The sequence below is a fragment of the Geotrypetes seraphini genome, chromosome 3 (genome assembly GCF_902459505.1).
Source record: "Geotrypetes seraphini chromosome 3, aGeoSer1.1, whole genome shotgun sequence".
Taxonomy (NCBI): Eukaryota; Metazoa; Chordata; class Amphibia; order Gymnophiona; family Dermophiidae; genus Geotrypetes; species Geotrypetes seraphini.
The window spans coordinates 106,094,215-106,166,303 of NC_047086.1; the positions used below are offsets into that span (position 1 = coordinate 106,094,215).

Sequence of the window (72,089 nt, forward strand, 5' to 3'; positions counted from 1 at the left end):
CAACAGCAACATTTCCCTAGGGTCCCCCTTTCCTATGTAGCAGAAGCATTTCTTTTCCCCCTCCCCTTCCATTCTCTTCCTTGTGGAGCAGCAGCATGTCTGGCCGGCTCATTCCGTTCAAAGCCGCGGGTGGCAGCTCCTTGCGAGATCCGCACCTGCATCTGAAGCCTCTCTGATGTTGTGACATCAGAGAGGCTATAGACCCATTGCCAATATACCATTCTTTCTTAAACTAATGGAAGATCTGGTTAACATCGACCTCACAAATTATTTAGAGAATTCAACATTCTACATGATTCTCAATCTGGCTTCCGAACAAATTACAGCACTGAACAGTTTTGGCCTCTATGATTGATCATCTTTTCCATTTGTTTTCCCGGGGAAAAATGCACTGGTACTACAGTTTGACTTGAGCAGTGCCTTCGACCTTGTTGATCATGACCTCCTGCTTAGGTGCCTTGATTCCATCGGCATTTCAGGACATGTACTAAATTGGTTCACAGGTTTCCTAGAAAACCATACTTACCAGGTCTACAGCGAAGGAACCTACTCTCAAGCTTGGTCCAATCCCTGTGGAGTGCCACAGGGCTCCCCACTCTCCCCCTCACTCTTCAATATCTACATGGCATCACTGGGAAATATGTTATCCGATTTAAAACTGAAATCGTACATATACGTGGATGATATAACAATTATTATTCCCATAACCTCATTGACCCAAGAGACAGAACAATTCATCTCATCTGTCCTTACCAAGGTAGAACATTGGACTATGCACTCCAAACTAAAACTGAATCCTGAAAAAACCAAGATTTTCTTGGCAAGTCCCAATAACAAGATCGTGAACACCTCCTTGAGACTAAATGGAACAGACTACCCAATTAATCCCACAACCAAAATCCTTGGCGTCACCCTGGACCGAAGCCTGACGTTTGAAGATCACACTAATGCTCAAGTCAAAAAATGCTTTCTCACTCTATGAAAACTTTGTATCATTAAACAATACTTTGATTTATTTTCCTTTCGCAAGCTGGTTCAATCCCTAATCTTAAGTACATTAGACTACTGCAATATTATATACTTGGAATCTCTCGAGAAAACCATCAAACAATTGAGAGTCATCCAAAATGCTGCAGTCTGTCTCATTTATGGCCTCAAGAAATCAGACTATGTAAGCCCATATTACAAAAAAACTACACTGGCTGCCTGTGGAAGCAAGGGTCATTTTTAAGTTTGGTTGCCTTTGCTTCAAAACCTTGACAGGTTCATCACCATCACCAACCTATCTGTCTCACCAATTCAAATTCCCAGGCACAACTAATACACGCAGTACCTATTTATTTGCTTTTCCATCCTTAAAGGGCTGCACCTACAAGAGATACCTTGACAGAACACTATCATTCAAAGCAAGCAAATGGAACAAATGTTTAACCAACTTCATCTCAAACACACTTTTGTACCAAACGTTTAGGAAGTCAATAAAAACCTATCTCTTTGACAAATTTCTCTGATCCCACTTCAACCTGATGTACTTCCAAAACACTTCCAGATAAACCTGACTAAACCAAACTTGCCAATGTAATTTCAAAAGTTCTCTGTAATGTCGCTGTCTGTATACAGTCTCTTCCCTTGAAAACCGCTTAGAACTGTTTATGGTATGGCAGTATACAAAAATAAAGTTATTATTATTATTAAACATAAATAACAAACATTGGACTAATTGGCACATTCAGATCTGAAGATTTTCAGAGTATATCCATTGGTTCAGATGAAATATAAGCAGACATTGTACAACAGGTGTGCTATTTGCTCTGCAATTTCACATGAAAAACAAATGACCAGTGAGAAATAGCAGAAAGCAACTGTCAGTTTATCTATTTATAAACATCAGAGTCCATGTAAAATATTTACAAGAAAAGCCTAATGATTAACACACTGTTGTTGAAAGATGAAAAGTTGAACTGAACTAAGCCAAAACAGATTATGTATTTTGAGGATTTAAATTACTTCATTATAATATTGTAATCACATCATATATCTTATTGTATTAATAACTGGGAGAAGGATGGGAGAAAATGATTGTTTTATGTATTACTTGTGTAGTTAATAGTGTGTTTTATGCAGTATTTTAAGTTCAATTAATTGTATTGCACCATCGAAGTTGGAAAATCAATAAAGATTTAAAAAAAAAAAAAAAATGGGTCCTGGTTTTCCACACAATTGGACCATACAGTGGTACCTTGGTTTACGAGCATAATTAGTTCCAGAAGCATGCTTGTAAACCAAAATACTCGTATATCAAAGCGAGTTTCCCCATAGGAAATAATGGAAACTCGCTTTGATATGTTCCCACCCCCCGAGGCCAGCGGCGCTACTCTATCCCTCCCACGAGAACCGGCATTGCTCCCCCCGAAGGGCCCCCCCCCCCACGATCCGGCACCCTCCCACCTGCGATCCAGCACCCTCCCCCCCGTGATCCGGCACCCCCCCCTGCCGCGATCCGGCACCATCCCGCCGCGACCTGAAGTCCCCCAGACCCACCCAAACCCGCTTCTTACTTTCATCTGGCCTCGGCACCGGCATGTCCTGTGCGTTGGTGCCGGTGCCCGAAGATCGGCCTCCTTTTCTGTGCTGGGCCTTGAGCATCTGCGTTCTCTCCTTATAGAAAATAACAAAACATGCTAAGAGAAATCACCTAGCAGAGTGCAACATTTACAATCACTTATGCTTTCTTACTACAAAATAGAAAGTATTGACCTAGAGACAGTGGTTCTTCTAGAGCAGGGTTGGCGATTCCGGTCCTTGAGAGCCATAGGCAGGTCAGGTTTTCAGGATATCCACAATGAATATGTATGAGATGGATTTGCATGTACTGCCTCCTGGAGTTGAAATCTATAACATAACATAACATCGTACTTATAAAACGCATAACTGTAAGTTCAATGCAGTGAACAAAAGATTAAAAATAGCATAACCTAAGGATGATTTAAATTAGTTCACTAAATATTTTGGAAAAAAGATGAGTTTCAATTGAGTTCTAAAGTGCTTGTAAGAGCAAGCACTATGCAACAGTGGCCTAAATTCCCTGTCATAGAAAGCAGCCTGAAATGCTAGTGTATGTTCCAAGGATTTCTTGCTCTTACAACCTTGAGCAGATGACAAATTTGCTGTGGCTCTACACTACTGACCTGCACTCTCTCCTCATACCCACAGAAAGGTGGTCTATCAAGTCCTATCCCCTTTTCCTTTATGGTAGGGTCCAGTGAGTTTTGGAGCGCTCCCATACATCATAATGGGGCAATGGAGGGATAAGTGTCTTGCCTAGAGTCACAAGGAGCTGCAGTGGGAATCAAACTCAGGTCCCCAGGTTCTCAGGCTACTGCACTAACCACCTGGCTACTCCACTCCACACCACACCAAAAGCCCTTACGTGGGTGTTTTTATGTGACGTTCAATGCAGTGCCCCTTAAGTTGGCCTGATGCTCTGCTGGGATGTCTGTATGGCCAGAAAACTAAAAATGATGGTCCTTCCTACATCCCAATGGATTGTTTTGTAAGTTTTTCTATTGGTCATTTCCCCACCAAAAAACCCCAAGATAAACGTTTTGAAAATGGATTTTGTGCATCTTCCTAAAATGTCTAAACTCAGATTTGGACGATATATCGAAAACGGCCCTCTAAATGCATCCCAGCTTGAACTTGGAGTCGTACATAATTTGTTGGGATTTGAGGCAATACCAGCTTTAAGAAGCTGTATCTTGGAAGTGAAGTATTGGGCGAGTGTATCTGTGCAAGGGTGAAAAGACTTAGATGAGTTAGTTAAATTGGAGAAATTGTGAAACAATTTCTTAGTGGAATGAGAGACCTGGGAGATCTTGGAAAAAAAAAGGCTCCCTGCTTTTTTAAGCTGCTGGCTATAGAAGTGGTGTTGTTGCTTGCACATTTGAAGATGGATCCAGCTTTTCTAATGGGAATTGGATCTGGAGCCCTTCTGGTGGGATTAGGTTCTGGATATTGGTGGATTCAACCCTTCTAGTAAGAATTAGTTCTGGATTCTGGTGGATCCAGACCTTCTGGTGGGAATTAGTGCTGGATCTGGGTAGATCCAGTACATTTTGTGGAAATACTGTACTGTAAATGTTAGATCCTGCCCTTCTGCTGGAATGTTGTTGGCTTGTTGCAGATGAAAAATAAGGAGAAAATGGGAATACAGGCCACAGGTGAGTGAGCCATCACCAGGGAAGAGGGGTATGGATGGATTATTGCTGCCCGATTCGCGATTTGAATCGATTCGAATCGGTTTGTTATTGCAGAAAATCGGACTTACCGATTCGTTGGCCCCCTCGCTACCACCGCAGACCCGTTTGGGATTTCCTTCTGCCACCAGAGTCCTTGCTTCGATGTAACTTCCGGTTTTGCAAAGTTACATCGAAGCAAGGACTCCGGTGGCAGAAGGAAACACCGAACGGGTCTCTGCATACAGATCGGGGCAGCAAGGCTCTCTGCTTCCCGGCAGCAAGGCTCTCTCCTTTCCTCCCTGGCCAGGCAAAAGCGGTGGTAGAGAACGCAACTCACTACCCTGCCGCTACTCCTGGCATCTTCTCTCCATTCGGCCGCCCAAGCGGAAACAGGAAGTTTTGACTGAGGGCGGGCCGCAGTGGAGAGAAGACCGAGGAGTGCTGGCAGGAGTGGATCGCTACTGCCACGGCAGGCCTCTTACCAGATGCGTCCCTCCTGCCGGACTCTCTCTGGGAAAGGTGTGGGGATGTGGTGGTGGTGGGGGCTTAGGAGTTCCATAAAAAAAATTAAAAAGGCAGATGGAGAGAGAGGGGAGATGGGGAGTTGGTGGACTGGAGGAGAAATGGGGAGAAGTTAGATGGGAGAAATGAACTTGGTGGAGGGGGGAGATGGACTTGGGGGAGATCATGGAGAGGGGAGATGAGGGGAAGGATAGAAGAAATAAAGATCTAAAAACAGGAGAGGGAGAGAGATGGTGGACAATGGGATTTAGGGAGGGAAGGAACAGAAAGGAAGAGAAGTTGGACACAAGGGACGGTGTGGAGGGGAGGGATAGATATACTGGATAGGAGGGTAGTTGGGAAGAGAAAGGGAGACATGGTGGACCCTGGGCTGGTGGGGAAGGAGAGAGAGATGAAGGATGAAAGGGTAATTCAGAAAAGGTGGATGGAGACGAAAAAAAGGAAAGATACCAGACCTCCGGGGGAGGAAAGGGAAACGGAAGGGGAGGACAGAGGCAGAAGATGGATGGTTAGCACTGAGAAAGAAGAAAGGAGACCCTGGCAAGCAAGTTATCAGACAACTGGAGCCGGGGAACGATAAGATCTGAATAATGATCAGACAACAAAAGGTAGAAAAAATAATTTTGTTTTATATTTTGTGGTGTTAGACCATGAACATGAGATAGGATTTAAGAGAGAGAGGAAAAGTCTTTTTTGTTTATTTATTTTGTTTACACCATAGCGCAAGTGTGAGTAGAAGAGGGCAAAGTGGGTGAAGAGGTTATAAAAGGGGTGAAGAGGCTATAAAATAAACCCAAAAATACTGTAAAATACCACTTATATAGAACAATACACATTAGTATTGTTAATCCCTAACACTGTAGGGCTTACTAAGCGGCCTCAGAGATGGAGCCTACGCACAGCCATACAATCACAAGCTGGGATGATCCGCGTATATGTAATACTCCTGCTCCAATCATTGGCCAATAAATACTAATTTTAACTTTTTTTGTGCTATTTTTTAAAGCTAATATAAACCCTTCACCAATCACTACTGAAGATATAGTGCGTTTTCAAAAAATCTTCAGCGAATACTGTGCATATTGTCCAAATTTGAAAAACTAGACCACACAACTTATCTTTTTTTGTTGAATAGTCTTCGCTGTGGGAGTCTTTTTTTAAAAACCTCAGTTAGTTCATGTCCGTCTGCCGACGCGGCCAGCGTTTCGCGGGAAATACATACATCCGCTGCGTCAGGGCCACCGGGACATTAACAATCACATGCACACTTCCTGACAGCAATCCCGGCTCTATTCGGCATCCCACAGCGAAGACTATTCAACAAAAAAAGATAAGTTGTATGGTCTAGTTTTTCAAATTTGGACAATATGCACAGTATTCGCTGAAGACTTTTTGAAAACGCACTATATCTTCAGTAGTGATTGGTGAAGGGTTTATATTAGCTTTAAAAAATAGCACAAAAAAAGTTAAAATTAGTATTTATTGGCCAATGATTGGAGCAGGAGTATTACATCTACGCGGATCATCCCAGCTTGTGATTGTATGGCTGTGCGTAGGCTCCATCTCTGAGGCCGCTTAGTAAGCCCTACAGTGTTAGGGATTAACAATACTGATGTGTATTGTTCTATATAAGTGGTATTTTACAGTATTTTTGTGATTGTGACATATACCGCTGGGTTGTATGATTTTAGGTATAAAATAAACCCACCAGGATATTTGAAAAAAAACATCCACGGGCAGGAAAATTGAATCGAATCGAAAAATTGATTCAATAGGCTGAATCGAATCAAAATTTTTTTTCCTGAATCGGGCAGCATTAGTATGGATACCCAATCAAACTGCTGCAGGTTTCAGTGTATGTGAATCCCTCTAGCCCCTTGCTTTTTGTTCTTGTCTTTGAATCCTGTGCATCTGCATCTGTGATAGTGTGACCACTCAGCTGAAATGTTTTTGATTTAAGAGAGCACGACTTCACTCCATTCACATTTTTAGAATCAGTCATTGGTGTCCCCCATCTCTCCATGGAATAAGTCTCTCTCATTTCTTACCTCTTAAGCTTTGCCTGCATTCTAGCTTTTCTTTACTAACCCCCACCCTCCCATGCACAGCATTTTTCTTCTCCTCCCTCTCAGAACTCCTGCACCTTTCACCTCTGCCAGTTCATGATTTCCAGCATCTCTCTCCTTTCCTCTTCAACATCTTGCTTCCCCCATGATCTTCAGTATGTTTCTCCTTTATTCTCCCCTTGATGTTCAGCGTGTCTCCTTTCTATCCTCCTGCTCCCTCTTGATCTCCACCTGTTATCCCTTCTACCCATTCAGTATCTCTCTCATTCCTCTGCTGCTCCACGTTATCTAGCGTGCTGCTGCTATTTTCCCAAATTATTCCCTTTGTCTATTTGCTCCACCCACCCGTACAGCAGCTTCCCCTCCTCGTCGTCACCGGCCAGTATGTTACCCCAGTCGCACAAAGCTCACTTGTAAATAAGACGCACTGGAGCTGCTGTCGTTTTGCACCGAGTCCCCGCATTGACGCGCTGTTTACCATTGGGCATCAGAGGGGGCGGGGCCCGGCAGTGAAGGACAGAGCACGTCGGCGCGGGGGTTCGCCGCATGCTGAAAGCAACAGCTGCAGTCAAAACAGAACAGCACGCCCCCTTTCCGGAATCGGACCTATCCCTCTACAGCGTCTCTCCCCTGAGAAAACAGGATATCACGTCAGGGGGCGGGACACTGCAAAGTGAAGGTTCCGCCATAGTAACCGGCGATGTAGGTGGATCGTTGCAGTTAAGCTTTGGGAAGGGATCTTGCTCAAGGTACAAAGGGGCTGATGCCGGGACTAAGGGGTAACGGGGTGAAAAACTGATGTGCTGTGCACAAGCAGGGAGGCCCTGGGCCTCCGAGCCAGATTGGAGGTACGATAGTGGCATGCGGCAGCAACCACAGGGGCAGCAAAGCTAGAACTTGATTAGACTGCCACCACTGGTAGTGTTTGGATTTTACCGCCTCCCTGCGGGTGGTGAACATGTGTTATGTACTTTTCTTCCTGTTAAATAGACATCATAAAGTAATATGATATACATCTGTTTCCCCCCCCCCCCCTATTGTATTTTTCTGCACGTATGCTTGTTGAAAAGAATTGAAAAGGTGGAGTCCTTCATTGTTCTTTTTGTTGTTGTTTTTTTTGTAGGAAATATGGATTTTGCACATTTTCTGCCAAAATTTAAGAACATGAATTTACAGATTTCCTATGTTGAGTGCCATCTAAAAGAAGTACTGGTTAAATTTCAGGGTAGATATAATGCTGAAAGTGAGTTTGACTACCATATATTACAAACAGAGATTCAGTGTGTTCCTAAAATTAACGATAACATTGATGTTGGTGAGTTCTGTTTGGTGGAAGATAAAACATTTGGGAAGTGGCACAGAGGACGAATATTGGATAAAAAAGATGATTTATACAAAGTGTTTTTTATTGATAATGGCAAAGTTTTAGATGTTAGTGCCATACAAGTTGCATCTGCCTGTGGTGATTTGTTTCAACTGCCACCAAGGATAGTATATGGCATTTTTTCAAACATACTTCCACTTGATCAAACCTGGTCTCTTAAGGCTTTAAATTATTTTTCATCTCTTCCTGGCTTGCAAGTTGAGGGTAATGTGGCAGATGTTCTACCCTATCAAACCATCCTCCTTGAAGTGCCAAAAATTATTAACCATCTTATTGAACTGAAATTAGGAAAGTATGTTGATGGAGATTCATTCCGCCTTATTGTGGAAATGTCAAAGGAATCACCTGAAAATCTTAATAGTCAAATGCCAGACTTGCTTAAACAGAAAATCAGTAGGACAGATACTTCATTAAAGACAAATAAGATTCTTTCCAGATTTCAGTTGGCTATTGATGACCTGCAGCCACATTTATCTGTTGGAGCTACAGAGAGAGTAAAAATAACAGCAGCATTTAGCCCAGAAAGATTTTATTGTCAAAAATTAGCATGGATACAGGAACTACAAAACTTAACATCAACTATGTCTTTGCAGTATGAAACTATCAGTAAAGAAAATGGTCTACGTTGTGAAAGCTTTGGAACTGTTTGCGCAGCACGGCGAAAAGATGGGCAGTGGCACAGGGGAGTTATAGAGCAGCTCTTATTTGGAGATCAAGTTAAAATTTGGTTCATGGATTTTGGCAACAGTGAAACAGTGTCTTCTAATTATGTTTATAAACTTGAGCCACAATTCCTTTTAGTACCGATGATGTCATTCCCATGTACTTTGTCATGTTTAGATAATCAGAATGAAGAAATTATGAACTCTCAGTTGAAAAAACTTAAACAGGCTTTGTTAGGAAAGAGTGTTTTTGCCCAAATTGATCTTTTCAGCACCGAAGAATATGTATTCCATGTTACATTGCACAATGAAGATGTAAAAATTGATAGCGAACACTGCCTATCTGATCAGCAACTTCCTATGTTTTCTCCAAATGGTCTGGCAAAAATATTTAAAGACACAGAACATAAAATGAGTGAAAATCATATTTCTCAACCAAATGCTTCTGGTACTAAAGAACTGGAAGAAGATTATCCAGCAAAAGGCTGTCTTAAAATTCCATGCCGAACCGTAGAGATGAAAATAGACTCTGTTCATGTTGCTTATGTTGAATATGTATTAAATCCCTCTAACTTCTGGATTCGAACTGATACATATGAATGTGAATTCCTGGCCATGTCAAGAAATATTTCAGAGGCTTATAGTACTTATGGTATTAATGACAACATTCTTGAAAATCCAAAACCTGGTTTACTTTGTTGCGCTCGATATACTAAGGACAGTCACTATTATCGAGCTGTTGTTGTTGAAGTACTCGATTCTAAAATCACAGTGTATTTTTTGGATTTTGGAAATACTGACACAGTACCATTCTATGATGTAAAAATTTTGCTTCCACTGTTCTGTGAACTACCAGCGCTGGCTATGTGTTGTACACTTGCTCGTGCATTTCCTGTGGAAGATATATGGGTAAAGAGTGCAACTGATTTCTTTAAAATGACTGTGTTTGGAAAGGAGATCTTGGTCCATGTTCTTGCAAAGCAGAATGAGAAGTATGTTGTTGATGTGCACCTGACAGAAACTTCAGAGAAATCTAATGTTGTTGTACTTATGGTACAGGCTGGATTTGCTGAGTATTGGGAGTTAAAGCCAGGTCGCCGTCCCCCAGATTGGAATCTGCAAAATTTCCAAATAGATCCTCGAATTTCAGATTTGAAAAGTAAAGACAAAAGTACTAAGGGAAAAAAAATTGTATGTATTGGCAAAATGGTATCGAGTATGGGCAATGCCCGCCAAAATAATTCTTCAGAAAAGCCAATAGCTCTTTCTGAAGACCATACTACTTCTCATCTAAATTGGGAACATACTATTTCAAAAAGGTTAGGTTTAGCAGCTGTGACAAATTCCATATGTTCATTTAAGCAACATGTTTTTAAACCAGGAACTGTCCTTGATGTTACTTGTTCACATATAATATCCCCAGGAGATTTTTGGTGCCAGCTGGATAGCAAATTAGCAGAATTGAAAACTCTGATGAAGGAAATTCAGATCTACTACAGCATTTCTAATGAGCCTTACCAACCTGGACAGACTGCTTGTGTTGCTAGGTATTTGAAGGATGGAAAATGGTATAGAGCATCTATTTTGAAACAAGTGTCAGTAAAAGAAGTAGAAGTGATGTTTGTTGACTATGGTTACAAAATGACTGTTCTAGTTGCAGATCTCCAAGCCATTAATGACAAATTTCTTCTCGTTGAGGGTCAGGCATTTAGATGTAGTCTGTACAATTTAATAGAGCCTTTCCATTCTGAGCCCCTCACCTGGACAAAAGAAGCTTGCAGAGAATTTAAAAGCTTTGTTAATAATGCTTCCAGTGGATCACTGAAATGCACTATTTATGCTTTAGCGTTGGAAAATCATAAAAGTCTATGGAATATAGTCAACTTGGCGACCCCATTTGTAAGAGTAGACCAGTTTCTTATTGATCATGGTCATGCAAAGCCTGGATTATCCACACAGCTTGCATCATCAATGTGCCTTCATAGCTTCTATTATTCTTCATTTAATCTGAAAATTGGAAGTGAAGAGGAGGTACATATCACTCATATATATAGTCCTGGAAGTTTTTTTTGTCAACTTAATAAAAACACTAAAATTTTGGACAAATTGATGATAAAGATTGGTAAAATTGGTAATAGAATGAAAGGGCAAAAATGGGAAGACAGTAGACTGGGTGTGTGCATAGCAAAATATTTTGAAGATGAGAATTTTTACCGAGCTTTAGCATATCCTATTAAATCATCATCTTATGTGATGGTAGACTTTGTGGATTTTGGAAACAAACAAATGGTAGAACAATATGAATTGCTTCCTATCCCAGAAGATGCCACAGAAGTGTTCTTTACACCTATGCAAGCTATTAAATGCTATCTTTCAGATTTAAATGAGAAGGATTTCCCAGTGGCTGTGACCAAGTGGTTTGAAGAGAATTGTATAGGAAAGCCACTGAAGGCAGTGTTAGTATCCAGGAACACAGATGGGCAGCTGGCAGTAGAACTGTATGATGGGCGTCTTCAGATTAACACACAAATAAAAGATCTGTTGCAAGTGCATACAGTAGATGATGGAAAAGGGCAAAATAAGGATAACAAATTGGTACCTAAATTAACAAATGACCAAAATATTCAGCCAGTGGTTGATTGCAAAACTACGGAGAGTTTCTTCTTAAAAGCTGAATGTAAAAATCAGAGCAATAATGAGTTAAATAAGATAAATGACCAAATCATTTTTAAGAACAAAAAACAGCTTTTGCCACATACTCAGGACATGCTATTTCAGCCTGCATCAGACAGCAAAAATGAACATGATAGTTTCGAAAATATTGGTTTAAACAAAGAAATGGGTTCACATTGTGAAGTTTCAGATTGGAGTACTGCTTTGAATTCATCAGAGCATGAACATTTTATGGAAAGTACAGCAAAGCATTGTACAAAAGAGCTTCATAAAAATTATGAACAAGAAAATGACATTACTATGCCAAAATATGCTGATCTTCCTCAGCCAAATATTCAACAGAATTCAAAGCGTAAAGCATTTATTTCTCATGTTAATAGCCCTTTTTGTTTCTATGTCCAACTTGCAGAAGATGAGGACTTAATCATTCAGTTGGCAGATGAACTTAATAAAATAACTGTATCTGCTGTGCAAAACTACAGTGAGCTTTCAACCGGAGATATCGTCCTAGCAGAATACGCACATGATCTTGCTTTGTATAGAGCAGTTATTAAAGATGTCAAATCAGTAAACTCTTTTGATGTAGAATTTATTGATTATGGTAATTCAGCAGTTGTAAATAATTCTCAAATATATGAACTTCAAAGGAAATTCTTAACTATACCAAGGTTTGCAGTCCCTTGTCTTCTTAATGGAGTAAATAATATAAAGCTCGATGGGACATGGAGCAAGGAGATTACCTCCTATTTTGTGGAAAAAGTGACTGGGAAATCGGTTCTGTGTGAGTTTTTACAATTGCATAATAAACAGTGGAATGTTAACCTAATTACTAATGAAAAGATTTTAGGTGATGAGCTAGTGCAATATCAACAGTCCTTAGAATTGAAGAAAACTGGTTTTGTATCAAAACAATCTAGTCTGACTGACCATACTAATCTAGAGCAACAAGAGAGCATGGTGCACAAAACTTCCAAAGAGGAAGAGCTCCTGAAAAAATCTGAGTCCAATAAGATCAACATTGCACAGTGCACAGGCATAAGCAATGAAGTCCCATATCTAAGATTAAAACGTGGACAGTTAGAAAAAGTCCAGGTACTTAGTGTTTCAGTCTCTGGAGACTTTCATGTTACTTTTCCAAGAAGCACAAGACGCTCAACCCATTTACCATTATTAATTACCAAGGCGGCAAAAAGAAAAGATAATATTCTAGCAGCAGAGCATGTTCAAGAAGGCCTACAGTGCTTGACAAAATCAGAAAAGAAATTGGAATGGTATCGATCAGAAGTTAAAAAAGTATATAAAGATGAAAAGAACATTTTAGTCTTCTTTATGGATCTTGGTATTACTGAAAAAGTAAAAAAATCTAATATCAGAATGCTGAGTGATGATATAAAAGATATTCCAAGGCAGATCATTACATGTAAGTGGATTTTCATTGAAAATATTGGAAAGGTGTCATTTGGCAACATAATGAACACATTCACTAGTCAAGAAATAAAAATCCTGTTTCAGAGTTACTTGGAGTCCATTTGTATTTGGAAAGTTGAAGTTTTAATAGATGGAAAACTACTTATGCAGTATTTAAATGAAACAACATTTGAGGCACAGAAAACTTTACATAGGAAAGATACATTGCCCTTCCAGGTGGTTCCTTGGGCTGAACTGGAAAGCTGTAAGCAGTACTATGTATTTGCAACTACTGTTATTAATCCATCACATTTTTACTTACAGTTGAGAGATTTTTTAGATGCTATGGAAACTTTATGTATGTTGCTGTGTGACCTTCCTGAGCCTGAAAATATGCCTTCTTTACCACCTGAATTTATTCTAATTGGTTCTCATTGCTTGGTTAAACATGTTGTAGAAGATCAGTGGTATAGAGCAGAAATTTCTGAAGTTTCTAATAATTCAGTGTTCCTTACACTTCTGGATCTTGGTTGTACACTCTGTATACCATGTTATAATATCAACATGCTGAAAATTATTCCAGAAGATATTGCACGTGTTCCAAGATTAGTATATTGTTGCTCCTTGACTGGAGTGGTTCCTGAAAAAGAAAAGTATTGGACAGAGGAAGCTATTCATTTCTTTCAGGATAATCTTAATAAAGACCACATGGTTTTCCAGTTTAAGGAATACAGTCCAGAACTGTGCCTGGAAGTAGAATTAATGAATGAGAAAACAAATCTAGCAGATCAAATGATTGCTGCTGGGTATGCTGTTCATCCCAAAAGAAGCACAGTGTGCCTTGATGCAGGAAATGGTACAAAAATTGATACAAATGACAAAGAATTCAAGGAAATTAAGAAAAGACCTATTCTGAGGCTTCCCAAACGTGACTGTGTTGATAGTAAAATATTATCTGTCAAGAAAGGAAACCCACCAATATTTCCCTTTTCAAAAAAGCTCATTTTTGGCAAACAATTAAGAATCAATGGCATACAGCTGAAAAAAGAAACAAGTTCACATTATGCCACAGGAAATACAAAAGATGCTCTAATATTTGAGGAGGGAAGGGAGACATTTTCAGTACAGCCTGATAACCTGAAATATAAAGATGAACGTTGGTCATATGGAACTACAGAACTGAGAATCCCCAAATTCAACAATCAATAACGAAGCATTACTGAAAAATGGATATTCACACTGTAAGTAATATATTATATAAATCATTTAAAAATTATTTTCCTAGTTTGTGAAATATTTACTGTTCTGTATAGAGGTTGTGATAACCTTTTCTTTAAAAAAAAAAAAAAAAAAAATTTTTGTACTCATTACATTGAAAATTCATGCAAAGCAAATGATACATTTCAAATAGCTGCTGAAATGCAGAAAATATTCTTTGTAAACATTAAATCCCCCCCCCCCATTACAAAAACCATAGCATGGGTTTTAGCACCGGCCATAACGATAACTGCCAATGCTCATAGAATTCCTATGAGCATCGGAGCTGGTACTGTCGCGGCCGGCGCTAAAAAACACACTACAATTTTGTAAAAGGGGGGTAAACTTGTTTAATGCCAAGCACCCTTTCTGGATGTTCAAAAACATGATTTGCTCTACTTTTTTGGATGACATCAAATAACATGAGCTACTAATTAGCTTTGCTATTCTGCTTTCTTTCGTAGATGTATACATAACACATAGTCTGTCTTAGGCTGCCTGTAGAAAGAGAGAAGGGAAGGATATTGTGACTATTTAATAATTTAGAGAGGGTATTAATGTGGCAGTTATATTGCATTAATTCTGCAGACTTTTATTTTTAACACTATGAGGGGCATAAAAGTCTTAAGTCCGTTTTGGGCCTAGGGCACTATTCGCCCAAAGTTGGCAGCGTCCAAAGTCCATTCTCGAAAAATATATCCAATTTTTTTTTCCAAAAATCGTCTACTTCAACATCCAGCCAGCTAGTATATCTACTTTATACTACATTCTCGTCCAAAAAATTGTCCAAGCCCCAAATGCCTAGAACGGGGGTCGGCAACCTGCGGCTCCAGAGCCGCATGCGGCTCTTTTCCACCTTTGCTGCAGCTCCGGTAGTGTGTCACGCAGGCATGCACCTTACAAGTCCAGCGTCGCGGCGGGAAATAGCCATGCTGAGCAGTGAGCTCAGCACATACACAGATGAAAGCCTTGCTTGCTGATTGGTCCGGCGGCGCCGTGCCGCCGGACCAATCAGCAAGCAAGGCTTTCATCTGTGTAGTGCTGAGCTCACTGCTCAGCATGGCTATTTCCCGCCGCGACGCTGGACTTGTAAGGTGCCTGAAAAAGAAATCATCCTGGCCGGGGTCGGTGTCATGCTCCGGAGATCTACAGCCTTCCTATCTCCCTCTCCCTTCTACCTGCTTCCGGCCACATCCCCTGCTCCGTGGCTCTCTTCGGCAACTCAGCAGCAGCGATCGACACAAGCTTCTGACGTCGGGGCCTACCCTCTGCGAGTCCCGCTTGTTTCAACTTCCTTTTTCCACAAAGGCGGGACTCGTAGAGGGAAGGCCTCGATGTCGGTAGCTTGTCTTGATCACCGCTGCTGACAAGTTGCTGAAGAGAGCCGCGGAGCAGGGGGTTGTTGCCAGGTGCAGGTAGAAGGGAGAGGGCCAGATGCAGGACTCGTGGGTGAGGGAGCAGAAGAGAGAGAGAAAGAGAGAGGGGAGGGAAACAAAAGGAAATATTTCATACTGGGCTGGGCCGGAGTGGAGGGAGGGTGGAAAGATTCTAGCTACAGGGTGCAGTAACAAAGGAAAAGGGGGGAAAGCTGAAAATGGAGATAGTGACACAAAGAAGAGAAAGGGTAAGCAGGACCTACTGAATAAGGATAGAGATACAGAGGGGACATGAAGAGGAGGTGAAATAGAGACATAGAAGTAATGCTGAAAAAGTGGGGGGGGGGGAGATAAAGACATTGAAAGGGCAAATGGTGAACATGGCGTAAAGATAAGGACAGAGACAAATGAAGATTCTGAAAAAGTGGTGAGATAGGGATATAGGTGAGATGGACACAAAGAAGGGTGTTGCTGGAAAATAGGTGGAATGGTAATTCTGACAGACACAGAAGGGAAATGCTGGATCAAGGAGAGATGGGGCTCAGGCTGGATGGAATGAGGAGAAATGCCTTGTTGGCCCGGAACTTCCTCTCCTACGTCAGAATTGACGTCAGGGAGCGGAATGCTGGTCAGCGCAACACTTCTGCAGGGAAAGCTTGTGACGGCGGTGGCTTGGGGGCTGTTCCCCGATTGCGGTGGCAGCAAACCGAGTGGCTTGGGGGAGGGCACGGAGACAGAAAGAAGGGGGAACAGGGAGACAGAAAGAAAAAGTTGGGGGAGAGAATGAGGTCTGGAGGAGAGGAAACATACAGGAGGCTGAAAGAAAGGAAGAAAGATTGGATGCACAGTCAGAAGAAGAAAGTGCAACCAGAGACTCATGAAATCACCAAATAGCAAAGGTAGGAAAAATGATTTTATTTTCAATTTAGTGATCCTGTATATAGCATTAAGATAAGAAACAATATATGCAGTGTTAGATTTGTTTTATAATGGTTTTGCGGCTCCAAGTTTTTTTTTCTTTTCGAAAACGGGTCCAAGTGGCTCTTTATGTCTTAAAGGTTGCAGACCCCTGGCCTAGAACATGACCTTTTGGACTTGGGAGGGGCCAGCAAAGTGATGGACTGGCCACTCAGACATGGCAGCAGAGTAGTGATACCTTTCACAATAAGGGTGTCACATAAACATCTCACCGTTCCTTGTCATCAACAGCAGATAAATTCAGAGACTAGTGGGATTACATCCATCAACAGCAGGTGGAGCTAGAGAGCACTGAGTTGTCCTCATGTATATCTTGGATGCACAGCCTCCTGACCAACCAGTATACTTTATCTCCAGCAGGCGGATGGATGGGTTCCTCATAGCTCCTGGATTCTGCGGTGGCGTTTCCTGGCTTGGCTATTGGAAAGAGGGGGTGTTCTGGCTGATGGTGCCAGCTTTGTAGGCACACCTGAGCTCTTCCAGTGTCCCTACCTCACCCTCTTCAGGATAACACCTGGGCCCTCCCAGGTTCCTTACCTGAACCAACATGGTGCCTTCTGTAATATTCTCCTTTCCCACAAAGAAAGCAAGAGGAAGATTGAAGGTATAGGGGTGTTGGTTTTCACCAGCCAGTTACGCCATAGGAAGCTGGATATTCTTCACTCATGGAGGTATGTGGTCTGGCTACTTCAGTTGGCCATCCCTACTCAGTTGTGGGTAAGTGTTTTTTCTTTCCCTGTTCTTCTGGTTGGGGGCGCCAGGTGCTTCGCGGTTCGTGGCTGCAAGGCTTGACATGGGCTCAATGGAACTAATTTCCCTGGGCCCACCGAGCCTAATTTCCCTGGGCCCACCAGAGGTATCCTTTCCTCTCCAGGGGGGGGAACACCGTTGGCGGCAGCAAGGATTCCTGATGCTTTCCCATGCAGATGTGCTGTGGCAGTTTTCCTTGTGGCCATTTTTCAGTTGCTGATAGCGGCCAGGTGCTATGCAGATTTTTGGATGTTTGGAGCTACAGCTGGCTTATAATTTTGCCCGGAGTCCGTAGTTACGTTGTCTCCATCAGAGTTTATGGCCTACACTCCTTCTGTTAATGCTACTTTCCTGTGGAGGGGAAGTTGCCTGAGTAGTCGGTCACCAGTGGTTTATGGGCTGTACTGGCAGTTAAGACTTGTCTAGAGCTTCGATTTTTATGTTTGTCGGGTTTTCCGAGTAAAGTGCGGCAAGACCACTGTGGCTTCTGTTTCCTGGATCAGTTGAGAAATATTCCTGTGGCTTAGGCCTCAGTTGAGAAATATTCCTGTGGCTTAGACCTTAGTGGAGACCTATTCCTGTGGCTCAGGCCTCAGTTAGGAGACCTATTCCTGTGGCTCAGGCCTCAGTTAGGAGACCTGTTCCTGTGGCTCAGGCCTCAGTTAGGAGACCTGTTCCTGTGGCTCAGGCCTCAGTTGGGACACCTGATAAGCTGCAGGATGTTGGCTGTACGGTGCCAACTTTGGGGAGCAACACCTGGGCTCTCCCAGGTCCCTTCCCCAACTCTCCCCATCTGTAGAACCTGGATACCTAAATCCTTTAAGATCACTCATTCTGTGGGTATGGAGCTCCAGGGCCGCCATTCTCTTCGGAGAGGCATCGGTAGGAGGAGTTTTGTATGGATATCCCATGTAGGGAAGGGCTACGGGGCCTCCGTTGCTCTTCTTGAGTTTCAGCAGGGCGGGTAGTCGCGGTTCTCAGCTCAGGGGAGCTGAAGACTGTCAGCATATTGTGCGATGCTGCTCCTTGCGTGGGTTTGGGTTGGCTGTTGCGGTATGGGTGAGTGTGATGCATGGCGCCTGTGCTTTGCTGGAGTCCACTTGTTGCAGCTAGGTTGGACATCAGCAGGCAGTAGGAGGCCCTGAGGGTGGTCGGGCAAGGCCCTTCCCTCCAGATGCAGCTCGGGGGGGGGGGGGGGTGCCACTGCAGCTGCCGTCACCACTGCCATCATCAGTCTTTCTCCTCTTGGAGGAGGGATGCTGCCTCTGGCAGTGTTGCCTTTGCCGCCTCGAACCGGCCTGCCCCAGTCGCTGCCATACGGGCGGTGGGTTGGCCTTGGCTGGGGCACCATGTCGCTTACGGCCTGAGTGTTCCTTGTTTAGTCCTAGCTGGCAGACAGCTGTGGCTAGGTTAGTTGCGTGCTATTTTGCAGCTCTTTCTCTCTTGCTCAGAGTTTGTTCTTTCCACCCCTTCTTGGTTCATCCATGTGGAGGTGAGGATTAGAGGTTGGTCCAGCTACTTCACTGACCTGCCACTGTAGCTCCTTGGGACTCTGGGAAAGCCACTTGACACTTTGTTGTCTGGGTACAAAATAATGTCTGGCTACAAGGGGATGCCTTGCCTCTCCTCTGACATTCTTCTTGACTTTGATCAGCAGTTTGCCTCCTGTGGGAGCCATATAGTCTTTGTTCTTTGAGAGGTGCTGCTTGGCTCTCATACTATTTGTGGAGGGGCACTGTAGCTGTGAATTCTGCAGCATGGTGCTCTCAGGTGAGGATTGCTGCTACTCACTTGTGCTATGAGGGTTAGCTTGTTTTTTTTTCCCTCCCTACATTTGGACTGCTTTTGTACATCCCACTAGTCTCTGGATTAATCTGCTGTTGATGACAAGGAAGGTAAAATTATGTCCTTACCTGATAATTTTCTTTCCTTTAGTCACAGCAGATGAATCCAGAACCCTACCGTTTTGCGGGGTTTGTCGCTCTCAGGCGCGGTTTGGGCATTCTCGATTTTAAAGCATCAGTGGTTCGGTTAACTCATATGAGGGAGAGAAGTTTCATATATTTCATGCCTTTTATGTGCTTTATTTCAACTGCTCTGAGAAGACCTATACTGGTTGGCCAGGAGGCTGTGCATCTAAGATATATCTGAAGACAACTTAGTGCTTTCTATCTGCACCTGCTGGTTGATGGATGTAATCCCACTAGTCTCTGGATTCATCTGCTGTGACTAAAGGAAAGAAAATTATCACCTTAGTTGCCATTGGTTGCCGATGGAAGCCCATGTGAAGTTTAAATTTGGTTGTTTTTGTTTTAAGGTTCTGTTTGGTCTTACTCTCAGATATCTAGTTGACCTTTTTGTCTTTGCGACTAATAAACACAGGAGAAGTTTGTATTTGAATTTTGTCTTTCTGCCTGTTAAAGGTTGTAAACTTAAAAAATACCATCAACACCTTTTGTCATATCAGGCGGCATTATGGGGCAAGGCTCTGGAATATTTGATTATGTCCTCCAATTCCTATGTGGAATTTAAGAGACATCTAAAGATGCCTCGAACTTTCATGGCTTTGGCGGTATATAATAATAAAATTATTATTATATTTGTTCTCTAAATATTTGGGTAATTAGTTTGCATGCACAAAGATATCATAATTTCAGTAATTTGTTTTTAATTTCTTTTTTAATCATCTGGTCATTTAATTCTCATTCTACTCAATTGTATACCTCATTTGTAATCTTTTGTTAACATAACATAACAATGTACTTATTAACTACGTAACCGTGAGTTCAACGCGGTGTACAAAAGATTATTAACAATAAACATAATCTAGGAATTAGAACAGGTGAGTTAACCCAGGTATTTAGAGAAAAGATAAGTCTTCAACTGTATTCTAAAATGAGTATTAGAATGAGCACATCTAAGTGGTGCCCATTTGGCCGTTTCTAAATTTGATTTTTTGTTGAAAATGGGGTATAAAGATAGGTGTTCTGGCAGCCTAGATGTCCTGGTGACCTAGACATTCAAGTAGATGATTTAAAAAAAAAAAAAAAATTGTGGGGGGGGGAGGAAAGTCTAGAGTTCAGCTCTTGAAAATGGACATTTCTGTGTTTCCAACTTTGGATGTTTTGTGGGAAACACCCAAATTAGACTTAGGCGTCTTTTTTTGAAAATGCCCCTCCATGCATATCAACCAGACAACTTTTAATTAAAACTTTAAGGAGGACAATCATAGATTATTTTGAATAATATTTATTTAAACATAATATTGTATATTATAATTTTGGAAACTGCTTGTTTTTAAAATTCAGTCCCTCTTACCCCCTCTTTTACAAAACCGTAATAGCGGTTTTTAGCACAGGCTGGCATGCTGAATGCTCGGCACTAGTGCTGCCCGATTCAGGAAAAAAATTTTGATTTGATTCGATTCAGCCTACTGAATTGGTTTTTCGATTCGATTTTCCTGCCCAATTGGATGTTTTTTTCAAACATCCTGGTGGGTTTATTTTATAGCCTCTTCACACCCTTTGCCTTCTCCTAACCACACTGGCGCTGTGGTGTAAACAAAATAAACAAAAAACACTTTTTCTCTCTCTCTTAAATCCTAGCCTAGAATGAGCCCACAAAATTCTTTGTTGTAAGAAGATGCCTGGAATGCTAAAGTGTGATTGAGAAGTTTCTTATTTTTACAACCTTGTACGGGGGGAAAACTAAACAAGGCGTGGGTTTTCCTACTATGTTTTTGTGAGGCTATAGAAAATCTATTAACCAGGTAGAGTGGCTGTACCATGTAAAGCCTTATAGCAAAGACAGCCCAGCTTGAACAATATCTGAGCCTCCACTGGCAGCCAGTGCAATTCATAATAAAATGACATGACATGGTCATACGTCTTCAGACCACAGATCAATTTCACAGATCAATTTGACTGCTGTATTCTGTATCAACAATAATCTTGCCAGCTCTTTCTTAGTAATTGTCAGGTAGACAATATTGCATAGAACTTTACGGTCCTGCGGTATATAAGCTGATTGTTATGTTACCACAATTCCCTTGCATGTCATGGTGAGCCCTCCACTCCCTCCAAACCTACTAAACCCACCTGTATACAACACCAATAGCCCTTATGGCTGCAGGTGCCACCTCTATGGCAGTAGAGTAGGGTTTGGGGGATTATGGTGGCCTCACATTTTCCACCATGAATGCAGTGGTTAGAGTGGCTTATGGGCCTGGGTCTTCCTCTCTATGGTTCACTAGCCCACCCCCCCAGACTACTTAAGCCACCTCTGTTCAAATCTACTAGACTTTCCTATGCCAGGTGCTGATGTTCTGGAGGTAAACATAGAAACATAGAGTATGACGGCAGAAGAGGACTGGCGGCCCAACAAGTCTGCCCACTCAAGACCCCTCTCTCCCTGGATTACCCATCTTTTATGCATAACCCTGTAGCACCCCCACCTGTTTGTCCCATCGATTTTTGAAGTTGAGTACGCTACTAGCCTCGACCACCTGGCATGGAAGTTTATTCCATTTATCAATCACCTGCTCGGTGAAGAAGTACTTCCTGGTGTCACCATGAAATCTTCCCCCCTTAAGTTTTAGCGGATGCCCCCTTGTTGCAGTGGGACCCGTAAGAAAAAATATATCTTCCCCCACTTCAATGTGACCTGTGATGTATTTGATTGTCTCTATCATGTGCCCCCTTTCTCTTCGCTCCTCGAGAGAATATAAGCGTAATCTGGTCAGACGTTCTTCATATGGGATGTCCTTAAGTCCTGAGACCATCCTAGTGGCCATTCTCTGGATCGATTCCATTCTCTTCACATCCTTTTGATAATGTGGCCTCCAAAACTGGACACAGTACTCCAGGTGAGGTCTCACCATGGATCTGTACAACGGTAGTATGACTTCAGGCTTACGGCTGATAAAGCTCCTTCTGATGCAACCCAGCATTTGTCTTCCCTTTGCTGAAGCTTTCTCTACCTGGTTGGCAGCTTTCATATCTTCCCGGATGAGAATTCCTAAGTCCCTTTCTGCAGTGGTTCTTGCCAAGATTTCACCGTTCAAGGTGTATGTTCTGCATGGGTTTCCGCTCCCAAGGTGCATTACTTTACATTTTTTGGCATTAAAGTTTAGCTGCCAAGTGCTTGACCATTGTTCCAACATAAGCAGGTCCTGTTCCATAGTGCTAGGCCTGGTCTCATTATCAGGTTCTGTTGCTCTGCCCACAATGTTGCATAGTTTAGCATCATCAGCAAATAATGTAATTTTGCCTCGAAGTCCCTGAGTTAGATCCCGAACAAAGATATTGAATAGCATCGGGCCTAAGACCGAACCCTGTGGGACACCATTGGCCACTTTTGACATTTTAGAGTGAATACCGTTCACCATTACTCTTTGGAGTCTGCTGCTGAGCTAGTCCTGTACCCATGCTGTCAATGTTTTTCCTAGTCCTAACGCGTTCATCTTGTTCAGTAACCTACAGTGTGGAACACTATAAAAAACCTTGCTAAAGTCTAAATACACGATATCCAGGGACTTACCCTCATCCAGTTTTTTTGTTACCCAGTCAAAGAAGCTTATCAAGTTGGATTGACAAGACCTTCCCTTTGTAAAGCCATGCTGGTGGGGATCCCTTAATCTTTCATCATCCAGAAATGTGTCCAATCTGTTCTTGATCAACTTCTCCATGAGTTTACTCACTATTGATTTTGAGATTCACCGGTCTATAGTTTTCAGCCTCTGACCTGCATCCCTTTTTGTGGAGCGAGATAACATTGGCAGTTTTCCAGTCCAGGGGAACTTTTCCATCGCTTAGGGAAAGATTGAAGAGCAGAGCTAAAGGCTCTGCCAGGACCTCACTCAGTTCTCGAAGTACTCTAGGGTGTAGATCGTCCGGACCCATAGCTTTGTTTACTTTTAATTTTGATAATTCTAGGTAGACCTCGCTCGCAGTAAATTTCGTGTCCTGGAAAGGGTCCTCCAAATTCCCTTTTACCTGTAACTGAGGACCAGATCCTGGTGCTTCGCAGGTGAAGACTGAACAGAAGTAGTTGTTGAGTAGTTCTGCTTTGTCTGCGTCCGAGTCTGTAAAGTTGCCATCAGTTTTCTTTAGGTGCCCAATACCGCTTGTGTTCTTTTTCCTGTCGCTAACATATTTAAAACCGTCTCTCTCCCTGTCTCCTTGCTTTCTTTCTGTCTGTCTCTCTCTCTCCCTACCCCCCAAGCCACTGCCGCTGATTTCTCCCTGCTTTCCCAATGCATACGCAGCAACAGGCCAGGCACATGCAACGACTGCACAAGCGCCAGGCCCACAAGCCTCTCCCCCCCCCTCCCCCAACGTAAATTCTGGCCCGGATCTTCCTCTCTGACATCAGAATTGATGTCAGGGGTGAAGGCTTGTGAGCCCGGCGCTTGTGCAGTTGCTGCACGCTCCTGGCCTGTTGCGTCGGGGAAGCAGGGAGAAAGCAAAGGCAACGCGAGTCAATCTCGCGATCGACTCACGTTGCCTTTGCAATCTACTGGTAGATCGCAATCAACTTTTTGGGCACCCTTGCCTTATGCATGTTAAATGGCAATTTGAGTACAGTGATATTACCATAGCGCACATTAAGTTCCTGTGGGAAACAATATGGAGATATAAAGCATTCAAAATGCTTCATTATTATGTAAATCAAATAACACAGCTTGTAGTGGTTGTGTGTTATTCCAGGGAAAATTAATGCCAGCTCAAAAGTTGGTCTTATTTTTCCTGCCTGCGAGCATTGGATCACTAACATGTGGCCTAATACTGCCGGATCTTAAAGGGGCTAGAGCTGAAGTGTGCCTTCCCTTGAAGATAACCTCCTCCTCCAGGTGTGCCTAGTGATCTAGGGCCTTCTGGGACAAGAATGATTCCAAGTTGCTTCTGCCCCTTCCAGTGCCCTTATATGACAGCCTAATCCTTAGTGATAGTACTGTGAAACCATCATTCCAGTGTAGTAGGAATGGTATGCTGAACCATAGGGTTGTTCATTCCTGCTCACAAGCATTCTGCAGAAGATGTTTTATTCAGCTTTTCAGCTCCTCTTTCTTCCTGGTCTTTGCTGCCCTCTTCAGTTCTTCTTTCTGAAGACGAGCATCAAGGTGTCGTTATGATTTGCTCCTTTTCTTTCTTTCTTTTTTTGTTTTTTTGCAATGTTATTTGCAGTCTTTTTTGATTGTTTGCTGGTTTTATGCAGCTCCGGAACTAGCTGTGTCTGCTTGGAGAGGAGCAGACTCTGTTCAGCTGGCAGATGCATCCTTTGGGGACCTGTTCAGCCAACCTCCTGAATATTTGTGGAGCTTAGAGTTCCAGGTTCTCAGCATTTGCTTGCTTCCTTGACTCAGTCAGGAGCTTGAGTGCATCAATCGTGTCTTTCAGGGTGCTCACGATGCCAGCTGCGATTTTACCCCCTTCTCTTTTTGGTGGTCACTGCATCCTTGGGTTGGAGGTTCAGTGCGACTGAGGTCCGACTAGCAGCCCGAAGATCTCGGCATGACAGCTAACCAATGGCTTGAGGCAAAAATCCATCCAGATACTCTCTCAAGGAACTGAGGCAGGCTACTGCACATGGTCTTTGAGTACAGGCTATGAGAGCCTATAGGGAAAATCTAGGAGGATTGTGAAAAGCTGTCTACAGAAAGAGCCTTGTTTCCCCTTCCCTTTAAAATCCTATTTTTAGTGAATTTTGGTCAGCCGTAAAAGCAGAGACTATTCTGGATTATGATGGTCCTTCAGATAGGAACTTGGAGGACAAGGGGTCGGATTTGATCCCTTTACTCAGCCAAAGTGAGGCTTCTCTGATGGGTGACACAGCTTCCCATTCAGAGGACCAAGAGTTATTGGCTATCAGGGAGAAGATCCTTCCGTCTGCCAACTTTTTAAGTCCTCGGTCCTAATTGAGATCATTATCGAGTCCCTCTGAGAATTGAAAAGAAATCTGTGAATCTGGAAGATGTACTAAGCCAAATTGACAAGTTAAAAAGTGATAAATCATATGGACTGGATGGTATACATCCCAGGGTACTAAAGGAACTCAAACATGAAATTGCTGACCTGCTGTTAGTGATCTTATAACCTGTTGCTAAAATCATCTGTAGATGAAGATTGGAAGGTGGCCAATGTTGTTCTGATTTTTAAAAACGGTTCCAGAAGAGATATGGAAAATTACAAATCAGTAAATCTGATTTCAGTACAAGGCAAAATGGTAGAAACAATTATAAAAAAATAAAATTGTGGAATATGTAGACAAACATGATTTAATGAGATAGAGTCAGCATGGGTTCAGCCGAGGGAGATCTTGCCTCACCAATTTGCTTGACTTCTTTGAAGGTGAGAATACACGTGTGGATAAAGGTGAGCCGGTTGATGTAATGTATCTAGATTTTCAGAAAGCTTTTGACAAAGTTCCCCACGAGAAGTTCCTGAGAAAATTAAAAAGTCATGGGATAGGAGGCAAAGTTCAGTTGTGGATTTGGAATTGGTTATCAGATTGAAAACAGAGGGAGGGTTAAATGGCCATTTTTCTCAATGGAAAAGAGTAAACTGTGGAGTGCCACAGAGATCTGTACTGGGACTGGTGCTATATATCTTATTTATAAACGATCTGGAAATTGGAACAATGAGTGAGGTGATTAAATTTACAGATGACACTGAACTGTTCAAAGTTGTTAAAACACATGCGGATTGTGAAACATTTCAGAAAGACCTTAGGAAATTGGAAGACTGAGCATCCAAGTGGCAGATGAAATTTATGCAAAGTGATGCATATTGGGAAGAATACTCCAACTCACAGTTACTGATGCTAGGTCCATCTTGGGGTTTAGTGCCCAAGAAAAAGATCTTGGTGCCATTGTAGACAATATGATGAAACTTTTCACCCAATGTGTGGCAGCGGCCAAAAAAGCAAACAAGATGCTAGGAATTATTTAAAAAGACTAAAGATATTACAATGGCTTTTTATATCTCCATGGTGCAACCTCACCTGGAGTATTGCATTCAATTCTGTTCTTCTTATCTCAAGAAAGATATAGTGGCACTAGAAAAGGTTCAAAAAAGAGCGACCAAGATGATAAAAGGATGGAACTCCTCTCATATGAAGAAAGACTAAAAAGGTAGGGTTCTTCAGCTTGGAAAAGAGAAGGCTGAGGGGAAATATGATTGAAGTCTACAAAATCCTGAGTGGAGTAGAGCGGGTACAAGTGGATCAATTTATCACTCCTTCAAAAATTACAAAGAGAATAGTTAGCTCTGGAACACGCCAGAGGTTGTGGTAAAAGCGGATAGCATAGCTGGTTTTAAGAAAAGTTTGGCCAAATTCCTGGAGGAATAGTCCATAGTTTGTTATTAAGACTTGGGGGAAGCCTCTGCTTGCCCTGTATCGGTAGCATGGAATATTGCTACTCTTTGGGTTTTAGCCAGGTACTAGTGACCTGGATTGACCACCGTGAGAATGACCTATTGGGCTTGATGGGCCATTGGTCAGACCCTGCAAACTCCATATTCACAGTGTTTTCTTCTGAGCAGGGTCCTGGCCCATATCTTTCCCATAGCACCTGGATGTGAGGGTCTTAATCACAGAGCCTTGGGAGACCCCTGAAGGCTCCCTGAGAATGGCTAAACTGTATCCCACGGATCAGGAATTCCAGCAAATGTTTGCTTTGCCAAAAGTGGACTGCTTGGTAGCCTAGGTGACCAAACACACTTCCCTACCCAGTGAGGGAAGGTTGGTTTTAAAAGATCTGTAGGACTGCAGAGTAGATATGGTCCTTGAGAGGAAGTTTGAGGCTTTGACCTTAGGGGTCAAGGCTACAGCCACAGCCTCCTTCATGGCACGCGCTTCACACTCTAGACCAGGGGTGGGCAACTCTGGTCCTTGAGGGCCGGAATCCAATCGGGTTTTCAGGATTTCCCCAATGAATATGCATTGAAAACAGTGCATGCAAATAGATCTCATGCATATTCATTTGGAGTTGTCCATGTCTGCTCTAGACTAAGAAACCAGAGCCTGACGGACTCTGAGCCTCTGCAGCTGATGCCTTCTGTGACATTACCAGAGTCATGGGGAAAGCCTCAGCCATTTCGATTGCTGCCTGTCATATTCTTTGGATCAGACAATGGGCAGGTGATTCGACCTTTAAAGCAACATTGAGCAGGCTGTCTTTTAGAGGACGGATACTGTTTTGCAAGGGCCTAGAAGATCTTGTAGCCAATGTACAATATCGCTGAACCAAATCTTTGCCAGGCAGCAGACCCTGAACACCTACAGGCTAAAGACGGGAGTTCTTTTCAGGCTCGCAACACTCTCATTAAAGTTCCACAGGAGCCTCCACTCAGAAAACTTTTCAAGGTTTCAGACAGATTTTCTGGGTTCAAGAGGAACCAGGATTCAAATTCCCGCTCCACAGTGCCAGCCAAAAAGCCACAATAACATCAACTCTCATGATACTCCTCTGAAGATTGGATGCTGGCTATTAGATTTTCTGGGGGTTGGGAACGTATCATGTCCATCCGCTGTGTCCTGGACATTATCAAAGTGGGTTACAAGATAAGAGTTTGCATACCTTCTCTTCAACTGGTTTGTGGTTTCGCTAGCAGGCTGGCCAAAGAAAGCAAACAGAATTAAGTAATATGATACACAGATTGCTAGATGTTCAAGCCATAGAAATAGTCCCTCCAGTTGACTCAGGCTCTGGCAGATGCTCCATATAAGAACATAAGAACATAAGCAGTGCCTCCACCGGGTCAGACCATAGGTCCATCCTGCCCAGCAGTCCGTTCCCGCGGCGGCCCAAACAGGTCACGACCTGTCTGAATCACCAGAAGGGGCTCCCTTGCCACCTTGGTTTCTCATTGAAGTCCTATCTTCCCATCGAAGTCCTAACCCTCCGGTCTTGCACATGCACGACCTGATTGGGTTTCTATACTTATTGCCTGATTAGCTTTCTATACTTGTGTTACATCCCAGCACCTCTCTCAGTATCCCACGATCCCTTTATCCCTCAGAAATCCGTCCAATCCCTGTTTGAATCCCTGTACCGTACTCTGCCTGATCACTTCCTCCGGTAGCGCATTCCAAGTGTCCACAACCCTTTGTGAGAAAAAAAACTTCCTTGCATTTGTTTTGAACCTATCTCCCTTCAGTTTCTCCGAGTGCCCCCTCGTACCTGTTGTCCCCTTCAGCCTGAAGAATCTGTCCCTATCCACCCTCTCTATGCCCCTCATGATCTTGAAGGTCTCTATCATATCTCCCCTGAGCCTCCTTTTTTCCAGAGAGAAGAGCCCCAGCCTTTCCAACCTCTCAGCGTATGGGCAGTGTTCCAGCCCTCTTACCAGTTTCGTTCTCCTTTGGACTTTCTCAAGTACTGCCATGTCCTTCTTGAGGTACGGCGACCAATATTGAACGCAGTATTCCAGATGTGGACGCACCCATCGCTCGATACAATGGCATGATGACTTCCCGCGTCCTGGTTGTTATGCCCCTCTTTATGATGCCCAGCATCCTGTTGGCTTTTTTCGAGGCTGCTGCGCACTGTGCAGATGGCTTCAGTGATGCATCCACCAGCACACCCAAGTCTCTCTCAAGACTGCTGTCTCCCAACAATGCCCCCCCCCAATTTGTAGTTGAACAACGGGTTCTTTTTCCCTATATGCATGACCTTGCATTTTTCCACGTTAAAGCGCATTTGCCATTTGTTTGCCCAGTCTTCCAGGTTGTCCAGGTCCCTTTGTAGGTCCTCACACTCCTCCCTGGACCTAACTCTGCCGCACAGTTTGGTATCATCTGCAAATTTTATAACCTCGCACTTTGCCTCCTTTTCCAGGTCATTGATAAATATGTTGAAGAGTAACGGCCCCAGCACCGATCCCTGTGGCACACCGCTCGTGACTCCCCGCCAGTCAGAATATTGTCCCTTTACTCCGACCCTCTGCAGTCTACCCGACAACCAGTGCTCGATCCATCTGTGCACATCCCCTCCCACCCCGTGATTCCACAGCTTCCTAAGCAGCCTTTCATGTGGCACCTTGTCGAAAGCCTTTTGAAAATCGAGGTAAATGATGTCTATAGGTTCCCCATTGTCCACCCGACTGCTTATTTCCTCAAAGAAGTACAGAAGGTTCGTTAAGCATGACCTTCCCTTACAGAATCCATGCTGGCTTGTTCTCAGTAGGCCATTTCCCTCGATGTGCTCGCAAATACTGTCCTTGATCATAGCTTCCACCATCTTCCCTATAATTGAAGTCAGGCTCACCGGCCTGTAGTTCCCGGGGTCACCCCTCGATCCCTTCTTGAAGATAGGTGTGACATTCGCCAATTTCCAGTCCTCTGGTACCTCTCCAGTTTTCAAGGATAGGTTGCAAACATGCTGGATTGTGCCCGCTATTTCTTGTCTTAGTTCCTTTAGAACCCTTGGGTGGATCCCGTCTGGGCCCGGCGATTTGCCGCATTTTAACCTGTCTATCTGTTTGAGGACATCCTCCTTACTTACCTCTATGTGTTCCAGTTTTTCAGCCTGTTCCCCACTCATGAGCTCCTCTGAGTCCGGTATATTAGATGTGTCTTCTCTCGTGAAAACCGACGAGAAGAACGTGTTCAACCTCTCAGCTACCTCTTTATCCTCCTTAATCACTCCCTTCCTATCCCCATCGTCCAACGGCCCCACCTCCTCTCTCGCTGGTCGCTTCCCCTTTACGTAACTGAAGAATGCCTTGAAGTTTTTCGCCTCCCTGGCCAGCCCCTCTTCGTATTTCCCTTTTGCTTTTCTAACCTCTCGGTGGCATTCCTTTTGGCATTTCCTGTGCGCCTGGTGATTTTCCTCCTTTGGGTCCTTTTTCCATCTCCGGAAGGATACTTTTTTATCATTTATTGCCCTCTTTACTTCTGTTGAGATCCAAACCGGGTCCTTTGACCGCTTGTTCTTGCCGTCTTTCCTGAAACTGGGGACGTACATTCTTTGTGCTTCCTGCAGGGTGTCCCTGAATAGGGTCCAGGCGCTTCCTACAGTCTCCATCCTAAGGATGTTTCTGAGCTTCCTCCCCACCATTTCCCTCATAGCAACATAGTTCCCTTTCCTGAAGCTGAGCGCAGTTGTTGCGGTCCTCCATACTGTGGGTGTCCCCCTTTCTAATGTGAATCTGATCGCGTTGTGGTCACTGTTGCCTAGTGGTCCTCCCACTTCTACCCCTCTTGCAGGCCCCCCTAATCCGTTTAGGATGAGGTCAAGAGTAGCACTCCCTCGCGTCGGTTCCCTGACTAGTTGCTCCATGAAGCAGTCCCTCACAGCTTCTACAAATCCTGTTTCCCTAGTGCAGTTGGAATGACCCATACTCCAGTCAATCCCCGGGTAGTTGAAATCCCCCATTACTGTTACACTTCCAGTCCTGCATTCTTGTCTCAGTTCAGCTTCCAAGTCGTTTCCGACTCCTTCCAGCGTACCAGGTGGGCGATAGTACAGCCCCAGTTTTATGCCTGCACCCTTGTTTCCCGGCAATTTGACCCATAGCGATTCCAGCCCCTCTGCCTTCTTTGCCATATCCATCCCGACCGAGTAGATAGAGTCCTTTATATATAGTGCTATGCCTCCCCCCTTCTTGTGGGTCCTGTCCCTCCTGTAGAGCTTGTACCCCGGCAGCGCCACATCCCATTGATTCTCCTCTGTCCACCATGTTTCTGTAATTCCAATTATATCCAGGTCTTCCCCCTTGGCCACAACCTTTCATTCACCCATCTTGGCCGTGAGGCTTCTTGCATTTGCATACAAGCACCGCAGGTCCCGTCGTTTTTCCTCCACCTCTGTATTTACCTGGGCCGCCTCCCCTTGAACTTCGGGCAGTTCTCCTGTTCCCTGTGCTTCTGCTTTGCCCTCAGCCTTTACCCTCGTAGCTTTCGGTTTCCCCACATTCCCGCCACCCCACTTCCCCGCTTTTCCTCTGGGTTTTCTAACCCTACCGGCCCCCTCCTGGGCTATCATCCCTTGAGCCTCCGTTTGATCCCCCTCGCCTTGTGGCACCCCTATATTGCCCTCAGCTTTCGCCCTCGTGCCACCCAGTCCCCTTGTGTCTCCATGCCCCTTAGTCTCCTCCCAGCAAGCTCCCTTTACCTGATGTTTCCCTCGCTGTCTGATCATAAGATCCACCGGTCTCTCTACTTCCTCCTTGCAGTCAGCCCGTTCAGCATCTGTTCTGGATACTTTTGTCCGAAGCGTCAACATCAGATCAGCTGTCAGCTTTCCCCCTCTCCTCAGTTTAAAGCCCTCTCGATCTCCTTCCTCACATTGGCTGCCAGTAGTCTTGTTCCCGCTGTGCTCAGGTGCAGGCCGTCCCGCCGGTAGAGCTTGCTCTTTCCCCAGAAGGACGTCCAGTTCCTCACAAAGTGGAAGCCCTCCTCCTGGCACCATCTCCTCAACAATGCATTCACAGCCTGGAGGTCTGCCTGCCTCTTTGCATCTGCTCTCGGTACAGGCAGGATCTCTGAGAATGCTATTCTCCGGGTACTCCGCTTCAGCTTTCGTCCCAGGACCCTGAACTGGTCAGTCAGTGTGGCCATGCTGAAGTTCCTCCGGCTCACATCGTTTGTTCCGACGTGGATTATCACCGCAGTCTCTGCTCCGTCCAGGATCCTCTCGATCCTATCAGTGACGTTTCGTGTCTTGGCCCCTGGGAGACAAGTCACCAGCCGGTCCTCCCTTCCTCCAGCTACGTGACTATCAACCTCTCTCAAGATCGAGTCTCCCACCACAATAGCAGACTTCCCTTTCCTCAGCAACCTCCTCTGTCTCAGGTCCGTGTCCTCGGTGTAGTGTGGTGTCTCTCCCTCGGGGTCCCGGTGAGTCACGGTCTCCTCCTCTTGCGTGGTTCCTCCGCTAGGTCCTTCCCCGGTGTCGCCTTGTGGATCCTGGGTCTCGTCTGCCGACATCCGTCTGTGCAGCTGCTGGTCCTGTTCCTCCACCTTCCTCCTATAGGCCTCCTCGATGAATCTCTCGAGGTCCCTCACCTGGTCCACAATGGGGCCTGCTCCGTCTGTGTCCTTGGTTGACCAGCTCATCTCCTCTGTGTTGCGCAGTCCCTCCAGTTCCTGGACCCTGACCCTCAATCTGCCGACCTCCATCCTCAGGCTTTCCAGTTCCTGACACCGACTGCATATGTACTCCCGCCTTCCCAAGGGGAGGTAGTCGTACATATTACACTCTGTGCAGTATACCGGAAAGTACCTCTGGGATCCTGGGTCCTCCATCGCTCTCGTGAAGTGCTGGTGTGCTCCTGCTGTGGGTAAGAGAGAGAGAAAAGAGAAAAGAAAGTGAATTATTTGGCGTTTCTGGTTCCCTCGCAAGGCTCCTTCGCAAAGGCGCTCTCGCTAAGGCGAGCGCCTTTGCTGCTCGCCTTCGCCGGGCGCCGAACGGCTGGGCGCCGTTGGCTCCCTTCTTCTTAAAGGGGAGCCCGGGCGCCGATGCGACCTATGACGCGGTGAGGGGGCGGTGAGGGCACTTTATCGTGCCAAAGAAAGGCTCAGAGGAGTGGAGGCCCATTCTGGATTTCGAGCATGACAAACACAGCCCTTAGAGTTTCTCAGTTTTGCATGGAAACTGTTCACTCAGTCGTTGCAGTGTTGCAGCAGGAGAATTTCTGGTTGCTTTAGATTTAACGGAAGCTTACCTTCACATCCTCACCTTCACAGAATACAGGAAATTCCTCAGATTCTATGTGTTGGAAAATCACATTCAAATTCTCAGCACTTCCCTTTAGACTAGCAACAATGCCCTGAATGTTGGTAGCCGCTCATCTTCGCAGAGCAGGTTGGCAGGTTCACCCATACTTGGACGAATGATTCATTAGGGCACTGTCCCGCCCGGAGGGAGAAAGGGCAGTTCAGCAGTTGTCAAGATGCTGCACAGTCTGGGATGGATTGTGAACTTCCGGAAAAGCAACCTGGTACCAACACACATCCGGAAGTCTTATTCAACATGGCAGAAGGCCGTCTGTCTTCCAGAAGCATGCTAACAGAAGCTTCATGGTCAGATTACAGACTTGTTGACCAAGCCAGAGCCTACTGCATGGCATTACCTGCAAGTCCTGGGGTCCATAGAAATCACAATAGAGGTAGTGCCCTGAGCAAGGGCAAACATTGCTATCTCGCTGGTCACCTCAGAAACTACCTGCAAGCTCCACTCCCCTGGACAGTAGCCAAGCGCAGTCTTTGATAAAGTGGTTCCTCTTCTGATCAATTCTTGGGTCAACCTAACAAATGCCAGCTTGTTCGACTGGGGGAGCTCATTGCAGCAGTCACCCGGTCCAAAGCCAGTGGATCCCCATCTCAATGTAAGTTGTCTATCAACAGACTGGAACTCTGAACAATTCGGATGGCGCTGCTCAGACTGCTGTCTTTACTGAAGGGCAAGGTAGTCGGAGCTTTCTCCGACAATGCCACGGCACCAGGAGCACCCGCTCTGATAGGAAGTGAAAGCATTGTTCTCTTGGGCAGAAACACACCTGCAGGCGATCTCAGCGGTGGGCATGGCTGGAGTGGACAGTGTTCAAGCGGATTACCTCAGCAGGCAGACATTAGATCCAGGAGTGTAGACGTTTTGCAGGCATTCTAGGCCATTGTGAGCAGATGGGATTACCAGATGTTTGACCTCATGGCAACTATGAAAAACAATGCAGATTGGTTCTTCAGAGTGATCCACTGCATAACTCATCACACAGAACCATTGGGCACAGGCGCCCTTAGTATGCAGATCTTGTTCACCTACAAAAGGAGCAAAGTCTTAGACTTCATGCGAGGCCAGATTTGCTCTTGTAGGTGCTAATTGCATAGAAGATCTTTGATGCTTTGGTCTTACAGCATGGCTCTTGAGCACACAGCGCTAGTCCACAAAGGGTACTCGGAAGTAGCCATTGTTACTAAAGCCAAAAAGCCGACAACAGTTTCAGCGTATGCTAAGGCACGGGAGATGTTTCAACTCTGGTACAATAAAGAAAAATTAGAGCAGGGCAATGCCCCTGTCTCATTTGTACTGGCATTTTTACAGGACAGCCTTGACAAGGGAATGGTAGTGGTGTCCCTTAGAGTTCAAGAAGCAGGACTCTCCTGCTTCCGGAGCTGAGAGAAAAGAGATTCTTTAGTGGCCCACCAGGACATAGTCGGGTTCATGAAGGGTGTACTCAGACTATGGCCTCTGATTTGAGCACCGTTTCCATCTTGGAATCTTAATGTGGTCTTAGAGGGACTCAGCACAGCCCCCCCATATGAACCCTTACAGGAAGCTTCCCTCATAGATCTGACAGTTAAAGCAGTCTTCTTGGTAGTGATTACTTCGGCCAGGAAAGTTTCAGAATTGCAGGCCCTGTCATATAGAGAACTGTTTCTCTGGATTGTGGAAGCGGGACTGAATTTGCATATGGTTCCCTCCTTTTTACCAAAAGTCGTTTTGGCATTCCATATCAACCAAGAAGTTAGACTGCCAGCATTTCACCCCACAGGGTCTAAGAAAAAGGTCTAGGCCTTAAAAGGGTTTTGGACGTCAAAAGAGTGTTGTTATATTACCTGGCGTTTTCTCTATGCTGGCAGGAAAGGATAACCCCTCTCCCCCCCCCCCCCCACATACACACACACACACCACCATCTTTGCAGAATGGTGTGGCTGACTAAAGAATAGAATATTATCCTGTAATACATAATTTCTCCTTACACATGCCCATACATACGTGCACATTCCATAAAAATTCAGTGCTAAGAGCAAATAATTTTAAAATATATTTTTCTGTGTAGTATGCACATATGCAGAATACAGATTTGTCAGAGCTATACTGCAGATAAAGTAATGTTTCTTGAAGTAGTGCTGTGCACTTCCTGTTGCTATCTTTGTTCTCCAGGAAAATTGGTATCGTTTTCAAATGATATTGTCAGTATTTGTATAAAATGTATTAAATATGCATGAAAGAAATGTTATAAAAACAAATCAGAAATTGTGTTTTTCTTTTTCAGACCTACCGAAGAATTGGAAACTCTGGACATTCAGAATAATTAATAAATATAGGTCTCTTAAGGAAAATTGAAAAATTATTGGATGAAACATTTTTAAAAAGCAATTCATAGCTGATAAATTCCTTAATTCGGTGGCTGAATGACTCAAGGAACCATTAGCATTTGGATGCATGTATGTAGTAGACATTTATGCGGATGCAATGGTGATTACTAAAATACTAGTGAAGATGTACGGCAAAATTGAGAAATGTTGATTTTTTTTGTTTAAATGTGGTTTATTAAAGTAAAGCGTATATTGATGTCTGTTATAGAAGTGGCAGATAAGTCTGTTTACTAAGCTGCATAATCTATAAATGCAGTTAATATTATGGCTGCTACATTAAGGGCTCCTTTTACTAAGGTGCGCTAGTGTTTTTAGCGCGCGCTACACGAAAAATACTAATGCAAGTTCTATGGAGGCGTTAGCGTGTAGCTAGCGCACCTTAGTGAAAGGAGCCCTAAGTCATCATTATTAATAGTTATAGCATGGGGCTTTGTAAAGAACCTACATGGGCGCGATTCCGGTGCCTTCTAATGTCTTTTAGAGAAACACTTTTAAACGGTGTTTTCCTCTTACTGTAGGCTGGTGGGTGCCTAAGTTAAAGTGCTATTTGGGTCTATGTTTTTTGTTGGTTTTTTTTTCCCTTGGGTTTGCATGTGTTATCTGCAACAGGATCCATTTTATTCCTATGGGCCCTGCTGCAGGTGTCGTGCACTAATCTTCAGTAAGAAAAAAAAAAACAACTTCCTAATTTTAGCAATTAATGTATAGGTTGATAGACTAAGGATACACAATTGTTTTGCTTTAATTTGCGGTTTTGTCTCCTACATAATTGAGAAGCATGTAAGACAGTTTTGCTACAGTATACAAACACAGATATTTTTACAAGTATGCAATGTCAGTAGTCTGATTTTATCAGGACAACTCTGTCATGTCAAAGTATGTTAGGATAGGATTACTGAACTGTTGATGGTGTTTTGATAATATGATTAATGCTGTAAGGAATCTGTGATAGAAACAAAAAGTCCAACTTTGGCATAAAAATCAAATGGTCTTTATCTGCCGTCATCTATGTTATGTTATGCAATCTGTTCCCACCTTTTTATTTAATAAGAATCATAACTTTTTGAGATATTAATATATCTTTGATATTTTCCTCACCTTTCCAGTAATAACATACTGGAATACAAAGCTGTTTTAATCATTGATCCTATTACAGCTTTTTTTATTTTATTCCTTTGTTCCTTATAAAATCATTGTTTAGTGACTGAATACTTAAAGGTTTTGCCTAATCCCTTATTGTTCCCGAGGCAGATAAACTTCACAAAGTGTGACACAGATCTATGTTCTTCTTTGTGATATGTCACTACTAATAGTAAGGCTACAAAAAAACAAAACTACTCCCGTTTGAATTTACATTGAGCATTTTTGTCATTATGATTATCATTTTTTTTTTTTTTTTTTTTTTTAATTTTGGGGACATTATGATGTAGGGGGCTGGGCTTATTTAGACCTTATAGATCTGGTGCTAGTCATCTATAAGTACCCGCCCGGGGCTAAATGTGGATCAAAGGGTTGACTGAGCCCGTACTGAAGTCTCTTTATTATTAGTAGATTTTTTATTAATATTTAGATGCCAGTGTTCATTCTCATCGGGAGTTTAAAGGCTTTGTCAGTTGTTTTGGGTTTACTACTAATAGTAAACAATCATCATTTAATTGACATTCATTTCCCATTGTAATTTGAGTATCTGGCACCTGCTAGAAAGAAACCTTCAAAGCAGATATCGTTCTTGGTCCCAAAATCCACCGGGGGCTGAACCATTTATATGCCCAGGGCTGAGCCCTCAATGGATTTTGAGACTGAGAGCCAAACCTGCTTTGAGGTATCTCTGTAAAATAGAAGAACACCTGTAGAGCCACCGTGACAGTACACCTGAAATAGTAATGGATGTCTCTGATACAGAAATATGAGTATATACCGTGAAAGGAGCTTTGATTTAAAAAAAAAAAAAAAGATGCTTTGTATTCCAGTGGATATCATTGAAAAGGTGAGAATAATTTGGGAAGTCCAATAAAATATCAAAGGTCTCACAATATAGACCCAAGAAAATGAAAAATAAAATACTTAAATGTATTAATTGACAGTTTCATCTCTTTTGTATTAATTTTTCATTTTATAGTAAATTACATGTCTTTTGTTTTTGTATTAGAGAAATTATTTTTCCATTAACCTTTGTGTGGGAAAAAATATTGTTGAATTCCTAGTGTCAAAACATGCTTATATCCTTTAGAAAGAGGTTTCTCAATATATTCCTAAGGGAATCCCAAGCCAGGCTGGTTTTCAAGATATTCTCAGTGTGTATCTAAGAGATTTTTGCATATATGGAGGCAGTGCATGCAAATTTATCTCATGCATATTCATTATGGATATCTTGAAAACTAGACTGGCTTGGATTCCCCAAGGACTGGGTAGAGAAAACCTACTTTGGAAGACAGTATTTGCTAGAAGTGTTAACTCGTACATTTAAGTCTAGATTGCACATTAAATATATGACAGTGCCCTTTTCAGAAAAAAAAACCAAAAAGATATCTTGCAAAGAATGATATTATATTTTATTTTCATTGCAATATTGAATAATACAAAATCACACTTTTCAATAAAGTTTGGCTGTGTTTAAGTGTGATGTGTGGATATTAACTTTTTAGTAAAAAAAAATTTTCATAGGCCATTATAGTTGTTAGGCCATTATAGTTGTAATGACAGCTGTTTGGCCTAATAATTATTTCCCCTTTTATCTTTACTTTAAATGAAACAATAAAAGTATTTCCAGTGCAACAGGTGTGTCATTCTGGACAAGCGGGTTATCTCTCCATGGCTGTGAGCCTTATGCAGAAGGAATCCACTTAGGATTTATTTTTTCTATGACCTTCCTACATCACTGAGAGCTCTACTGCCACCTGCATACAAAATGGAAGGAGTGATTTTGTTCTGCTCTCCCCTTTTCATTTTTATTCAGAGTTTTCAATTTTTATTTGGTGTTTTCAGTGATCGGTGCTTTCCATTTTAAGTGTCAGCTCTGCCTGCGTAAGAAGAAGCAGACTGAGGTCTGCAGTTGACAGGCCGAGCCCTGGTGGTACCAGGAGTTTGGGGCTGTCCCTGTTTGCTGTCCCTCACCTACTTCTTAGCAAGGGTTTGAGCACAGGCTTAGTCATCCATAGGAGGCTCAGTAATGTCTCACAGGGTGCTGGCTACATTTTTTTACCTCCCTCCTTCTGGTAGCATATCTGTCAACAGCAGCAACAGGCTCGTCAACAACAACAGCCTACTGTAAAACCGGCTACTCAACCTAAGCCGACACAGCCCTTTTGACTCTCTTCTCCAGAACATTGCCAGTCTTCCTCCCTCATCAAGTTTCAAGTTTATTTACATTTGATGTATCGCTTATTACAAATTTCTAAGCGATGTACAATTTAAAAACCAGCAGATTGTGGTAATACATAAAATTTAACTAAGTTAGACCATTGACAAAACAATTTGGACAAACATGATTGAGACGGAAGGAAGGGGAAAGTTACAATTGCATTATTTGTTAAAATTTACATGGAGGGGAGAATACATTAGGTATAATTAGAAAGAAACAAGGGAAGAGAATATTAAAGACATATGAGATTATAAAAAAGATCATTTCATAAGTCAAATGCATCTTGAAACAAGTAAGTTTTTAAAAATTTTTTAAAAGAGATAAGATCTTTTTCATTTTTAATAAAGTTTGGGAGAGAGTTCCACAATGAGGGGGCCACCACTGAAAACATGTCCTCTACCTCAGCCCATAGGGGGTCGACTACAGGTTTTTCTGTCTCGATGGGAAGCAATCACCTCCGACCAGTGGGTACTTGCTATCATCGCTCACGGCTACTCCCTAAACTTTCAGACTCCTCCACCGTTAAGTCTGCCAAAAGAGTCTGCTTCCAACAAGGCTCAGTCCCTCCTCCTCGGTCAGGAGGTTCAATCCCTCCTTCTTCTCAATGCCATCGAACCAGTTCCTCTAGACCAGCAAGGCCTGGGATTTTATTCCCGGTACTTTCTTGTACCCAAAAAGACCGGAGATCTCAGACCAATATTAGATCTCAGAGATCTCAACAAATGTCTGGTCAAGGAGAAGTTCAAGATGTTATCTCTTGCCACCCTTTACCCTCTTCTCTCTCAGGAAGACTGGCTATGTTCCCTCGATCTCAAGGAGGCGTATACTCACATTCCAATTCATCTGATGTCCAGACAATATCTTCGCTTTCTTGTCAACCAACATCATTACCAATACAAGGTGCTACCCTTCGGCCTAGCCTCCTCTCCCAGGGTATTCACCAAATGTCTGATTGTGGTCGCAGCTTATCTCCGCTCCCACAATTTTCAAGTCTTCCCTTATCTGGACGACTGGCTCATCAAGGCTCCTTCTCCTCAGTCCGTAAACATAGCCACCAATCAGACCATTTACTTCCTTCGACTGTTGGGGTTCGAAATCAATCTACCCAAGTCGCACCTCATTCCAACTCAGCGACTTCAATTCATTGGAGCCATTCTGGATACTGTTCGGATGAGGGCTTTTCTTCCTCCAAACCGCCTTCACACCATCCTTCATCTCTGTCAGCAGGTTTTCCAGGAAACTTCCATCTCTGCAAATCACATGATGGTGCTCTTGGGACACATGGCCTCCACAGTACATGTCACTCCCTTTGCACGTCTCCACCTGCGTACTCCTCAATGGACCCTAGCGACTCAGTGATCACAAGCGACGGATCCTTGTTCACAACACATATCTGTGACCTCGTCTCTTCGACAGTCGCTTCTTTGGTGGTTGAAATCATCAAATCTATCCAGAGGTCTACTGTTCCATCTACCTCCTCATCAACTGGTCATCACCACGGATTCCTCCCCCTATGCATGGGGAGCTCACTTGAACGAGTTCCAAACTCAGGGGTTTTGGACTACCCAGGAAAAGAAACACCACATCAATTTCCTGGAACTCAGAGCGATGTTTTACGCCCTCAAAGCTTTTCAACATCTCTTTTTTCCTCAGGTTCTTCTCATTTGCACAGACAACCAAGTTGCAATGTATTACATCAACAAACAAGGAGGGACGGGATCCCGTCCTTTATGTCAGGAAGCTCAAAGGATTTGGACCTGGGCGACTGCTCGTCACCTATTCCTGAAAGCAGTCTACATCCAAGGGGAACAGAATTGCTTAGCAGACAATCTCAGCAGGATTCTTCAACCTCACGAATGGACTCTCGACCCCTCGACTCTCCAGTTCATTTTCTCTCAATGGGGCACTCCTCAGGTGGATTTTTTTACATCTCCCCACAACCATCAACTGCCCCTGTTTTGCTCCAGACTTTACTCTCCTCACCGTCTGGAACCCGATGCATTTCTTCTGGATTGGACCAATCTCTTCCTTTATGCATTCCCTCCTCTTCCGCTCATGCTGCGCACCTTATTCAAGCTCAAGAGGGAACAAGCCACCATGATCTTCATCGCTCCACGGTGGCCCAGACAGCATTGGTTTTCCCTTCTACTTCAACTCAGTTCCAGGGAACCCATACCTCTTCCTCTGTTTCCTTCACTACTTACACAGCATCAGCAAACGCTTCTTCATCCCAACTTACAGTCTCTGCACCTGACAGCTTGGTATCTCTCGGGCTGACTTCAGCTCATGCTCTCCTTTCTCAGCCTGTCCGTTCTATTATTGATGCCTCCAGGAAACCGTCTACTCTTCAATGTTACCAACAAAAGTGGTCTCGGTTTTCTTCCTGGTGCCTGTTACATCACCATAATCCCATATCTACAGCAGTGGGACTGGTGTTGGACTATCTATTGTCCTTATCTGACTCTGGTCTTAAATCCTCTTCGATAAGGGTCCACCTTAGTGCCATTGCAGCTTTTCATGAGCCGATTCATGGAAAACCCCTCTCAGCTCATCCCTTAGTTTCAAGGTTCATGAAGGGCCTTTTCAATGTGAAACCACCTCTTAAGGCCCCTCCTGTTGTATGGGATCTTAATGTGGTTCTTTCTGCGTTAATGAAGCCTCCTTTCGAGCCGTTGGCCTCAACGCATTTTAAATTTCTAACTTGGAAAGTGGTCTTTCTAATAGCTCTCACTTCTGCCAGGAGGGTCAGTGAGCTCCATGCACTGGTGGCGGATCCACCTTTCACTGTTTTTCACCATGATAAGGTCGTCCTCCGTACACATCCCAAGTTCCTTCCTAAGGTTGTGTCTGAACTTCATCTTAACCAATCCATCGTGCTACCTGTTTTTTTCCCAAAGCCTCATTCTAATCCAGGTGAACAGGCTTTGCATACCTTGGATTGTAAACGTGCTCTGGCTTACTATCTTGATCGCACCAAACCTCACAGATCATCTCCTCAACTGTTTTTGTCCTTTGATCCTAACAAGTTGGGTCATCCTGTATCTAAACGCACTCTGTCCAATTGGCTTGCTGCTTGCGTTTCTTTTTGTTATGCTCAGTCGGGCCTGACACTGGAAGGTTCTGTCACGGGCCACAAAATTAGAGCTATGGCAGCGTCTGTAGCTTTCCTCCGTTCCACTCCTATTGAGGAAATCTGCAAGGCTGCTACTTGGTCCTCAGTTCATACTTTTACATCTCACTATTGTCTGGATGCATTCTCCAGACGGGATGGACACTTCGGCCAATCTGTTTTACAAAATTTATTCTCCTAATGGCCAACCTTCCCTCCATCCCTCTTTTTGTTAGCTTGGAGGTCACCCATCAGTCAAGAATATGCTGCCTGCTTGTCCTGGGATAAAGCACAGTTACTTACCGTAACAGGTGTTATCCAGGGACAGCAGGCAGATATTCTTGCGTCCCTCCCACCTCCCCGGGTTGGCTTCTTAGCTGGCTTATCCTAACTGGGGACCGCGCGCCTCTGTCGGGCGGGAAGGCACTCGCGCACGCGCGGTGCAGCCTAGCTAGAACTTTCTAAAGTTCTTAGAGTGCAATCACTCTAAAATTGTCCGTACCGGGGCTCCGTCGGTGCCGTCACCCATCAGTCAAGAATATCTGCCTTCTGTCCCTGGATAACACCTGTTACGGTAAGTAACTGTGCTTTCGCGGGAGTGGGGGTGCGGTCATATGTTGTGTCTGGCTGGCAGCCCGAAGATAAGCTTTGAAGAAACAACTTTCAGCAAGAGGCAGTGACTTTTCTCATTTCCAGCTACTGTAAAGAGCTGAGGCAAGCTGCAGCACATTGCCAGCACAGGTCACAGTTTCAACCAGTGAGGTAAATAGGTGGGGGGTGGGGTGTAAATAACATTTTTAAGGGTCTTTGCATATGCCTATATGTTCCCCCCCTCCTAAAATTGCCAGTTTTAAACTTTGGGAAGTTTGTTATTTTAGCGATTTTATGCACAAAAATCTTGACAGCGGCCATCTTGGATTTTCTATTATCTTTTTTGTTCAAAAGCTACCTGCACTTCTAAAGCTTATACTTTTGCTTCATAACTAGTTGGGATGGAGTCCCTGGGCTCTTCTACCCCAGTTTTGCCAGGTTTGTTCAAATTTTGCACCTCAGGAGCGACTTGCGCCATATGGGAGCGGCCAGCTTAACCTCTCCCCCGCATGCTCAGTTGACAAAAATGGCAGCTAGCCCATTGGGGCAGCCTTTTCTATTTTCGGGGTTTGGCAATGGTGACCGTTCCTTGGGAAAGGATGCGGATGCCCCACAGACCAAGAAGCGCAAGTTAGTCATCACAGGGTGACTCCTCGCTCCCTGGACCAGCTTTCTTCTCAGAATTCATAGAAGCATGATTGCAGATAAAGGCCAAATGGCCCATCTTGTCTGCCCATCCACAGTAACCATATCTCTTTCTCTCTCCGAGAGATCCCACATGCCTATCCCAGGTCCTTTTGAATTCAGACACAGTCTCTGTCTCTACCACCTGTTCTGAGAGACAGTTCCATGCATCTACCACACTTTCTATAAAAAAATATGTCCTTAGATTACTCTGGAGCCTATCACCTCTTAACTTCATCCTATGCCCTCTCATTGCAGAGTTTTCTTTCAAATGAAAGAGACTCAACTCATGCGTATTTACATTATGTAGGTATTTAAATGTCTATCATATCTCCCCTCTCCCGGCTTTTCTCCAACGTATACAGATTGAGATCTTTAAGTCTGTCCCCATATGCCTTATGATGAAGACCACATACCTGTTTAGTCGGTCGTTTGGACCGACTCCATCCTTTTTATATCTTTTTGAAGGTGCAGCCTCCAGAATTGTGCACAATATTCTAAATGAGGTCTCACCAAAGTCTTATACAGGGGTATCAATACCTCCTTTTTCCTACTTGCCATACCTCTCCCAATGCAACCTAGCATCCTTCTAGCTTTCGCTGTCACCTTTTCAACTTGTTTGGCCACCTTAAGATCATCACATACAATCACACCCAAGTTCCGCTCTTCTGTCGTGCATATACGTTCTTTACCCCCTAAACTGTACTGTTCCCTCGGGTTTTGCAGCCCAAATGCATGACCTTGCATTTCTTAGCATTAAATTTTAGCTGCCAAATGGAAAGCTTTTCAGGAGAACTGTGCTCCTCCTGCACAGTCTCGCACATAGGATTTGCTTCATCAGGCTATAGCCTCTTAGGGACATCTACTTCACAGTCTGCTGCTGCTCAGGATGATGATAATACCCTTACTGTTCCCTTCTTGTCTACAGATGTGGCTTCTCTGTCAGGGGACCTCGGAACATACACTGGTACTTTAGATCCTATTTTGGCTTTTGAACCTGGAGATTCTCCCACGGTTTTGCGTTTATTTAAGTCTGCTGCCTTACCGGATCTCTTTTCAGTCTCTCCGCTTAAACAATTTGGCCAGCTCCTCCTACCTCCTCCTCTCGTCTGGTCTGAAGGTTGTCATCAGAGTTTCCTTGGCATCCGGACATTAATGTCTTTATTTCAGAGCAGTGGGTTTCTCCTGAATGTTCTAGTTTTAAGTTTCAAGTTTTATTAACTTTTAATATACCAACCATCAACAGGTATCTAGCCAGTTTACAAGTTAAAATAGGATAAAAGTAATACTAATAATAGTAATATTTAGAGTAGGACGTGAACATTGAGACTTTGACTAGACATACTAGACAGTGAGGTTTGCAAAGAAGGTAAGGGAAAAGTTACATTATTAGAAGTTTAAAAATAAAATAAATAAATAAATAAGGAAATGAAGAGGGAAAGGATAAAACATTAGGGATGGGATCGCTTCTTGAAAGCGGTTGGCCTGTTTAAGAATAGGCTATATTCAAGAGCAAGAGAACGCATCTTGAAATAAGAATGTTGTTAAATTGGTCTTAAATTTATCGATAGATTTCTCGTGATGGATTTGAGATGGCAGTGCGTTCCATAAAGTAGGGGCAACTACAGAAAAATTGATTTTCCTAGTATAGAAAAATTCCTTGATAGAAGGAACAGAAAGCAAGTTCTGATCAGCAGATCTGAGTGTCCGTGAGGGGCAGAAAGGGATAAGAAGCTTATCTAGAAAGGGAGGTTGATGGGAAAGCATGATTGTTTTGTATGTGATGCGATGTGTTAAGGGTAGCCAGTGAGCTTCTTTCAGAAGAGGGGTGACATAATCATATTTCCCTAACTTGTATATAAATTTTATGGCCATGTTTTATATAAGTTGTAGCCGTCATAATTCTTTTTGAGGGATTCCGTTATAAAGAGAGTTGCAATAATCAAGATGAGAGATGACTAGAGAATGAACTAGGGTAGTAATTGCTTCAGTGTCGAGGATAGAGGTTAGAGAACGTATAAGCCGAAGTTTATAGAAACAAGTTTTTACTACTGAACTGATTTGTCATGTCACATCTGTATCCTATGGCACAGGAGAGTCAGCATCTATTTATTCAGCCTAAAGTAGATTCTTTGGTTGCACAGATTACTAAGCGTACTTCCCTTCTGAACAAAGACGGTGTAGTGCTGAAGGATATGCAGGACCACCGAGTGAATGTAGGTCTCGGGAAATGTTTTGAGGCAGTGGTTTTAGGAGTCAAAGCTGACTCTGTGGCATCCTTTGTCACACGTGCTTGCCTGTTCAGGCTGCACACTCTGGAGAGTGAGGGGGATGAGCTGTCCCCTTATCTGCTTTTCTCTGGTGTGGATTATGTATCTGACATTCTATGACATTTGTGTCCTTGGTAAAGCTTCAGATTATTCAGTTTCTGTTCATAGAATGCTCTGGATCAGACAATGTGCTGGTGATTCCATCTCTAAAGCAACTCTTGCCAAATGTCCTTTTAAGATACAGTTATTATTTGGTAATGGCCTGGGTGATCTCATGAACTTTGTGGTGGACCGTTGCCCCAAGACCTTGCCTGATAGTAGACTCGGAGGCTTGGAGCATTCTAATTTTTGTGGCTCCAGGCACACTCAACAATAATTCACTTCCTCATCCTAGAGGTTCTCCAGATCCAGGCGTGGCCAGGCCTCAGCCCCTGTGCTGCACCCTCCAGCAAGAAATCGCAATGATGCCAGGTCGAGGGAGGTCCCTCTTTGTATAGTGAGCAGACTCTCAGGGTTCCTGCAGGCCTGGGTTCAAATTTCATCCCATCTTTGAGTTCTGGACATCATTCAGTCCAGCTACAAGCTGAAGTTTGCCCAGCCTCTGACAAATTGGTTTGTGGACTCCCCTGCCGGGCCCCCAGAAAAGGCAATCAAAGTACAAGCCACTGAGAAGGATGCTCAGTATTCAGGTCATAGTGCCTATGCTGCCCGAAGACTTGGGCTCAGGCTCCATATACTTTATTGTACCAAAGAAAGACTCTGAAGATTCGAGACCTTTTCTGAACCTTGCAAGGTGATATCCATCACACATTGTCACTTGTGCTGTATACCAGTGATGTTGATCATCCTATATGCAGAAAAAGCTTTTGATAATGTAAATTTGGACTATCTCTGGCTTCTCACAGTATATAGGCTTCTCTGGTTAGTTTTTGAAGGCGGCACTTACTCTATATTCACAACTGGAGACTTCAATGTTAGTAAATGGATTAGTAACTACACTTTTTCTGATTTGATGGGGCACAAGGCAAGGATATCTTATCTCTTCTTCTGTTCCTGTTATATTTGGAACCTCTTCCCAATCTGCTACATTTGAGCCTCTTCCCAATCTGCTATGTTGTTAGCAGATTGGGAAGTAAAGGGGTAACATTGGGAAGGCAAGCAGTGAAAGTGCATTTGCAGGTGATATCCTGTTGGTACTGACTAAGATCTGTTCCTCCCTGCCAGTAAGTTAAGCATCCTAGATGAATTTAATTACTATTTGGGATTTCAACTTAATTGGTAAAAATCTGTGGTCCTCCTTCTGAATATTTGATTACCTTCTCAGTGGGCAAAAGACGCTATTAAATATCTAGAGATATAACTCACTTGTATTCTTTTGATGTAACTAAACAATTACAGGTAATGGAAGGAAAGCTTTCTGTCTGGTAGGCATTTTCTGGTAGCTCTTTATACAGTAAATATGTTGTTGTTACCATATTGTCTTTATTTATTCCAAATGTTGCCCTTAATCATATCTCTTATCATGCATAAAAATAAATTGTCTGTGCATTAAATAAATTCCTTTAGAATGGTAAAAAGCCAAGATTATCTTATGTAAGGGTAGCTTCCCCTTGAGATATGGACACTATGTGGAAAACAATTGCAAGCAGTTTGGGAACCTTTTTGAAACTCATTAATGCCTATAGCTCATAGTAGACTGCTAAATTTGTGAGTGTATTTCAAGTACTGTATGCATTTCCATATTTCATAGATCTGAATGTTATACAGATTGCGGGCAGCAGATGGGATGTTGGGGGTTGGGGAGGGAACATAACATAAGGGCAACAATGATCCTGGGCAACAATAATCCGTGCAGAACGTACACATTAAATGGTGAAACCTTAGCAAGGACTACAGCAGAACGGGATTTGGGGGTGATCATCAGTGAAGACATGAAAAAGGCCAATCAAGTGGAGAAGGCCTCATCCAGGGCTAGGCAAATGATGGGTTGTATCCGGAGAAGCTTTGTTAGTCGGAAGCCCGACGTCCTAATGCCCTTGTACAGAACCATGGTGAGGCCTCATCTGGAGTACTGCGTACAATTCTGGAGGCCACATTACCGTAAAGGTGTGCTGAGAGTCGAGTCGGTACAGCGAATGGCCACCAGGATGGTCTCGGGGCTTAAAGATCTATCATACGAAGAAAGGCTGAACGAATTGCAGCTATACTCTCTCGAAGAACGTAGGGAGAGAGGAGACATGATTGAGACGTTTAAGTATGTCACTGGTCGTATCGAGGTAGAAGATGATATTTTCCTTCTTAAAGGACCCTCGGCCACAAGAGGACACCCACTGAAAATAAAGGACAGGAAGTTTCATGGCGACACCAGGAAATACTTCTTCACCGAAAGAGTGGTTGACAGCTGGAATAAGCTCCCAGTGCAGGTGATCGAGGCCAGCAGCGTGCCGGATTTTAAGAACAGATGGGATGCTCATGTCTGATCTCTACGAGGGAAAGGTCATCAGAGAGCGATTAAATAGGGGGGTGGGTCAGTGGTGTGGGCAGACTCGATGGGCCTCGGCCTTTTTCTGCCGTCACTTTCTATGTTTCTAAGAACATGAAGAATTGCCATACTGGGACAGACCAAAGGTCCATCAAGCTCAGTATTCTGTTTCCAACAGTGGCCAACCCAAGTACCTAGCTAGATCCAAAGTAGTAAAACAAATTTTATGTGCTTAACCTAGGAATAAGCAATGGATTTCCCAAAGCCATCTCAGTAATAGCCTATGGACTTTTAGGAAATTATCTAAATCTTTTTTAAACCTCACTAAGCTAATTGATTTCACCACATTCTCCGGAAATGAATTCCAGAGTTTAATTGCACGCTGTGTGAAGAAAAAAATTTTTCTGGTTTGTTTTAAATTTACTACTTAGTAGCTTCATCACATGTCCCTTAGTCCTAGTATTTTTGAAATGAGTGAACAAGCGATTCATATCTACTCTTTCTACTCCACTTGTTATTTTATAGACCTCTATCATATCCCCCTGAGCCTTCTCTTCTCCAAGGGAGAAAATAAGAACTTTTGTTTTACCTCTTTATATCTACATTGCAAAAATTTATCTTGTTTATGTTGTCATATGACTCTATTCACTTGGTTATTTACAGAATCATTTAACTAGTGTAATTTTTCTGGGAATTGGCAACAAGAATTTGATTGAGAGACAAAAATGGCATTGAAGACAGACGCATTGTGCTGAGATCTCTCCCCGATGTAAGTCTGAACACGCGCTGAAATTGACATTTGGGGTTCTTTTTTCTTCTTTGTTGGCGTTTCAACATGGGAAAGTGGAAAGTAAGTTTCTGGCCGGGAACTCGAGGTGTCTGATCCAGATAGCCATTACTAGAACAGTTGCATGCCACGCGATGGATGCCTCGCTGGCTTTGGAGGAATGCCAGACCAATCAGTAGACCTCGGTATTGATCAGGTTTCTCTGAGCCCGGATCAGGGGCAGGCTTCTCTTCAACCCAGAAGCAAGAGCACAGCAGGTATGCAGACAAGTCAGTCCTCCCAAGAGGAAAGGATGGTGTCTACTTCTGGAGGAGCAGCAGGGGGAAAGTCAGTGGAGGTTTGCCCTGCTGGAGCCTGGATATTGGCACCCTGTGAGGAAGCTAAAGAAACTTCCTCTCTTTGGAATGAGACTATTTTGGAGAGATGAGCAAGCCTGCCATAGTCAATATGGACACGATGTGGAAGGCGTTTGAAGTCATGGATTTCAACTACAGAATGACATGGTGGCTGTTGGTAACCCGCCAAAATGGGTAGCACCATGGAGCGGTGAATGGCCTTCTCTAAGCAGTTAAGGCTGGGAACATGCATGGTCACCGAGCGCACTGTCCAACAGCCCCCTCCTGCTGTCCGTCCGGGCATTTCCCTCCCTTCCCCATACCTTCAGGCGATTTTTAATTTTTGTTCTACAAGCAGCCGGAATCTTGAAGTTGCATGTGGCTTCCGGAAAGTCCTCTGACGCAACTTTCGGTTTCCGGTTGTGTCAGAGTAGCAGTTTCCGGCAGCCACATGCAGGTCCGCCTGCTTGTAGAAAGAAAATTAAAAATCGCCAGAAGGGAGGGAGATGCTCAGATGGCGGGAGGGAGGGGGCTGCTGGACCATGCGAGGGTGTGTGTGTATGAAGGGAAATGGGGAAGCGAGAATGGGGAGAAGACGGAAATGAGGAAGAGAGAGTGGGGAGAAGACAAAAGGAAATGGAGAAGAGAGTGGGGGAAGAAAGAGTGGGGAGAAGATGCTTAAGGGAAATGGGGAAGAGAGAGTGGGGATAAGATGGAAATGGGGAAAAGAATGGGGAGAAGATGGAAATGAAGAAAGAGAGGAAAAGAAAGTGGGGAGAAGACGCTGAAGGGAAATGGGGAAGAGAGAGAGTGGGGAGAAGACGCTGAAGGGAAATGGGGAAGAGAGAGAGTGGGGAGAAGACGCTGAAGGAAAATGGGGAAGAGAGAGAGTGGTGAGAAGACATTGATGGGAACTGAGTGGAAGGAGGGGATAAAGAAAAAAGGGCACATGCTGGATTGGGGAGACAGATACCAAATCTGAGGGGAGGAAAGGAGGATAGAGATGCTAAAAACCACCTTGGGGAGGGAAGGGAAGAAGACAGAAATGCCAGACTATGTGGGGAGTGGAGAGAAGAAGGTGGGTGCCAGACCGGAGGGGAGGGAGAGATGGAAGGGAGAGGCGGAGTAACAGAGCATATGGAAGAGGTAGAGAGAAGGCAGACAGTGAATGGAAGAAATTGAATGAGGTAAGCAGAAACCAGACACAAAAGGTAGAAAAAAAATTCTATTTTATTTTTTTTAATTTTAGGATAAAGTAGTATATTGTGTTGATAAACATTTATAAGCAAAGCCCTGCCAGCTGAAGATCTCTTTTTCTCTAGTTTGGCAGCCAGAACTTTGATTTATCAAATAACAATTGTACAGAATATTGTTTCTTTTTATACTTTAATAAAATAAGTTCAGTATAAAACTATTCAAAGCTTGGGTGGATGGGATCAGATGGTTTGTGGTGATGGGGACTGAGCTTGCATGGATGGGACAGGGATGAGCTTATGGGGATGGGGTGTTCACAGGGACAGATTTTTTCCCCCGTGTCCCATTCTCTAATTCCAACCTGAAGGAAGCAGTGACAATTTTGTGAAATGATTGTGAAGTTATTAATTCCTTGGTGAACACTCAAGGTGAAACACTACAAGAACATGATGAGAGTATTAAAAAGCTTGAAGAATATCAAATTAATACTTTAGAAGAGGAAATAAAGAAAGATCATATATCAAGAAATAGAATTCGTTGAAAATAAGCAAAGGAGAAATAATTTGAGAATGTTAAACTTTCCAAAATCTCTGCTTGTATCAGCTGTAGAAATGGTACAAAGAGATATGAGAGAGAGATTGATGATTCCAACAGAGAATTTACCATTTATTTTGAAAGCTCAACATCTAACCATTGGGAATAAATTGGGAAGTTGTACCCCCATTGAGATGGCTGGAGGGGTTAGTAGTGCGATGAATCTAACAAATTTTCTAGAGAACTCTTTGGAAGTAATTACAGAAAGAACTTCTCTTATACTGACATTTGCTTACAATAGGTGATTTAATACTTTGTACTTATTTCAGATATATTAATGAGCAATTTCTTGATTCATCAGTTCATTTGTTTCCTGATATATTTCAAGTGACACAGAGAAGAAGGAAGGACTTTTTGGCATATAGGCCTAGGGTCCAAGCTTTGGGAGCATCTTTTATATTAAAAATTTCCTGCAAAATGTGTCTCTAGGTGGTTAATTAATTAATTTTGATCCAAAGCAATTGCTAGATTTTATTGTGGCTAAGGAAGGGGGTGGAATATTAAGATCAATAGCTTCTCCCATAGCTTGATATGTACCGGCTGCTGACTTTGTTTGCCAAATGCTGTCTTCTCAGTAATATGTAAAAATTTCTTCCAATGATTTTTCATTTTTTTTTTTTTTTTTTGTCTCTAAAATTGTGGACTAAATAATCAAAATTATTTTGTTCATTTTGCTCACTGTAAAAGATATTGTTGGTTTTCAAATGAATCTGTATTCAAGTATTGTATTCTTGTTTTTCAAGTTATCAAAAATAATAAAAAACAAAAAAAAGATTTTGATTGAGATCATTTTTTTTTATATTGTTAATCTGTAGGGCTGCAGATTTAGTGTGCTAATAATATAAATGCGTTAATGCTGGCTTTTACTAAACTGTGGTAGAGCTTCTTACTATGGGCTAGTGAGGAATGCTCCAATGCTCATAGGAATTGAATCAGCATTCGAGCCAGTGATGTACCTAGGGGGGGAGGCGGTCCGCCCCGGGAGCATGCCCCAAGGGGGTGCACAGGAGAGAGCTGAACGGGGACGACGGGGGACCCGCGGGGTTAAATATAACTTGAGACGTGAGACTCATCTTCTGCTCCTACCTGCCCTGCCGCGCACACATAGCCGACCGGAAGTCTTCCCCGATGTCAGCGCTGATGTCGGAGGGCAGGCTTTGCTTAAGCCCTCCCTCCGACGTCAGCGCTGACATCGGTGAAGACTTCCGGTCGGCTATGTGTGCGCAGCAGGGCAGGTAGGAGTAGAAGACGAGCCTCGCGGCTCGAGTTGTATTTGGCTGAGAAAGTTGCTATGATGAGGGCTAGGAGGCAAATGTGGAACACAAAAGGGGGGAGGGAGTGCATTTTTGGACACAAGGCATGAACTTGGGAGAGAGGATGGAGGAGGGGAGGGAAAGAGGTGGGGGAGGGAGTGCGTTTTTGGACACAGAAGGCATGAACTTGGGAGAGAGGAAGGGAAGGAAAGAGATGCTGAGGTGGGGGAGGGAATAAGTTTTTAGACACAGAAGGCATGGACTTGGGAGAGAGGAAGGGAGGGAAAGAGATGGTTGTGTACACAGGAATGGAAGAAAGGAAAATTTTTGGTCATAGGGAGGGAGTGAGGTACAGACAGTGGCATACCAAGGTGGGGGGGGCGGTCCACCCCGGGTTTACGCCCCAAGGGGGTGCACAGCTGGCCACCTTCCAGTGTTCTCCCTAGGCCGGCAAACTGCGGTTCTTTAGCTACTTGAGCGCCATCGGGAACAGGCCGGCGCCTAGTTCTCCCTGCTTTTCCCTATGGGGCCGACCAACTCGCCGCCCGCGTCAATTCTGACATCGGAGAGGACATTTTGGGCCAGCCAATCGCTGCCTGGCTGGCCCAGAACGTCCTCTCCGACGTTGGAATTGACGGCGGGCGGCGAGAGTTGGTCAGCCCCGCAGGGAAGAGAAGCAGAGCGAACTCGGCGCTGACCTGATCCCGATGGCGGCAGTGGCAGCCTATTCCCCAGTGGCGGTGGCAGCATTTTCCCAATGGTGGTGGCATGGGGGAGGGGAGGGCAGGGAGAAAGAAAGAAAGGGGGGGACAGGGAGCCAGAAAGAAAGAAAGGGGGCAGGGTGAAATAAAGAAAAATGGGGCAAGGAGATAGAAAGACAGACATACAGAAAGAAAGGGGGTATGGAGAGAGAGAGAAAAAGAAAGAAGGGGGCAGGATGAAACAAAGAAAAAGTTTGGGGAGGGAATGAGGTCTGGAGGAGAGGAAGCATACAGGAGGCTGAAAGATGGGAAGAAATATTGGATTCACAGTCAGAAGAATAAAGTGCAACCAGAGACTAATGAAATTACCAAAGGTAGGAAAAATGATTTTATTTTCAATTTAGTGATCAAAATGTGTCCGTTTTGAGAATTTATATTTGCTGTCTATATTTTGCACTATGGCCCCCTTTTACTAAACCGCAATAGCGTTTTTTAATGCAGGGAGCCTATGAGCGTCGAGAACAGCGTGGGGCATTCAGCGCAGCTCCCTGCGCTAAAAACCACTATCGCGGTTTAGTAAAAAGGGAGGGGGAATATTTGTCTATTTTTGTATAGTTGTTACTGAGGTGACATTGCATAAAGTCATCTGCCTTGACCTCTTTGAAAACCCGCGGAATATAAATGATAATTCACATTTTCTCTGCGTACAGCTTTGTGTTTTTAAAATTTTATTGTTGGTAGATCATTTTGACTTGGCCACAAAAGTAAGGGGGAGGGAGGGAGGGAGGGGAGCTGCTGAAAGACATCTAGTAATCCTTGCAGGCTTAACTGTGCAGGGAATTATTTTTGTAAAATCATGTTTTGTTATGTGACTGGCATTATTTAGACTTTAATTTCTATGAATGAATAGAATGAAAATGATATAAAATTACTTGCTTGTTTTTATGTGCGTGCGCTGAAGGAAAGTGGAGAGAGAGTGGGCTGAGGACGCTGAAGGGAAATGGGGAAGAGAGAGTGGGGAGAAGACGCTGATTTATAAATTGACAATTGTACAGAATATTGTTTCTTTTTATACTTTTAATATAAACAATTCAAGGCTTGTGTGGATGGAATCAGGTGGTTTGCGGGGATGGGGACCGAGCTTACGGGGATTAGTCCAATAAAATTGTATTTTTTTATTTCTCATTATTTGTTTTATTTTTATTTGTTAATTTGTAAAGTGATGATTGTTATGTATCAGTTTTTTCAAATTTACATCTACTGTCTTTATATTTTGCACTGTATTAGAGGACATGTGTTACTGTTTTTGTGGTGTTGCATTGTATCCAGGGTCTGGTTTCTTGGCGGTTCAGTTTAACTTTTGTCTACATATTTCTATTTTTAGTTTGTGATTATTTCATATTGGGCAAGGGTGTATCTCTGTTCTGTGTGTATGAAAAGAACATAGTTTTCAGTTGGCATTGACTACAGGATCAATTGACTGTGTGGGATCTGGCTTGTTTAGTTTTACAATGTATGTGTTGGTGTTCTAGTGCTCACTGTAGCGTTTAAGATGCTGCCTTTTCCTAGGTACACTCTTTGTTGTGCGATATGTGGATTGTTACTAAAAATCATATTTTTCATAAAGATGGGGGGGTGTCAAAAAATGATGGGCCCCAGGTGCCATATACCCTAGGTACGCCACTGGTTCGAGCATTTACCTTGTCGGCCCATGGTAAGAAGCTCTACTGTGGTTTACTAACAGGGGCCCTAAATTTTTAATGCTGATTTAAGACATTTAATTGCGATAGCCTGATCTGCTGCTCCTGTGTCAGACCCACCGCTTCTCTGGCTCTGGAAAGAGGCTGCAGTGTCAGCGTCAGCATATGCATGTTGCTGCTGGCTATTCCTAACCCAGAAACAGGAAGTTACATCAAGCTGTGATGTAACTTCCAGTTTCTGGGTCAGACAGCCAGCAACTGCATAGACACGCTGATGCTGACACCACTGCTTTCACACCCAGAGAAGTGGCAGGATTGGTAAAGGAGCATCAGATCAGATACAAGTGAGAAAGTTGCAACATCAGTGGGGTGAGGGGTGCAAGGAGGCAGAGAGGTGATTCTTGGAGGGGGAGAAGAGTAAGCAAGGAGGGAGAGAGATGCTACAGTGGGTTCAGAACAATGATCCATCTAGCCCAGTATCAAGTTTCAAGTTTAATAGATTTTGATTTTTTTACGTAATATCATATATTTCAATGCGTATTACATGTTTCAATACATAAAAAGAGAGCAGGGTGGACAAAATAAGATAAGACATTACATTTGTTCTATTACAAATTAGTACAAATGGGTAATGGGAAGAACTACAATTTATAAAAAAAAGAAACATTTAAGGTTTGAACACAAAGGATGGGATTATTTAAGAAAAAGTATAGAATAAATTGATTAAAGATGCTTTAATCATTTGTAATGAATTCAGTCAGAAAATGAGGATATTGTTTGGATTAATTGAACAGTCTATATATTAGCAGCCTTTTTTTAAAGGAAAAAAAGGTTTTAAAAAGCGCTTACAGTTTCAATTTGATGACCTATTTGTTTAATTCATTGGGGTCAAGATATTGTGTTTACTTGAATGTATCCTGTTTCCACAGTGGCCAATCCAAGTCACAAGTACCTGGCAAAAATCCAAATAGCTAATGCAAGCATTGGCCTCCCCAATATCTGTCTCAATATATATATATACTGTATTCTCATTGGTTTTAAAAGTATGTCCTTTTAACTCCTTTGAGTTTTTCCCTACTCTTTGCAATTTTTGATGGAAGGGATGGGGAGGGAAGAGAGAGATCCAGTGAAGGGATTAAGGATGAAAGGGGGAAAGTGGATGCACAGAGGGAGGGAAAGAGATAACTGTAATACGAAGGATGAGTAGAAGGAAGAGACACTAGCCTGGAAGCAAGAGCAAGAAGAGACCAAGATGAGGGATTAGGTAGTAGGTGAAAGATAGAGAGGAAACTACAGATAAACAAATGGTTTGTGTTTGTCAGGAATTTGTGTGGGTATTTTCTTTAAAAATATTGCATATTAATCATGATTAATTACTAACACACAGCATAATTAATTGCAATTAAAATTCTTAATCTTCCTCCAGCCCTATTAATTTGTATTACTGTATATACTCGAATATAAACTGGGATTTTTGGGCCCAAAAATGGGGGTCCCGGTTTATATTCGAGCCAACAATACACCCCATCCCAGAATTATTGCAGGCTGCCACCGCCAGGCTCTGCACCCTGCCCCAGCTTCAAAACTCATCTGCTGATCCCCAGTGGAGGTGCAATGGACAGGAGCAAACATTCTGAGTTCCTGTCCTGCTGCTAACCGGCTGCCGCGAGTTTCTTTGGCCACTGAACAGCACGAGCAGGTACGCGATTTGGCGGGAGCCAGTAAGCTGCTCAGCACTGAGTAGCAGCGCCAAATCGTGCTCCTGCTCGTGCTGCTCAGCGCTGAAGAAATTATCTCGTGGCAGACGGTTAGCAGCGGGACAGGAACTTGGAAAGTTTGTTTCTACCTACTGCACCTCCACCGGGGATCGGCAGATGAGGTATGAAGCTAGGACAGGGAGTGTGTTGGGTGCAGAGCCTGATGGAAGGGGGAGGGAAAGGGGCTGAGTGTAGTGCCTGGTAGGGAGGGAGCTGGGTGCAGAGTATGACAGGGCAGGGCACTTGAATATTAAGCCGCCTGACATATTCATGTCATTTTTCCTCCTTTTTTGGGGGAAAAAGGGGGTCTCGACTTATATTTGGATTGATTTTTATATTTGAATATATACGGTATATTTACTATCATAAATTTTTTTTATTGTACACATTGTCTTTCATTGTAAACTGCTTTATTACTTTTTGTGCCAGGAGGTACCATGTTTCCCTGAAAATAAGTCCTAGCATGATTTTCAGGGTAGGTCTTAATATAAGCCCTACTCCCTGAATTCGCCGGCAGCAGCAATGCAGCACATAGAAGGTCCTGGTGGGAGAAGGCCGTGAAGCAGCCTGTTGAGAGTGCTGCCGATGCTGCTCTTTGCAGGAAGGTATGTAGGTCTCGCAGAGATGGAAGGATGGGAGGGTCAGCGGGGGTTTGGCTACGCGGTGGGGACGGGCTGGGGCTGCACAAGGGTTCTGCATGGAAGGGAGGGATAGAAGTTGGGCAAGGGTTTTGCTGCATGAGGGAGGGATAGAAAGATGCTGCAGAGGGAAGGCGCAAGACAATTGGTGAGAGGGAAGGAAAGATGCCGCACATGGGGAGAGAAAGGAAAGAGGAAGAATTGGGGTGCAGGAGAGGAAGGGAGAGATGATCATTGTACATGAAATAAATAAGAGTATGTATGGGCCCAAAATTAATATGACACTCTTATTTTGGGGGAAACACAGTATATCAAATAAGTTGTCCCAGTAACTCTAGATTTCTGTTTACAGGCAGAGTCAAAGCATAAGGTGTTTCCAACACTTAAGCCTCATTTACTTATTCAAAGGTCTTTTCTTCTTTGGAGGTTCAAGGCAAAGTCTCTAGTTGTTTTCTTCTGTTCTTCTTCTGAGTTGTTTCTGTCTCAAGATGAGAGCTCTGATGACTTCTCTGGATCGTCCCCTGGTGTCCCCCCCTCACTCCAATGCTTCATGCTGGTCCTTGTTACTGTTAACATCTAATGCTAGTGTAACAATCTAAACAGTTCTGGTACTTCTCCCCACTCCTTATTTATCCAGGTGCACTGGTTAGGCTAGTTGGAACCCTTTTCCCTTTATACTGAGATGCAATGGCCAGGGAAGTAGAAGCCAATGCAGAGAAATTCAAATAGCCAGGATTTCTATGCCAACCACGGTTTACTTCCAAGAGGGATCTCCCACCATTATTTCACTGATCAGAAGAGCTCTACCCTTGCCCCCCAAAAAGCTGTGGGATATTTAAAAATCAAAGACCAGTATTCTAATAGAGACACGAGATCACATTGATCCTTAATTGAGCAAACTCTGAGGTTCTCCACGTCCTGTTCCCCCCCAGCCCCCCCTCAACCGGGTCGCTGCACATGCATGGATGCAATTCGGTGATGCCATGTGCATGCATGCAATGTCATCGTGTCACACCAGCACATGCACAGGTGCCTCCTGACAAGCGACCAGGTTGAGGGGGCAGAACACGTAACTTGGGTAGAATGGGGCAAGCAGGCCTAGGGATGGGGCCATGGGTCTGGATTTTCATTCCTGAAAATCTGGTAACCCTAAGTATAATCAATATACCAGAATTAATGCAATCATTTCATGTTTCACTAAATGCAGTTTGCTAGGTCTAGGCCAAATATCCATGCCTGTAATGCAAGGCTTCTGAAACCTTTCCTCAAGCTAATTGGGTTTTAAGGATATTCATGGTAAATATGAATGAGACAGATCTGCATGTACTTGGAGACCCAACAGATGAAAATTTATCTCATGGATGCTTATTTTGGGCATCCTAAAAATTCAGCCAGTTGTGGGGAACCCGGGACATATTTGGGATGCTCTACCATGGATGGACATTCAGAGATCAGTGACACATGAACACTGGTCTAGTGATTGCCCCAGCCTGGGGCAGATTTATTTTTCAAAGACACCTTTAAGACTGTGCTTCTAATGTGCCATGAGCTCATGTGCTTTGGAAGTAATAAAGTTATTAAGCCCACTCAAATTTCTGACCAACTGACCTTCCCACCAAAATTCAGATTGGTGGACTGCCCTGTTCCCAATCAAATTAGTGAACCCAACAGTCACACTGCAGACTTCAGAGCATATACTGAAGAAAGCCACAGCATGGTGGCTGAAACGTCGGTTTCTACCTGACAAAGATGCAGCGAGACCTGGAAACCTGCAATAAGCTCAACACAACGTTGTTTTTTTATGTACTCTTGAGGGTAAAAAAAAAGGCAAAACCTCACTGATAATGTCCCTCAGTGTGTGGCCTTTTTTTTTTTTTTTAAGTTCGACTTGATTAATAATAATAATAACTTTATTCTATACTGCCACAATCTTGCGACTTCTAGGCGGTTTACAATCAAGAGTGCTAGAAATTCAGCGAAATACAATAAGTAGATATTCAGAGGAAATACAGAGATCAGAGACCTCAGGAGGCAATAGTATAGAAATACAATTTGCTGAGCAAAAATGTAATATGTACATTTTAGTAGGTAATGTCCGAGAGGACCTGTTGGGGATAAATAGCAACGTAAAGTTACGATAAGATGAAGATAACAGATTATATTTATAACAGTGCTGTAAGTTCAGGTGGAATAGGGAGGGGGGAGGGAGAGGGAGAGCGGGTCAATTGTTTAGGTATTTCTGGAACAGGTATGTTTTTAGGCGTTTCCTGAATTCCCCGTATGTAGCTGGTTAGACAGCGGTAGGACACCTCCCGCCGCCTACAATTAGGACACTGTTTATAGAATTTGCCTCAAATAGTGCTTACTACAGCTTAATAAAAGGAGCCCTTTGACTTCCTGCGAAAATCCTAGTGACATACTCCTATCCCTAAAATCATAATTTCTCTCTTCACGTCTTTCTATGCAGCTGCTGCTCTTGTCTCTTCTACTTTCGCCTACTTTTACACACTTCCTAAGTTTTTCTTTAGTTTTCATTCCAGTTGCGGCATACGTGATCCAAATGGTTTCATTGTTGCAAAAACTCATTCTTGTTTGCATGCATTATATAGAAAATCAGTCTATAACGCTTGCTTGGAGCTGGAATTGAAATTCTGCTCATTATTGCTGTGTGATTTTTGCTTTCACAGCTTATTGCAGCTTAATGAATAGCAGCTGAATATTTAATTTTCTAACAAATCCTTATTACCATACTATTTACATATCACACACTATTCTGATAAAAAAGAGCACTGACTTGTGGAGAAGTAGCTTAGTGGTTGAAGCAGCAGTTTGAGATACAAGACTTGAGAATTCATATCCCATTAATACCACTTCTGACCTGGGTGAATCATTTAACACTCTGTTGCCCTCCAGGGATAGAGAAATCCCTACTATATCTGAATGTAACTCACCTTGAACTATAAAAACGTGAACTACAGCTAAATAAAATTAACATTTGCATCAACAGACATTTAATTAGATATGAATCTTTAAGGTAAGGAGGTAGACTCAGTTAATAGGTTGGTACCTGGAATGTCCTGTTGATCAAGGTGATGCGGAGAGAAAATAAAAGGGCTGGAATTTAGAAAGGCATAAGATAAATATAGAGGAGATGATAATATCCTTTAAGACTGGATTTGAAATAGCAGTTTGATGTATTTTAATGTCTAGTGTGTTTTATTCAACTTGCTGAATTGTAAATCTTATGAATTTGTCGTTTTAATTTATTTATGAATGTGGATATTGTAACCTGCTTAGTATATAAGCAGGATAGAAATAAAAATAAATAAAATGTCAAAAGGATGAAAACCACAGCAACAAAATGGCATTGGGAGAGTTGGTGCTATGTTTAGCTCTGGCAGTGTGCTCAGTTGTGCTGTGCAATTATGGTGAAACATAAGGGTCCTATAGGGTCTGGGGAGATTTCTATCTTATTTAAAGCAATTTTGACATTCAGTGGTATTTGGCAGTGTGTGGAGATGGTAGCAGCTTTGGGTGGTATCAGAGGCTCCATGGGGCAAAGCTTGGAAGAGGTGTTGGTGAACTTCGACACTTGACCTGTGCCAGCATAAGCTGAAGATATAATGGCATTTAGTACTCAGTTTTTCGGCACCATATATTGAATTTGGTCCTCTATGGAAGGCGTTCTGTTCTTTAAACCATTGGTTCCCAACCTTGTCCTGGAGGACTACCAGGCCAGTTGGGTTTTCAGGATAGCCCTAATGAATATTCATGAGCGAGATCTATATATAATGGAGGTGCCGAGCATACAAATCTACTCCATGCATATTCATTAGGGCTATCCTGAAAACCCGACTGGCCTGGTGGCCCTCCAGGACAGGGTTGGGAACCTCTGCTTTAAACCACTCTCTACAGATACTTTCTTCTTAGATATATTTCTTCTAGAAATGATCATATTGCTATGCACTTATTTAGTCAGGCCCAGGCTCAGGGTAAGCAAGTTGCAAAGACGTCTAAATTGCAGAAATTTGCCATGCGTTTAGGAAGAGAGACCTCTTCCTAAAGAGATTGGAACATTTAGAAAATTTTAGTAGAAGGAGTAATTTTAGATTCCTGAATTTCCCTAGTCTCCAATTGGTGACAGCAGTGGAGCTAGTCCAGAAATATCTTAGGGATCCTTTTATTAAGCTGCTGCGGTATAAAGTGGACTTAGGGCCAGATTTACTAAACCTTCTGATCCTATTCCGACGATCACAAAACCAGTTTTATGGGTTTTGCAATCGTTCCCCGACCCGATTTACTAAACTGTTGCCCAATCAATCTACTATCTGATCCGATCCAACCTATGCAAATTAGTAAAACCCCATGCAAAATAGCCAAGCAATTGATTCACTAACAATTGCTTGGTTATTTTGAATCTGGGTTTACTATCCTAAAACCTGACTGCTGCAGACCAGGAAACCCCAAAGACTTCATTAACCACTGGCGCATCCTAAGTACAACCATCCTCGAAGATATGACACAACTGCAAACAAAAAACAGAATCTGCAGACGCTCAGACAAATGGTTTTACAGTAAACTAATGCAACTCAAAATGACAATGCAGACATCTCAAAAGAGAATGGAGAACCCCCCAAGAACACACAAAAATAGCCTGGAGAACACTAAACAAACACTACAAACAAGCGCTAAAAGAAAAGAGAAAAACATATTCTACTAATCAGATAGGCACAGAAATCCAAGACACCCAAAAACTTTTCTAATTACTAAAAGAACTCACAGACACCAAACCCTATCTGGCCACCAACCCCCCCCCCCCCCTCCCTCCCCACAGCCACCCAACTGGCTAAATTCTTCAGAAACAAAATCTCAACAGCCAGAGATATCTTCACCTGGACCCCAAACCAATATGGAAGGGGAGGGAAGGTCTGTGGTTTTGTTTCTACCATTAACTGGGGTATCATGAATTTTCAACTGTTAAAATAGGTCATATTGGATTAAAAAAGAGTCAGAAGCAGTGCTCTAGAAGGATTTTGCAGACCGTGTTCCCTTCAAAGAGTTTTCAGCAGATACCACCAAATACATGTTTGATTTGTCTCTCTCTCTCTCTCTCTCTCTCTTTCTCTCTCTCTCTCTCTCTCTCTCTCTCTCTCTCTCTCTTTAACAAAGTCCAGTAACAAAGCTCTCAGTGTAGAAAACATTAGCAGTGGTTCATCTAATTTCATTAGAGTAATGATTCTCAACCCAGTCCTTGGGATATGTTATTTATGTATTCAGTTTTCTATACTATTCTCCCAAGGGGGTGCACAGCTGGCCTGCCACAGGGGAAAGGCTGCCATTGCCGTCATCACAAAGAAGCCGGCGCCAGTCTCCCTCCCTCCGAATTTGCCCTGCTTCTTTTCTCATGGGCCGACCAACTTTAGCTGTCCGACATCAATTCCCCGACGTTAGAATTGACGTCGGACAGCCAGAGTTGGTCGGTCCACGGGAAACAAGCAGGGCGAATTCGGCGCCGGCCTGTTTCCGATGGCCAGTGACAGCCTTTCCCCGGCGGTTGTGGCAGCGGTTGCATGGGGGAGGGCAGGGAGAAAGAAAGAAAAATATGGGGCATGGGGAGAGAGAGAGAAAGAAAGGGGGCATGGAGAGAGAAAGAAGGGGGCAGGGTGAAAGAAAGAAATGGGGCACGGAGAGAGAGAGAGAAAGACAGACATACAGAAAGAAAGGGGGCATGGAAAGAGAAAGAAAGAAGGGGACAGGATGAAACAAAAAAAAGTTGGGGGAGGGAATGAGGTCTGGAGGAGAGGAAGCATACAGGAGGCTGAAAGAAGGGAAGAAATATTGGATGCACAATCAGAAGAATAAAGTGCAACCAGAGACTGATGAAATTACCAAACAAAGGTAGGAAAAATGATTTTATTTTCAATTTAGTGATCAAAATGAGAATTTATATCTGATGTCTATATTTTGCACTATGGCCCCCTTTTACTAAACCGCAATAGCGGTTTTTAGCGCAGGGAGCCTATGAGCATGCGCTAAAAATCGTTATCGCGGTTTAGTAAAAAGGAAGGGAGTATATTTGTCTATTTTTGTATAGTTGTTACTGAGGTGACATTGCATAAAGTCATCTGCCTTGACCTCTTTGAAAACCCGCGGAATAAAAATGATAATTAACATTTTCTCTGCGTACAGTGTGCTTTGTGTTTTTAAAATTTTATTGTTGGTAGATCAATTTGACTTGGCCACAAAGGTAAGGGGGAGGGAGGGGAGCTGCTGAAAGACATCTAGTAATCCTTGCAGGCTTGACTGTGCAGGGAATTATTTTTGTAAAATCATATTTTTGTTATGTGACTAGTATTATTTAGACTTTAATTTCTATGAATAAATAGAATGAAAATGATATAAAATTACTTGCTTGTTTTTATGTGTGTGCGCTGAAGGAAAGTGGAGAGAGAGTGGGCTGAGGACGCTGAAAAGAAATGGGAAACAGAGTGGGGAAAAGACGCTGATTTATAAATTGACAATTGTACAGAATATTGTTTCTTTTTATACTTTAATATAATAAGTTCAATATAAAACAATTCAAGGCTTGTGTGGATGGAATCGGGTGGTTTGTGGGGATGATGACCGAGCTTACGGGGATTAGTCCAATAAAATGGTATTTTCTTATTTCTCATTATTTGTTAATTTGTAAAGTGGTGATTGTTATGTATCAGTTTTTTCAAATTTACATCTACTGTCTTTATATTTTGCACAGTATTAGAGGTTCTGTAATAGCCATCCTGGCACACTCGAGCACTTGCTTTTGCATTGTCCTATACTCCAGAACTATTGGAGCAGAGTATGGAATACAATTTCGGAAATCTTTTCTTTTGACACAAAACCTGACTACTCTCATATACTATTTGGGAATCATGCAAGCATACAATTACATGACTGTTATGAAGCTCAGCTTTACCGCATCCTGACCGCGCTAGCCCTTCAGAACATTATAACTGGAAGAATCTGTTTACATAGACTACAGCGTATGGTGGAATTCTGTATGCTTAACTGCCAAATATGAAAAATCAATGCTGAAAAACGTAATACGCTCACTGCTTACTGCAAGGTAAGGTACACCTTACTATCTTATTGCATCCCTGCTCCTACCGTGTGACCTTGGTTCTCTCATGGTTCATGTATATGTTTCCTATGTTACATTGCATTCAGATTGTCAATGATGTTACTTAAATTACTCCATGCAGCATGCGCTATATACTTGTATATTTTCTTGTGTGCCATTTTGTGCATATTTGCATTTCTTGTTTCTGCTAAGTACTTGTTATTTCCCTTTACTGTACTTGTTTCATAAATAATAAAACTATTTGAACTAAAAAAAAAAAAAAGAAATTAAGATTACCAGAAATAGCAAGAGACAACTAAGAATGAACGGGCTAGAACTAGACTCCCAGGAGGTAAATAGCTCTTATTTGAAGGCAGATAACTTCTGACCCCAAGCAGGCTCATGCTTGACAACTTTTAACAACACTAGAAAAAAAATCTGAATCTTTACTTTTATTTCCTGCAACATTAACAACCCATGTTATTTACATTTTTCATAATACCCCAAACATACTTCCTTAACCTCTTCCCTCCTCCAAACACTCTTAAACTAATAACCTATTGCCACTTCCCTTACTTATTTTTAGTATTTATATACCACTTATAACTAAGTGGTGTATATTCAGGTACTCAAGCATTTTTCCCTATCTGTCCTGGCAGGCTTGCACTCTATCAAATGTACCTGGGGCAATGGGGGGATTAAGTAACTTGCCCAGGGTCACAGGGAGCAGCATGGGATTTGAACCCACAACCTCAGGGTGCTAAGGTTGTCGCTCTAACCACTGTGCCACACACTCCCATAAACATCTGTTTTGTAAAAGCGCTACAATTGTAACTTTCCATTTATTATATACGCAATTAACAGATAATTGCTAAAGCATATATATAAAAGCTTGACTATTAGTATAGTTTGAAATAAGGAATTGTTTACTGTTAACTGTAGACAATTTGTTGCAAAATCCAGACTTATGAATATCTCAAAGCATCTAAAATCGGCTTGTTCCAACCTTTTCTATCAGGGGCCACATTTTATATTTTGTAACATTAAGAGAGCCAAAACACACACTTGTATTTTGCCAAGAATAGATAGATCATGCCACTTAGTTGGCCACCAACTCTTGGCAACAAGCATAGTGTGGAATCCCTCCTGTGGTCTCTCTCTCTCTCTCTTTCTTTCATCTATGCACAGCTTCAGTTGCAGAACAATAGACTTCCTGCTTCCACATCGTAACTTGCTTCTCTGCAAGTCTTAGCTACCATGGTTCTGGAAGTTCAGGTTGGTCTCGCAAGACATAAGACCAATCCAAACTTATGACACTGCTCAGCTCAAGCTTATAGAGATCTGAGACATGGCAGGGAAGTAGGAAACTTGCCATAGGCACCAGCTATGTGGGTGCTGTGGATACTAAAGCACTCCCAATATTTGTTCTAGTACTGCCCAGACATCAGAGCTCAAATCTCCCCAATGTAGACCTGCAGGAGAAAGCAGGAAGAAAAACTGTTTCTGTGGTTACTGCTCCCTCCTTTCCCTGCAACCCATTGATCAGACATTCCTTAGCCAGCCAATAGACTGCAGCAAAAAGCAGGATGGAAACTATTGGTCCTGCCATAAGGAATATCTGACCAATGAGATAATAGCAGGGAAAGAGAAAAGCTGCACTGTAGGTCAGACAGGCTTCCTGTCAAAGGTCTACCATAGAGAGGAGAAATGAGGGAGGCTCTGCAATGTTTCTAGATTAGTGGCTTTCTCACCCAATTGGGCTACTTTCAAAAGATGGTTGCAGGAAATTTTGAGCAGTTGCAGGTTGTTTGTTTGTTTTGTTGGTTTTTGGTTTTTTTTTTTTGGGGGGTGTGGTTTATGATTTTAAGTCTACAATGTCAGTTGCTTTGTAGGGAGGAAACAGCTATTTTACAAGGGGTCAAGTTTTGTCTTCATCACTGCACTGGTGTGCTTTGTATTATCTCACTTCAGCCATGTACTTAGCCCAGGCACTTCCTTTACTCATCAGAACCTGCAGCGTGGAAGTAGATTAGAGATCTGTGGTACTTTCTGTTATCAGCAAGAGCTCTGTCAGAGATCTGAACCTTTTAGGATCCCAAAATGACTGCAGGAACTTCATGGGTACCTACCTGCACTCAGTCATTGTAGACTTATTTATTCTTGGGAATATAAATACATTAAACTGTTTTTAGGCTGCTTTTTCAAGGTAAGCAGGCAGCGTTTTAGAAAAGTGTCTGGCAACCCTTTTTAGCTCTGGGAAAGGAAAGAAACAGAGTAGCACAGGCACTGAGAGCTAGAAGAGATGGGTTGTGAGGGGAAGAGAGGCTGAGGGTAGACCAGTGTATCTCAAAACCGTGTGCCTCCTGAGATTCCAAGTGTGCCACGGCACACTGAGGAGGAAGAGAAGCGCCTTCCAGCTGACTTCCCTATGCGGTACAGCACTAGCGCTGACCGATTCACCGAAGGCCTGCATGTTTCCCCCTTATCTCTTGCATCCTCCCAGTCTTACCTTTAAAGCTAATTACAGCAGCCTGCAGAGGATCGCCGGTAGGTAAAATGATTTTATTTTCAATATAGTGATTGAAATGTGTCAGTTTTTAAAATTGATATCTGCTGTGTATATTGTGTGTATATGAAAAATGAATGGAAAAAATTGCATTACAATTAGTAAAGGGGATGGGATCTGGGGCAGAGCTTGGGTGAGTCTAGGGTGGAGTTTGGGAGGTCTGTGGTTGGGTTACTCAGTTGATATTTGTTAGACTCAGCAGGTACTTAGCTTGAAGTAGTTGAGAAACACTGCTGTAGGCAATCAGCTGGCGCCAGTGCCTCTCCTTCTCTCTGGCCTCTTCCTGCTGGCACCCCCTACCGGCTTCTCAGGGCCCATCTACAGGGCTTCTGCACATGCGCAGATGTCAATGTGATGATTTCACACATATGTGTGATGTCATCATGGTGACATCCGTGCACTTCTGGGTGCCTCAAGCCATGGCCACTACCTTTAGTGTGCCCCGGCTCGAGAAAGTTTGAGAGATACTAGGGTACACGCATGGAATATGAAAGGGAGAACAGAGCTGGGGGGTGGGGGAGGGCATGGGCTATGATATAAAGATATGTAGATGAGGATGGGCTGAAGAGAACAGGGAGAAGAACTGTGTGGGGTTCAAAGAGAAGGGGGGGGGCTGAGAAAAGGGTTCTGAGAAGAGAGAGGATCAGGCTGGAGAAATATAAGTGTGTAAAGAGGCCTTAAATATATATCATCCCTAAAACTCAAATAATTGATAACAAGAAAATTTGGAAGGGAAGATGATACTTATTGCACAAACAAATTCTGACTATACTTATAACTATATTGAAGCCATCATAGCATCTAATAAATCAATAATTTCCAAAAGCTATGTGTGTGAAAAATATTTGTTAATACTAAATCACGATTCCTGTTAAATATTTAAAATGAAAAGTGGTGGACATGGAGAAATAGAAGTAGCAGAAGAGGTGAAACTAGGAAGAAAAAAAAATCAAGATAAAGAAAAGATCATTTTCAGAATTATGGAGGCATGTTTCAAATCTATCAGGTGCTCTCCACAACTGAGCGAGCTCAAGAGTCACTGGGTAGGAATGTATTATATTACTAATTTAGTTGGGCCAGTTTTGGATATCTGCTCTTTTCTTCCAACCTTGCAGTCAGAAGGATAAATAAGATATTTCATTAGAAGGATATAGAAAGGGAATGAGGTTGTAGAAGCATAGAATTCCATGACCTGGAAATCTCCCTTTTAAAACTTGCTTTCTCCTGGCAGCTCTGGTATTGAGAGGGGCTAGGGTCCCACAGGAGGTAGAAATTGGCACTGCGAACCTAAAACTAACTTGGAATTTAACATTAAAGCATAGGAAGGTAGGTCACATCATTTTGTTCCCAAGGACTCAAAGCAACCAATGTCTGTTCATAGGCAACACAGGCCATTCTTATCCATTTGAATAATATGTTGACTTTTATTGTCAAGTTAACCATGATAGCAAAGAATTGATGTTCAGTGGTTCACATTTGTCTGTTATTTATTAAGCATTAAAAAAGTAAGCAACAGCTCTATTTTACAGTTTAGTACTGTAACAAAACAAAGCAGAAGCAGAGGACATTTTAAAGGTTGATTACACCACAGTGTATGCAGTACAGTATTGGTGCATGCATGCTCACTAGGTGGAGATATTGTATTAGGTTTGTTCCATGGAAAACTATAAAAACTTGAACAGAGATTTAAAAACAAATGCTAGCTATCTAAAATTCTGAGGGAATAGGCCACTGAATATGTTATTTTAAAAACATCATATTATTATCAAAGGAAATTCAATTAATAAAGAAATGAATATTAAAAAAAAGCATGTCATCATTACTGCAGGAGGCGAGTTTAATGAGAATTAAGCATCATTTATAGTAGGCTTGTTTTATCCATGGCTTATGTAAGGTTAGTAATTAATAATCAATACTGTTCCAGGGCTCATTAATACTTGTGTGTATGTGTTTCAGAGGTTTAAAACCAGTAATTTAAGAAATTTATAATTGTAGGTAACTATGATTTGGATTAGAGAATGATCTGTGAAAATTTTCCCGGTCCTCACAGGAATTCATTTTCCCATCCCGTCCCCGCAAGTTCTTTTCCTGTCCCTGCCCTAAATCTGCAAGCTCTGTTCTCATCTGCATAAGCCTCAAACAGTTTAAAATCATAAGTGTTCGAGGCTTGTGAAGTTAAGGCAGAGCTTACAGGAACGGGGCAGGGATAGCGACAAAACTCGCAGGGACGGACGGGGAAATTAAGTTCCTGTGGGGACGGGGAAAAATTTGTCCCCATGTTATTCTCTAGTTTGGATGATTATTCCCGATGTGCCAAAAGACATCACTTTGCATTTATCCACACTGACGTTCCTCTGCCCATGTGGATGCCCAGTTTTCCAATTTCCTCCTCAATAAAGACTGAAGTAAAGAATTCATTTAGTTGGTCTGCTTTGGTCTTGTCCTCACCGAATGCCCCTTTTACTTCTTGATGATGTAACCCACTGACTCAAATTCTCTATTAGTCTTCCGTATCAAAGAAGACTGAATTAGGCCCTGCTTTTGTTCTATAAGCTATCTTTTAATGCCCAAGATTAGGGATATCGTCTTCTCATTCAAATTGGTAACCAAACTTCAGGATTGCAACCGCCACGTTTGAAAGTCACTCAGAGGTATAGAGTTCTTCAAGAAGAGAGTTGCGCCCTCTAGTGATGAACCAAAGTATATTTTTCAGTCGTTGCAACTTTATTAGTTCTGGTTACGCTCCAAGTTTGATTACAAAAGTAAATAAATAAATAAATAAATGTCTTTACAGTCTTTCAAACACTTGTATGAAAATACTTTGTTTTTTCTTATCTTTACAAATCTTTTCAAATGAACATCGCTCTGTGAGAAATTTCTCTTCTTGAAGAACTCTATACTTCTGAGTAACTTTCAAACGTGACGGTTGCAATCCTGAAGTTTGGTCACCAATTTGAATGAGAAGACAGTTCTTTTATTTGAACTCTAATATTTTTCTGACTTCCACTAATATTTAACTATTAGTACCCCAGTGACATTATAAACAAGATTAGGGATAAGCAACTCTAGGCCTCTAGTGCCTCAAGTAGGTCAGGTTTTCAGGATATCCACAAGGACTATGCATAAGATAGATTTGCATAAAAATGCACATAGTACAGACAAATTAATCTCCTACATGTTCATAATAACATCCTGAAAGTCATAAGAATAGCCATACTGGGTCACACCAATGGTCCATCTTGCCTAGTATCTTATTTCCAATAGGGCCTATCCAGGCCACAAGTACCCGACAGAAACCCAAATAGTAGCATGATTCTATGCTAGCAATTTCCAGGGCAATGGCTTCCCCATGTTTATCTCTATAGCACTGTACAGTATTCCACTACAAAATGGAAAATGCAACCTCACATATAACAATGCAAAACACAAAAAAAGTGGGGAAGGGACACGGTACATCAGCCTTAAGGACAATCAATTTATTGAAAGCATATAAACAACTAAAACATATCCAAGAGATAATGCAAGCCTATCAGAGAGTCTTTAATCCTCTTTATGCTAGATCCCAACACCGTTTCTAAGAAAAGTCTTCCTCAGAGGTACGCTTGTAAAATCCAGCAGTTGGCGGCAATGTATTTGCAAAAACTACAAAGGAATGGCATCGTTTTGCAGACACAATTGCTTGCGGCGCTTTGGGATGTGCACAACATTGTTTTGCGAGCATTGAGACACAGAGTGCATTCCTTTTTAGTTTTTGCAAGTACATTGCCGCCAACTGCTGGATTTTACAAGCGTACCCCCGAGGAAGGCTTTTCTTAGAAACCGAAACACGGACCATGTTGGGGTTCAGCATAAAGAGGATTAAAGACTCTCTGATAGGCTTGCATTATCTCTTATATATGCTTTAGTTGTTTTTATGCTTTCAATAAATTTATTGTCCTTAAGGCTGATGTACCATGTTCCTTCACCACTTTTTTGTGTTTTGTATCTCAGTGGCACACTACCTGACCTGCCTGTGGCATTCAAAGACAGGAGTTGCTTATCCCTGCTCTAGAGGCTCATAATCAAAACGGAAATATGTCTAAAATCCCACCTAAATCGGCACTTAGATGATCAAAAAGACAAGTCATCCAAAATGGGTTTCAGACATATCTTTTTTTGTAATTCTTTATTTATTGATTTTATAATTTTTGACAATCTCAGTCAAAACACTGGGAAAAAGAAACTACCATGTAAAACAAAATATGTCCATACTTGGATGGTAAATCATAATACAAAGGTACAATTTACATTATATAGTATAAGTTAGTCCACAATCTAATGAAGACGAATTTGCTGAAATTAACTATCAAAATTGATATCAAGGAAAACCAGAGGGAGGCTTGACTGCCCTTGAACAATTCCTCTCTGAATGGATTAGAAAGAAGCTGAATAAGTAATTACTTACTATCCTGAGATGAAATAAATTTAGATAACTGCTGCAGCTCATAGAAAACATATCTGTTCTCTTTATATACCAAAATGCACTTACAGGGGTACCTCAGAACAAAAGTCGCCCCTATATGTATCGCCTGAGGTCTCAAAATAAGAAATTGTTTTCTGGATCGGACACGAAACATCTGGATACATTCTTATATTATTAGACAAAAAGGGAACATCCTTATATTTAAAAAAACAATTTTAGCATCCATTCCCTAACAGAATCAATAGCAAATTGCACCAATAAAGTAGCAGAAGCTTGAGTCTCAGATTCCGACCTCTCTAGGAAATTGGACAAATCCAAACTATCAGCGCATAAATTCTGTTGGTTGGGATTTTGAGACTTAACTCTCCTATGTAAATAATATATTTTAGACAGAGGTGGGTAAGAAGACTCAGGTACTTTCAGAACCTCGTTTAGATAAAGCTTAAACATAACTATTGCAGGCGTGGAAAACACGTTTGGAAAATTTATAATCCACAAATTATATCTCCTAATGGAGTTCTCCACCATTTCTTGCTCAAAATGAAGGCTTGCACTATCTTTAACCCAAGTTAGTGCTTGCGTTTCCAAAGTTTTTATTCTGGTGTCATGATCCATCTGATTTGTTTTCCAAGACTGAAACTTTATTTTTGAATTCCAAACTTTCTGAAAGTACAACTGTACATCGGGATAATTGCTGTATCTGAGTCCCCAGAGAAATTTGAAGACTAGAAATATCCTAAACTAAACTAAACCTTAGGTTTGTATACCGCATCCTCTCCACAATCTTAGAGCTCGGCACGGTTTACAAGAGTTGGGAGAGAAAAGAACTCCAATGAAGGTCAAAGGATATAGTGAGAAGAATATTTAGATTGACTCCATATTGAAGACTTCAGGCTTCCATAGAGGCAAAAACTCAGTTCTGGCCCCCTCTGCTAAAGAAATAGTACTTGCATTTGCAGGAGAAATCATGGAAACTGCTTGTATCTGCTCCTTTCTACCATCTGGCTGCATTGTTGGCATAGCACACTCCTCCTGTCTCCTCTCAGAGCTGAATCCCACAGCCCTGCTGGACAGCATATTTGGAGTCGGC

At 42.8% G+C, this 72,089-nt stretch overlaps 1 protein-coding gene across 2 annotated transcripts; it reads left to right on the forward strand.

Annotated features, from left to right (window-relative positions):
- Positions 1-7,437: 7,437 nt before the first annotated feature.
- TDRD15 (tudor domain containing 15) lies at positions 7,438-37,993 on the forward strand. 2 transcript variants are annotated; one of them, XM_033935582.1, is made up of 3 exons: positions 7,438-7,575; positions 7,950-14,193; positions 35,314-37,993. In XM_033935582.1, the coding sequence occupies exon 2, from the start codon at positions 7,955-7,957 to the stop codon at positions 14,159-14,161; it is 6,207 nt and encodes a 2,068-aa protein (XP_033791473.1). In that variant the 5' UTR covers positions 7,438-7,575; positions 7,950-7,954; the 3' UTR covers positions 14,162-14,193; positions 35,314-37,993. The 2 variants fall into 2 exon arrangements, with proteins under 2 accessions (XP_033791473.1, XP_033791474.1); XM_033935583.1 differs by lacking the exon at positions 7,438-7,575 and adding an exon at positions 7,592-7,674.
- Positions 37,994-72,089: the final 34,096 nt, after the last annotated feature.

Coding starts and splice junctions, on each gene's coding strand:
- TDRD15 (XM_033935582.1), top strand. CDS start 7,955: ATGGATTTTGCACATTTTCTGCCAAAATTTAAGAACATGAATTTACAG.